Source organism: Nicotiana tomentosiformis, chromosome 5, assembly GCF_000390325.3.
Source record: "Nicotiana tomentosiformis chromosome 5, ASM39032v3, whole genome shotgun sequence".
In the NCBI taxonomy this organism is placed as follows: domain Eukaryota; kingdom Viridiplantae; phylum Streptophyta; class Magnoliopsida; order Solanales; family Solanaceae; genus Nicotiana; species Nicotiana tomentosiformis.
In genome coordinates this window covers 131,995,424-132,067,512 of record NC_090816.1, presented here as the reverse complement: position 1 = coordinate 132,067,512, position 72,089 = coordinate 131,995,424, and the positions used below count along the sequence as shown (strand labels likewise).

General features: G+C 37.8%; 2 protein-coding genes and 1 long non-coding RNA gene across 3 annotated transcripts; 1 reads left to right on the top strand and 2 right to left on the bottom strand.

The window, feature by feature from the left end:
* Positions 1-18,688: 18,688 nt before the first annotated feature.
* On the bottom strand, positions 18,689-23,233 carry LOC104107876 (uncharacterized). The gene is made up of 6 exons (XM_009616792.4): positions 23,049-23,233; positions 22,520-22,614; positions 20,498-20,759; positions 20,159-20,355; positions 19,770-19,957; positions 18,689-19,172 (listed from the first exon to the last, which is right to left on the bottom strand). The coding sequence occupies exons 2-6, from the start codon at positions 22,612-22,614 to the stop codon at positions 18,886-18,888; spliced, it is 1,029 nt and encodes a 342-aa protein (XP_009615087.1). The 5' UTR covers positions 23,049-23,233; the 3' UTR covers positions 18,689-18,885.
* Positions 23,234-26,822: 3,589 nt separating this feature from the next.
* Positions 26,823-28,216, bottom strand: LOC104107867 (protein RSI-1). The gene is made up of 3 exons (XM_009616782.3): positions 28,029-28,216; positions 27,894-27,918; positions 26,823-27,317 (listed from the first exon to the last, which is right to left on the bottom strand). Exons 1-3 carry the CDS (start codon positions 28,110-28,112, stop codon positions 27,136-27,138), a joined length of 291 nt encoding a protein of 96 aa, XP_009615077.1. The 5' UTR covers positions 28,113-28,216; the 3' UTR covers positions 26,823-27,135.
* A 29,271-nt stretch (positions 28,217-57,487) lies between these two features.
* LOC117273765 (uncharacterized) lies at positions 57,488-61,478 on the top strand. The gene is made up of 2 exons (XR_011408028.1): positions 57,488-57,979; positions 61,012-61,478. It is a non-coding gene; the product is annotated as an uncharacterized lncRNA (long non-coding RNA).
* The last annotated feature ends 10,611 nt before the right edge of the window (positions 61,479-72,089 follow it).

Here is a 72,089-nt window from a genome sequence, read left to right as displayed (position 1 = left end):
AAAAATAAAAATGGTAGAAATCAGCTGGAGTCCAAGAAATTCAATGCCTCTAATATATATTTGTTCTCATAACTCAAAATAATAAATAATATCAATAGATTAGTTAAAGACTACTGGTAGGTACCTTTGCTGAAGAAGAAGAAGAAGAAGAAGAAGAAGAAGAAGAAGAAGAAGAAGAAGAAGAAGAAGAAGTCAGAGACCGTGAAGTGGACCAAAGGAGGAAATGAAGAATCGGAGAATTAGGACTTTATTTCTAACTATAAGTCCTTTTTAGCAAATCGAAAAAGATTATTTAGACGCCTCAAGTTTTCTTTAAAAATCAAAATCCATCTCCAACGTTTAACAAATAGTCATTCACCCCCTCAATATCTTACACTATACCTATATCGCCACTGATATTTTGAATTCCTCTTCTATGTAATACCTTTTTATATTATGTAAAAAAAAAAAATTAATCTAGTTGTATTACCTATAATTTGAATAAAGTTATATCTTACTACAGAATGTAATTTAAGTTCATTAACATTATAAATAGAATAATCATGTTATGAATTATTGAATTTGTTAAAAACATACCACTACATTTTATGTTTATTATTTTACTTAGTATAATATTTGTTTGATTTAGAAATACAAAGAATGTAAAGGAATCTATCTTGAGTGAAATTTAATTATTCCCTAGTGTTCTCACAAAGAGCTTTTCAGAGATTCACTTTGAAAAGTTTAACAGATTCCTGCCGTGGTAACTATAAAAAAGATATCGTAAAACACTTCTAAGCATGGTGGGAATGTCTTCTTTGGAATTGTTGAGTATGTTTGTGTAATAATGCCAAATTTCAATAGCTATGCATTTGGATCTGAAATTAGGAGTTTAGTTTAAATTAGGGGTGTCAATGGATATCTAAAAATCAACTAAATCGACTCAACTGTACTGTTGAACCAATTTTCAAGTTTCTTTTAAGATCGTAGGTTTTTACATAAATCTATAACCGTACCGAGAATTAGGGTAAATTTTTTATTTTGTGAAAATAAACCGAAAAAATACCGAACTGTACCGAATAAATTTAATGTAAAAAATATATTTATATATTAAGTTTTTTAAAAATAAACAAATAAACACATTAATTTTTTTTGGCCTTGGAATTATAAAAATGGTTACAAGCCAACAAGTAATTAAACTCAAAATCCTAATTTCCAAACATATTATGTTACTCCAATTGAAACTAAATTATTTTCAGCATATTCACTAGCAAGACACAAGGTATTTTAGCAATTATGAGTAGCAAACTGCAATGTATTGAATATGTTTCTTTTCATATATGATTTAAATATATCTTTTTGGATATTTAATCTCCCATAGACTTTATTCTTTAGCCCCAACTTGGTTAATATTTTTTCATTCGTGTAATTTATATTTTTTTTGTCTTTGCTTAATTTTTTTTACGCTGCTGTAGAATAGTTGATAGATCTGTTCTCTGGCCATCTTTAATCATTATCCTTTAAACAGTAAAAATATTTAGAGAGTTTTGTGAAGTCCTATAAAATTATGTATGTTATTGCATTCTACTTCTACTAGTGACTAAAAAATTTAACTGAACGGTACTGATACCGAAGAGAAACCAACATGATTGGGATGGTTTCGGAAAGTCTAATTTTGGTTATAGATAATGTGATGACCCAAAAGGGTCATCTTATGTTTTAGAACTCGAATTTGCGCTCTTAAGCCGTAAAAATCTCATTTTTACCCTCCTCAATTTACGTGCACAGTCCCGGTAGGTCCGTATCGAATTATGGGACCTAGGCGTATGTCCGGAATTGAATTCGGAGGTCCCTAGCTTGAGTTATGAATTTTTGATGAAAAATAATTATTTTTAAGAATTGATTGATGTTTGGCATTGTTAGTACCGAGTTCGTATTTTGGTTCTGGAGCCCGGTACAGGTTCATTATAATATTTAAGACCTGACTGAGAAATTTGGGGAGGAACGGAGTTGATTTGACGTGATTCGGACGTCTAGTTGAGAAAATAGAAATTTTAAAGTGTTCTTGAGAATTTCATTTGATTTGGTACTAAATTCATAGTTTTAGGTGTTATTTTGGCGATTTGATCGCGCGAGCAAGTTCGTATGATATTTTTAGACTTGGGTGCATGTTTGGTTTGGAGCCCCGAGGGCTCGGGTGAGTTTTGGATAGGCTACAAAATGATTTGGACTTAGAAAAATAGCTAGTGTGCTTCAGCTGTGTTGCAGGCCTCAGATCTCGCAAATGCGAGGTCAGAGTTAGAATTTGCGATCACTATTGAGGTTGCATTTGCGAACTTCTCATCGCAAATGCGAAGAGATGCTGGGCCAGCCTGTGTTCATAATTGAGAACTTTTCTTCGCATTTGTGAAGGGAGTCTGAGAGGGGCATGGATCGCAAATACGATCTTTTGTCCGCATTTGCGAGGTCAGTGATCGCAATTGCGACACTTTCCTCGCATTTGCAAAGGGCAGCAGGATTGTGAAGGCTTCGCAATTGCGATAGTCTCTTCGCAATTGCGAAGCTCAAGTCACAAATGCGACGTCTGCAGCTGAACAAAATGACTTTTGGACGGGAATTTTCATTCATTTCCCAAAATTTCAAGACCTAAAATACAAGAGTCGATTTTTCAAAGACCATCTCTTTCCCAAATCATAGATAAGTGATTCTAAACTGGTTTCTTTCAATCTTTCACTACATTTTATAAGAGTTCAACAAAAAATCTAAGGTTTTCATGGTAGAATTAGGGGTTTTGGATAGAAACTAAGGATTTCGAAAATTTGGGGATTTAGACCTCAATTTGAGGTCGGATTCCAAAATTAATTATATATTCGGGCTCGGGGGTAAATGGGTAAATGGAGTTTGGTCCGAACCTCGAATTTTGACCAAGCGGGCCCGGGGTCGATTTTTGACTTTTTGGAGGAAATTTTAGGAAATCTAAATTTATGCAATGTAATTGATTCTTTTAGCAAAATTTGATATTATTGAGTCATTTTTGAATAGATACGAGTGGTTTGGAGGTGAATTCCAAAGGAAAAGTTGTGATTGAGAATTAAGTGGCCTTCGGAGCAAGGTAAGTATTGTGTCTAACCCTGACTTGAGAGAATTAGGAACCTTAGATTATTTGCTAAGTGAAATTCATGTGAGCGGCGTATATGTGAGGTGACGAGTACTTATGCGCCGTCAATTTACCTATTTTTCCATGTTTCTCAGTTTTTCTTATATTGTTTCATTCCTATGCCTAATTGCTATGTGTTATACTAGTGTTGTTCAATTTATCGTTCTTATCATGTTTACAGATTTTCTAGTGATAATTGAGTTTTATTTCAAAGTTGAGATTGATGCTATGGAACCAAATGTTGAAGTAAGGTTTGTACTTGTTATTCTATCTCTCTGTTGTTATTTATGCATTGCATTATGGTAAGGGAAAGTGTTAATGCATAAAGGGTGATGTTGTGCCATATTGTGAGTGTTAAGGCACGAAAGGTGATGCCGTGCCATAATGTGAGTGTTAATGCTCGAAGGGTGATGTCGTGCCATATTGTGAATGTTAATGCGCGAAGGGTGATGTTGTGCCATATTGTGAGCGTTAATGCACGAAGGGTGATGTCGTGTCATATTGTGAGTTTTAATACACGAAGGGTGATGTCGTGACATGATATGAGAGTTAATGCACGAAGGGTGATGCCGTGTATTTTTCTTTACTGTATTCACTATTCCTGTTGATTCATGGTATATTGACTACTCCGATGATCATTCTGTTGTAGTTCTTCATCTTATATTCCCCTCAGTATGTTCCTCTCCCGACATTTTCTGTTTAGTTCTTCATTTCTATTATTTGTATATACACTGTTGAATTGTACAGGTTGATTTGTAGGTGCCTTGCCTTAGCTTCGTCACTACTTCGTCGAGGTTAGACTCGACACTTACCAGTACATGGGGTCGGTTGTACTGATACTGCACTCTGCACTTTCTGTGCAAATTTTGACACCGGCTCGAGTTGATCGAGATTTTTGCTATTAGTCCACTGTCCGGAGACTCAAGGTAGATCTGTCGACGTTCACAGACCTTGAAGTCCCCGTCTATCTTTTCTGTTCTGCTATTTCTTTTATTCAGACAGTTGTATTTCTTTCAGACTATTACTTGTAGTAAATTCTAGAATGCTCGTGAATTGTGACTCCAGATCCGGGTGGTAGTAATTAATACAGTTTTATAATATTTCGCACTTAATATATTTCATCTTAGCTAATTATGGTTATTTACTAAATGGAAATAAGAAATTGGTTTAACTATTTTCTAACATTGGCTTGCCTAGCAAGTGAAATGTTAGGCGCCATCACAGTCCTGTCGGTGTAAAATTTTGGGTCGTGACAAGTTGGTATCAGAGCACTAGGTTGCCTAGGTCTCACGATTCACGAGCAAGCTTAGTAGAGTCTGGAGGATTGGTACGGAGACGTCTGTGCTTATCTTCCAGAGGCTAAGTTTAGGAACAAGTTTCACTTCTTTTCTTCTCTGTCATACGATTTTGCTTTCTCAATACTGATTGAACTCTTCTACTCTTATTCTCTTACATATGGCGAGAACACGTACCGCTTCCTCAGCTGAGCAACAGCCAGAGCCTCCAGTGACAGCTCCTACACGGGGCAGAGGTCGAGGCCGAGGCCGTGACAGAGGCCGAGGCAGGGCTCAACCTAGGGCCCGAGTAGCAGCCCCAGTAGTGGAGCCTCAGATAGAGCTTGATGAGGAGGTTCCAGCCCATACTGTTCCTGCCGGACCAGCTCAAGTTCCGGAGGGGTTCATTGCCACCCCAGTACTTCAGGACGCTTTGGTCCGTTTGGTGGGCCTTATGGAGATTGTGGCCCAGACTGGCGCATTTCCTATGGCACCAGCAGTCTCTCAGGCTGGAGGAGGAGCCCAGACACCTACCACTCCCGTCCGGAGCAGATAGCTCCCCAGTATCAGGCTCCAGCATCTCAGCCAGTCGGATTAGTTCAGCCGGTTATTGCAGCACAGGTCGGAGATGGGCCATCTATGTCTTCTGAGGCTTTATGAAGATTGGACAGGTTTACCAAGCTCTTTCCTGTTCACTTCAGTGGTGCTCCTTCAGAGGATCCCCAAGAGTATCTTGACAGCTGTCATGAGGTTCTATGATACATGAGTATAGTAGAGACCAATGGGGTCGATTTTGCTGCATTTTAGATGACTGGTTCCGCCAAGAAATAGTGGAGATATTACTTGTTGACCAGACCAGTTGGGTCGCCTGCTCTTACTTGGGAATAGTTCTCTCAGCTCTTCATAGAGAAGTTTCTGCCTATCACATTGAGAGAGGAGCGTCGCCGTCAGTTTGAGCGTCTCCAGCAGGGCAGTATTACTGTTACTCAGTATGAGACTCGTTTTGTGGATTTGGCCAGTCATGCCATTCTTCCGCTTCCCACCGAGTGAGAGAGAGGGTGAGGAGGTTTATTGATGGACTTGCTCAGCCTATCAGATTGCAGATGGCTAAGGATACTGGGAGTGAGATTTCTTTTTAGGCGGCCGCTAATATCGCCAGACGAGTTGAAATGGTTCTTACTCAGGGAGGTCAGGGGTCTGACAAGAGACCTCGTCATTCCGATGAGTTTAGCGGTGCCTCACCTAGAGGAAGGAGTACTTTTGGTAGAGGCCATCCTCCCAAGCCGTTTCATTCAGCGCTTCAGGCATCCCACAGTGCCTCAGGTGGTCGTGGCCCTCAGATGCATTATTCCGACCAGCTAACCTACAGTGCACCACCAGCTCCTATTAGTGCACCTCCACTCCAGAGTTATCAGGGTGGTTATTCAGGTCGACAGGGTCAGTTTCAGGGTCAGCAGTCACAGCAGCCGAGGTTATGTTATACTTGTGGTGATCCGAGGCACATTGCTAGATTTTGCCCTCGGGCAACGGGCAGCTCACAGCAGCAGAGTTCTCATGCCATGGTTCCGGCACTAGTTGCTGCACCACCTGCTCAGCCAGCCAGAGGCATGGGTCAGGCAGCCAAAGGTAGAGGCCAGACTGTTAGAGGTGGAGGTCATGTCGTTAGAGATGGAGACCAGCCAGTTAGAGGCCGTCCCAGGGACGTAGTTCAGGGGTGGTGGGGCCCAGCCCCGGTGTTATGCTTTCCCAGCCAGGCTTGAGGCTGAGTCATCTGACGCCGTTATCATAGGTACTATTTCAGTTTGCAGTAGAGATGCTTCAGTTCTATTTGATCCGGGATCTACTTACCCCTATGTGTCATCCTATTTTGCTTCCTATTTGGTTATGCCCCGTGAATATTTTGAGTGCTCCTGTGTATATGTCCACACCAGTGGGAGATACTATTGTTGTAGATCGTGTTTATCGTTCGTGTGTGGTCACCATTGGGAGTCTTGAGACTCGCGTAGATCTTCTACTTCTCGACATGGTTGATTTTGATGCCATACTGTGTATGGATTGGTTGTCACCTTATCATGCTATATTAGATTGTCATGCCAAGATGGTGACCTTATCCTTGCAGGGGTTGCCCCGATTAGAGTGGAGAGGGAATCTTGACCATTCTGCAAGCAGGGTTATCTCTTATGTGAAGGCTCGACATATGGTCGAGAAGGGGTGTCTAGCTTATTTGGCTTATGTCCGCGATTCTAGTGCGGAGGTTCCCTCCATAGATTCGGTGCCGGTTGTTCGTGAGTTTCCAGAGGTGTTTCCTACAGACTTGTCGGGGATGCCACCCGACAGAGATATTGATTTCTGCATTGATTTCGCTCTGGGCACTCAGCCTATTTCTATTCCGCCATATCGCTTGGCCCCGCCAAAGTTGAAAGAATTGAAGGAGCAGTTGCAAGATTTGCTTGATAAGTGCTTCATTAGACCTAGTGTCTCGCCCTGGGGTGCACCGATGTTGTTTGTGAAGAATAAAGATGGATCGATGAGAATGTGTATAGATTATCAGCAGTTGAACAAAGTCACCACCAAGAACAAATATACATTGCCGAGGATTGATGATTTATTTGATCAGCTTCAGGGTGCCAAGGTGTTTTCAAAGATTGATTTGAGATCTGGCTACCATTAGTTGAGGATTAGGGCATCCGATGTTCCTAAGACAGCTTTTCGGACTCGGTATGGGCATTATGAATTTCTAGTAATGTCATTTAGGATGACAAATGCCCCAGCAGCATTCATGGATTTGATAAACCGGGTGTTCAAACCCTACTTGGATTCCTTTGTGGTTGTGTTTATTGATGATATCTTGATATACTCCCACAGTCGAGAGGAGCATGAGCAGCACCTTCAGATCGTTCTTCAGACTCTGAAAGACAGTCAGTTGTATGCTAAGTTCTCAAAATGTGAGTTTTGGTTGAGTTTAGTTGCTTTCTTGGGTCACGTTGTATCAGCAGAGGGTATTCAGATGGATCCTAAGAAGATTGAGGCAGTCCAGAACTGGCCTAGACCCACATCAACTACAGAGATCCGTAGTTTTCTGGGTTTGGCGGGCTATTACCGTCGATTTGTGGAGGGATTTTCATCCATAGCAGCTCCATTGACCAGATTGACCCAGAAGGGTGCCCTGTTCAGGTAGTCAGATGAGTGTGAAGCGAGCTTTCAGAAGCTCAAGACTGCTTTGACCACGGCACCGGTATTGGTGTTATCCACAGGTTCAGGATCTTATACAGTGTATTATGACACATCTCGTATTGGTCTGGGCGCGGTATTGATGCAGGGTGGCAAGGTTATTGCATATGCTTCACGGCAGCTGAAGGTTCACGAGAAAAATTACCTTGTTCATGATCTAGAGCTGGCAGCCATTGTTCACGCGCTGAAGATTTGGAGGCACTACCTTTACGGCGTGCCATGTGAGGTATTCACTGATCATCGGAGCTTGCAGTATTTATTCAAGAAGAAGGAACTCAATTTGAGGCAGAGAAAGTGGTCGGAGCTATTGAAAGACTATGATATCACCATATTATATTATCCCAGGAAGGCCAATGTGGTGGCCGATGCTTTGAGTAGAAAATCAGCTAGTATGGGTAGCCTTGTATACATTCCAGTGGGTGAGAGACCACTTGCATTAGATGTTCAGGCCTTGGCCAACCAGTTCATGAGGTTGGATGTTTCTGAGCCAAGCCGTGTTCTAGCTTGTACAGTTGCTCGGCCTTCTTTGTTTGAGCGCATCAGAGATCGGCAGGATCACGATCCTCATTTACTTGTCCTTAGAGACATAGTGTAGCACGGGGGTGCCAAGCAGTTTACTGTTGGAGATGACGGAGTTCTGAGGATGCAGGGTCGTATTTGTGTGCCCAATGTGGATGGACTTCGTGAGTTGATCCTTGAGGAGTCCCATAGTTCTCGGTATTCTATTCACCCAGGCACTGCCAAGATGTACCAGGACCTGCGGCAGCATTATTGGTAGAGGAGGATGAAGAAAGACATAGTTGCCTATGTAGCTTGGTGCCTAAATTGCCAGCAGGTAAAGTGTGAGCATCAGAGACCTGGTGGTTTACTTCAGAGGTTAGAGATTCTCGAGTGGAAGTGGGAGCGTATCACTATGGATTTTGTTGTTGGACTCCCACGGACTCAGAGAAAGTTCAATGCAGTTTGGGTCATTGTGGACAGGCTGACTAAGTCAGCGCATTTCATTCCTATGGCAGTTGCCTATTCCTCGGAGCGGTTGGCAGAGATTTACATTCGTGAGATCGTCCGTATTCACGGTGTGCCCATGTCTATCATATCTGATCGAGGTACGCAGTTTACCTCGCACTTTTGGAGGGCAGTTCAGCGTGAGTTGGGTACACGGGTTGAGTTGAGCACAACATTTTATCCTTAGACGGACAGGCACTCTGAGCGTACTATTCAGATCTTGGAGGATATGCTCCGCGCTTGTGTTATAGACTTTGAAGGATCGTGGGATCAGTTCTTGCCCCTTGCAGAGTTCGCCTACAACAACAGCTACCAGTCAAGCATTCAGATGGCTCCCTATGAGGCATTATATGGTAGGCAGTGTCGGTCGCCAGTTGGGTGGTTCAAGCCGGGAGAGGCACGGTTGTTGGGAACAGACTTAGTATAGGATGCCTTGGATAAGGTCAAGATTATTCAGGATCGACTTCGCACAGCTCAGTACAGGCAGAAGAGTTATGCCGACCGTAGAGTTCATGATATTGCATTCATGGTCGGAGAGAGAGTGTTACTTCGGGTATCACCCATGAAGAGTGTAATGAGATTCGGAAAGAAGGGCAAGTTGAGCCCTAGGTATATCGGACCTTTTGAGATTCTGGAGAGAGTGGGAGAGTTGGCTTATAGGCTTGCGTTGCCACCTAGTTTAGCAGCTGTTCATCCGGTATTCCATGTGTCCATGCTTCGAAAGTATCACGGTGATCCGTCCCATGTGTTAGATTTCAGCTCTGTCCAGTTAGACAAAGATTTGACTTATGAGGAGGAGCCGGTGGTAATTCTAGCCCGGCAAGTTTGCTAGTTGAGATCAAAGAGTTACCCTTCAGTTCGAGTGCAATGGAGAGGTCAGCCTATTGAGGCAGCTACTTGGGAGTCCGAGTCCGATATGCGAAAAAGATATCCCCACCTTTTAACCAGCCCAGGTACTTTTTTATGTCTGTTCGAGGACGAACGGTTATTTTAGAGGTGGAGAATGTGATAACCCAAAAGGGTCATCTTATATTTTAGAACTCGAATCTACACTCTTAAGTCATAAAAATCTCATTTTTACCCTCCTTGATTTGCATGCGCAGTCCGGGCAGGTTTTCGGAAAGCTTTTATGTTGAAAACTAATGAAAATAAGAAAATTTTACATTAAAAGTTGATTTTAGTTAATTTCGGTCAATATTTTTGGTAAACGGGTCCGAATCCATGTTTTGACGGTCTCGGTAGGTCCGTATCGAATTATGGGACCTGGGCGTATGCTTGGAATTGAATTCGGAGGTCTCTAGCTTGAGTTATGAATTTTTGATAAAAATTAAAAGTCTGAAAATTAATTATTTTTAAGAATTGATTGATGTTTGGCATTGTTAGTACCGGGTCCGTATTTTGGTTTCGGATCCCGGTATAGGTTCATTATGATATTTAAGACATGTTTGAGAAATTTGGGGAGAACGAAGTTGATTTGACGTGATTCGGGCGTATAGTTGAGGAAATAGAAATTTTAAAGTGTTCTTGAGAATTTCATTTAATTTGGTACTAAATTCATAGTTCTAGGTGTTATTTTGGCGATTTGATTGCGCGAGCAAGTTCGTATGATATTTTTAGACTTGCGTGCATATTTGGTTTGGAGCCCCGAGGGCTCGGGTGAGTTTTGGATAGGCTACGGAATGATTTGGACTTAGAAAAATAGCTAGTATGCTTCAGCTGTGTTGCAGGCCTCATATCTCGCAAATGCGAGGTCAGGGTTAGAATTTGCGATCACTATTGAGGTCGCATTTGCGAACTTCTCATCGCAAATGCGAAGAGATGCTGGGCCAGCCTGTGTTCGTAATTGAGAACTTTTCTTCGCATTTGCGAAGGGAGTCTGAGAGGGGTATGGATCGCAAATACAATCTTTTGTCCGCATTTGCGAGGTCAGTGATCGCAATTGCGACACTTTCCTCGCATTTGCGAAAGGCAGCAGGATTGTGAAGGCTTCGCAATTGCGATAGCCTCTTCGCAATTGCGAAGCTCAGGTCACAAATGCGACGTCTGCAGCTGAACAAAATGACTTTTGGACGGGAATTTTCATTCATTTCCCAAAATTTCAAGACCTAAAACACAAGAGTCGATTTTTCAAAGACCATCTCTTCCCCAAATCATAGATAAGTGATTCTAAACTGGTTTCTTTCAATCTTTCACTATATTTTACAAGAGTTCAACAAAAACTCTAAGGTTTTCATGGTAGAATTAGGAGTTTTGGATAGAAATTAAGGATTTCAAAAATTTGGGGATTTAGACCTCAATTTGAGGTCGGATTCTAAAATCAATTATATATTCGAGCTCGGGGGTGAATGGATAAATGGAGTTTGGTCCGAACCTCGGATTTTGACCAAGCGGGGCCCGAGGTCGATTTTTGACTTTTTGGAGGAAAATTTAGAAAATCTAAATTTATGCAATGTAATTGATTCCTTTAGCAAAATTTGATATTATTGAGTCATTTTTGAATAGATACGAGTGGTTTGGAGGTGAATTCTAAAGAAAAAGCTGTGATTGAGAATTAAGTGGCCTTCGGAGCAGGGTAAGTGTTGTGTCTAACCCTGACTCGAGGGAATTAGGAACCTTAGATTATTTGCTAAGTGAAATTCATGTGAGCGGCGTATATGTGAGGTGACGAGTACTTATGCGCCGCCAATTTACCTGTTTTTTCATGTTTCTCAGTTTTTCTTATATTGTTTCATTCCTATGCCTAATTGCTATGTGTTATACTAGTGTTGTTCAATTTATCGTTCTTATCATGTTTACAGATTTTCTAGTGATAATTGAGTTTTATTTCAAAGTTGAGATTGATGCTATGGAACCAAATGTTGAAGTAAGGTTTGTACTTGTTATTCTATCTCTCTATTGTTATTTATGCATTGCATTATGGTAAGGAAAAGTGTTAATGCATGAAGGGTGATGTTGTGCCATATTGTGAGTGTTAAGGCACGAAAGGTGATGCCGTGCCATAATGTGAGTGTTAATGCTCGAAGGGTGATGTCGTGCCATATTGTGAATGTTAATACGCGAAGGGTGATGTTGTGCCATATTGTGAGCGTTAATGCACGAAGGGTGATGCCGTATCATATTGTGAGTGTTAATGCACGAAGGGTGATGCCGTGACATGATATGAGAGTTAATGCACGAAGGGTGATACCGTGCATTTTTCTTTACTGTATTCACTATTCCTGTTGATTCATGGTATATTGACTACTCCGGTGATCATTCTGTTGTAGTTCTTCATCTTATATTCCCCTCAGTATGTTCCTCTCCCGACATTTCCTGTTTAGTTCTTCATTTCTGTTATTTGTATATACATTGTTGAATTGTACAGGTTGATTTGTAGGTGCCTTGCCTTAGCTTCGTCACTACTTCATCGAGGTTAGACTCGACACTTACCAGTACATGGGGTCGGTTGTACTGATACTGCACTCTGCACTTTCTATGCAAATTTTGACACCGGCTCAGGTTGATCGAGATTTTGCCTATTGGTCCACTATCCGGAGACTCAAGGTAGATCTGTCGGCGTTCACAGACCTTGAAGTCCCCGTCTATCTTTTCTGTTCTACTATTTCTTTTATTCAGACAGTTGTATTTCTTTTAGACTATTACTTGTAGTAAATTCTAGAATGCTCGTGAATTTTGACTCCAGATCCAAGTGGTAGTAATTAATACAGTTTTATAATTTTCCGCACTTAATATATTTCATCTTAGTTAATTATGTTTATTTACTGAATGGAAATAAGGAATTGGTTTAACGATTTTCTAATATTGGCTTGCCTAACAAGTGAAATGTTAGGCGCCATCACGGTCCCGTCGGTGGAAATTCCAGATCGTGACAGATAACAAAATAACCGAAAAATTAATATGACACGAATCTTATAAAATAACCGATCGAGCCAAACCATTTACACCCCTAGTTTAAACTTGAGACACAGGTACATATTTGAAGTTGAGAACTTTCAAGCGTAACTCCAGACCTAAATCTCTCGTTCGAACTGTACAAGCAATGAAGTTAGGCTTGGTAAACTTTGTTGGTATCTTGACATTAAATAAAGCTCTCCTCCAAAATCTTCAAGTACGGATTGGATAGAAAAACATTCCCTGTTTGAGAAGGATTAGAAATTAAAGTGTCCAATTCTCACTACGAATGTGAAATATTGTTCTCTTTAAATAAAGGAAGGCGTGTCTTCCTTTCTCTTATAGGAGAAAACTCAAAAAACCGGCAGCTGCTAAATTATACAGAGACTACAAATTAAGGGTACGTAGGTTAGCATTATCAAAGATGAAGGCAGAAAGAGTTCGTCACGAGGATAGAATATCAGAGCTACATGTGCTTATCAATCATCACATTTTATGTTAGATTGAAATTACCATAAAAAAGGCAGCTCGAACTTGTGTCTTGTCTAAGATATGGTACAATTTTTGGATGTCACGACCTAATCTGGTACTCAATCAAGAACTAGACCGCGAAACCAATAGCCATATCTCCCCTGAAGATTTTGTGAAGTTGGTTGATCAATCCCTACGACCCCATGTTGAACAAAACTTATGTCTTGAGCAATTCAGCTTTATCACTACTAAAAAACTAGCTAATTTCGTCCAGAAAAATCAACCGAAATTGGTTGAAAATTGAGAAAAAACGACCGATTTCCGATCGCTTTTTAATTAGTCGGAAAAATGATGGTCGCTAAGATGTTTCGACAGAAATCGGTCGGAAATTTCAATGCGTTGACTGACAGTCAAACTACATTTACCGACCGAAATTGGTCTGTATTAATTATTATTTTTATTTAATTTTCAAAATACCGACCGAAATCGGTCGGAATTTTAAATATATAATAATTTTAGAAATCTTCCAAATATATATTTTTTTGTTTCGCATGTATACTCCCCAGTATATATTATATCTTATTACTATATTACTAATTAGTACTAGTATATATTATCATTATTATTTTATTGAATTCTAATTCTAAATATAGAATAATAAATCTTATTACTAAGCACTAACTACAACCCTTCCTATATTTGCTTATTTGTTGTTAGTCCACAACTGTTGAACTCTATGCATCAAAGCTCAACTTATAAGATGGAAAAGCTCACATCTTTCAGCCGATGTGGGTCAAGAGTATTTCCCAATTTCCGATCGAAATCGGTCGGAATTTTTGAAAAATTTTAATAAAAAATTATTTTCCCATGGAAAAACCCACTACTTCTCTTCCCATGGAATATTTATTTACTAATATATCCATTTTATTATTTGTTTGTTTATTTCTTTTTTATGAAAAAAAAGAGTGCATAAAATAAGGATTCCATAAATCAATAAAAAATTATTTCAAGTGAATAAAATTATGATTACATTTTAATGTAAAAATATGCTTAGTTATTTTTTCTAAAATTTCATTTATAATCCTGAAATAACACATTAATTATTTTATATAAAAAAAAATATTAACTAACCAGAATTAAATATATCGTACATTGGTTAAGTAATTGGTATGTACATCTTAAGATATATATAACTGTAAATGAATATTTAAAACCCGACTACACCGACATAATCGTACCGTGCCGAACCGATTTTTAGTTTTTTTTAATATAACCGTATGTTTTTATTAAAACTTCAAACGATTATGTCGGTTTAGTCGGTTTTAAATATTCATTTACACCGACATATAACTGTAAATGAATATTTAAAAACCGACTAAACCGACATAATCGTACCGTGCCGAACCGATTTTTAGGTTTTTTTTAAATAAAACCGTATATTTTTATTAAAACTTCAAACGATTATGTGGGTTTAGTCGGTTTTTAAATATTCATTTACACCGACATATAACTGTAAATGAATATTTAAAAACCGGCTAAATCGACATAATCGTACCGTGCCGAACCGATTTTTAGGTTTTTTTTTAATAAAATCGTATATTTTTATATAAATCTATAATTGTACCGATAATTATGGTAGATGTTTTATTTTATAAAAATAAACCGAAAAATATTGAACCGTCAAATTGAAGAAAAAAAAGTTAAACTTAAGAAGTTGACCTTATACAAGTTGAGGAATCTAGAACAAGTCAAGATTGAAGTTCCAAATTTGATGGAATTTGATTTTGAGGGTGACACAATGCCTTCTCCAACTTTGATCCTCACTCTGTTCAAAAGTTCAGCTATTCTAAAGGTCTCATATTAGCAATATTTTCTGAGTAGGTAAGAGTTTTTAATCCTTTTTCAGTTGTTTGTATTACTTGAATAATTGATACATTACTTCTTGAATTTGATTTAAGTTATGTCATTGACAATATTGCAGAGTAAAGCCATCCTTATATATGAAGATCCAAAAGAAATTGCCATTCCCTCAAGTGAAGATGAAGTCAGGATACTCATTAGACCTATATTGCATCTTGAATCATTCATAGATGATTTAATGGACATGTATCCCAAGACCATGTCAATACTGCCAACTACAAATAGCAAAGTACTCCAGGTAATTTCTTGCTTTATTTGGATATCCTTTCAAATGTAGCTAGCTAACCTCTTGTAGAGTCTTAATTACTTGCAGTAGTAAATGTATGATGAAAATAATCTAAGTATTACGGGGAAGCTAGTAAAGCAAATCTTGAACAATAATAAATCAGACAACAAAAGAGAAACATACCAAATGAGACACAAACATTTAACGTGATTCAGTCAATTAATCTACGTCCACGGATGGAAATGAGCAATCCGCTATAAAAAAGAGAGTACAAAATATTGAGAGAATAACCTCACAAAGAGGCAAACACAAGTTGAAGGCTAACACTTGTCCCGAAATTCTCCCCCTAAACAAGACTCTCAAACCCCATATGGATACATTGTGAATGCTACTGAATGAGAATGAAGGATTCTCAATTTATAGAAGTCCAGACATTTTCTTCCAAGAAAACGGACTAGCTAAATATGAGAGATTTATAATTTCCTTACGAGAAAAAAGAAAACTTAATTATGATAAATATGTTGTCATTTCCTTCAAGAGATAGGAAAATTAAGTATGATAAGAAAATCAGAACAAAAAACTAAATATCCAGATATATAAGAGTTTAACTTTTGTATATTGATAGCGTAAAAGAATTTTATATAATCAGATCATAAAAAAAGTATACGTAGTATCGTTCATTAAGTGGATTTGTGGCCTAAAAAATTAGGTAACTCGTTACAAGAAGTATAAATACGTTGTCAGTGAAATGTGTTAAGTTAAATCTAAGACGTAAACATGCAATAGCCATTTGCTTTATGTTGATATCTTGCCTTATATATAATCATTAGTCCATTCTTCATTTGAAATATAGGTGCTGTCTATATTAATAGGATGCTCAGATAATACCAAAACCAAGTGTTTGTACTCATGGCAACGTCAATTAAAAGAAGTCAGTACGTACACAACTGAGAAGGAAATGAACACCGTTTGGTATTGGTGGTTAAAGTCCACGTCTCTGTTTGATCAAGTAACTACTTTCATGTTCAAATGGGAGGACAAGTTCATCATTCACTCTTAGCGAGTTTAGTATATATATATATATATATATATATATATATATATATATATATATATATATGGCAGATAACAGTAAGCTGTTGAGGTCGAGTATTAGGGTTGTAAGTTAGGAGGTAGCTAAGTCTATTTCTACTTCGTGTTATATGAGGCTAGTGTGATAGGATTTTTGTCTTAAACTGCTAGTGGTTAATGTTGTGTCTCTCTACTCTTTCATTTTCATAGTGCCGGGTCTTTTTACTGGCTATCACTTTTGCGTTTCATCTATTTTCTGGTCTTTATGATGTTGTTATTATTCATATGGTCTCTGTAGGTGGTACTGATCTTTTCGTCTTCTTGAGCCGAGGGTCTTTTGGAAACAGTCTTTCTACCCCCTCGATAGGGGTAAGGTCTGCGTACATACTACCCTCCCCATACTTCAATAGTGAAATTTTATTGGATCGTTATTGTTGTATAACAGATCACAATAATTAGCGGGAACTAAAATAAGTGGTATTGCTACTTTGTGTTATTTTTCTTTTACTATTCAATTTTAAACAAATTTCTAGTCTAGATGCTGTTAATTTATTAGAATTTCAAGAATTGTGAGTCGCAACCATGTGGAAATTGAATACACAAGCAAAACTAACCCAAACTCATTTGACCCGTCCAACCCACCCAAGTTTTAATGAGTTTGGACAAGAAGGATTTTGAAAATATGTTATTTTGGGCTAGCCCATCTGCCACCCCTATAACACAAGTATATACAAGGCACAAGTTTTACTTTAAGTGTTTCAAACCCATTGCATCAGAGAAAGTCCCAATTCAATGCTACAACAAAGCAAAACCTCTTAAGATCAAACAATATTTTTTTCTAGCAAGATAGAACTCATAAGTACAGAGCAAAAAATGATGCAAATCATGTGAAGAAATGAATGTTATCTCTGCAAATAAACTAAATGGACATCTTTGTAACAAAAATATTTGAATTCATTGGGCATATCAATACTATTCTATCAACTCAAAACGTAGACTTTCTTGCACAAGCAAGAATCTTCTGCACGCAAGTAGCAACAAGATGGAATCCCTCTACTCTTAATCAGAGATCTTTTCGAACTCTGAGTAAGGAGAAATTCCCGGTAGGGTGCTTTCCCCTTAAATGGGCCCTATGTGGCTCGAATCTATAACATTGGGCCAGCGAGTATTTGATAGTGGATGGTAAAAGAAAGAGGATTTTCAGAAATCACTATTGTTTAGTGGCTATTAACTTTCTATAACTAACATATACATAATTATTTCCTATAGCTATTATTCAGTTGTTATGGTAGTGTATTCACTGTATACGCGCTACTGTATTCATGAATACAGTAGCAAAAATCGTCTAAAAACAGGGGAGTCCAATTGTACGCGACTGTATTCAGATGTATTCGCACCATGTATTCATGAATACAGTAACGACAATCACCTTAAAAATAGGTTTGTCCAGCTGTCTAATAACGGAAAGAGGATCAATTAACGTGATACACTCCTAATATAACTCAACAAAATTAATTCTACATAAATTTCGTTGTTATTGTTCTATATTCCATGTATTCACGCAACTATATTTATAAATACAAAGGTAAAAATACAGGGATTATATATGTTTAATTATGTATTCCATGTATTCGTGTGAATGTATTTATAAATACAGTGAGGTAATCTGCCTAAAAATAGTAATTACGAGTGTTTAATAACGGAAAGCGCAATATTAAATTATATTCAATTTCATTATATTGAATTCAGTTGTATTCAAACAATAAAAAATCAAGAAAATAGGGTGTATACCGTTGTATTCAATTTGATTGTATACATTATATTTAATTCACAGATATTCACTATTATACATTGTATTCAATTCACCGTATTCAATTCGACTATATTCAAACAACAAAATATCACAAAACACAATGATATTCGATTGTATTCAAAAAATACATATCTTGGGAATACATAAATATAGGCGAAAAATAATATATTTATACAAAATATAATGTATTTGAGTGTATTTTTTCAAAATATAATATATTTGTATCATTGTATGTGATTAAAAGCAAAGAAGGGAAGAAAGTTCCATGCTTCTAGATGAGAAGATTGTGTTCCGTGCTTCTCCTGTGCCAAAGCATGGTCTTCCTGTTCTTCGCCTTCTGCCTTATGGAAATTAGCAGAATTTCATCTCAGGAAGTGAATCATGTTCTTGTTTTAATTAGTTTGAGCAAAATTAAGATCTGCAATCATGTTCAGCGATTCCAGTATTCATCCAGATTAGAAGAGGGAATTTTGCTCGAAGAGAGAAGGAAGAGAGAGAGATTAAAGAAACATTCTGCTGAGATTTTGAGAGAGAATCGTGTGCTAACTGAAAGAAAGAGAGAAAAAATATAAATAGCATATTTCACGCCTTAATGGTAGGGTATAGCATAAAATACCTATTTTGTTATAAAATATAAAAGGTATAGAAAATAATATTTTAAAATGGTTTTGATTTATAACAAATAGTGTGTATACCTTTGCTGTAGGAGGTAGAATTTCCTAAAAGAAATTGCAACATAACATAACATAGGAAAAGAAGAAACTAAAAGGAGTTACTATTGAGTACTTGATATAGCTGTGGATGTCAAAACTGATCAAGCAGGTTGAAATAAACCCAGTCGAAAACACTACTTCACTTTTTTACTCAAATTTGAAGTTCCAAATTTTGCATCATCCTTGATGAAACTCCACCAGATATAGGTCAAAGGGATTGTGGTGGCATGCCAAAGTGCATGTGCATCTACTAGTCCTTGATACGGAGGGAAGTCGTAGATCTCTAGGAGCATAGCGAGGCCACCTCCCACAACCACCGTCCATAACTTCCACCGGGAAGGATGACGGCTAATTCCAGCCCAGATTGCCCAGATTAGAAGTTGAGAAACAGCTATCACTACACAAACTTTCATATTCCATCCTGAGAATTTATCACAATAATTATCATCAGATATAAACACCAGAAAGTAAGTAAATAAAATAGAAGCTTCCTACGCTTTCCAACCCTTTATTGAGACATAAATCATGCCAAACAACAATTGCTGAAGTAGAACTTACTGAATCAATCATTTGGGCTCATAATAAATTAAAAGTTGCTCCCGCTACTCAGCCAAGAGCCTTGAGCATTATATAAGGACCTTGCTGTAGGAGTAACCCCTTACCTTCCGGGTGGAGTTGCCACAACACGGCATTACTTTTAGCAAGAATTATTGCAGTAGGATAATGGCTAAGAGGATTTAAAAAGCATTATGGCATTAAAACTTCCAAGTCTTAGCTCAGGACCCATTTACTCGTCGTATTTGATTTGGTATTGCTACTAATTTCAAGAGTCAGTAAGTATGGTCAACTTGTATACCAAAACGCAAATAACTTGACCCAAAATCAATACTACATTCTATCCTTTCATACTTGAGTTAAAGCTAGTTGGCGCTTGTTTTTCCGAAAATACACTCGATATACCTATTGTCAACCCATGCATGTTTTGACGTAAATTTAAAAAGAGAGACGGAGAGATTACCATAGTCCATTTGATAGTTGTTCAGGTACAGTATATGAGTGACTGTAAAGGCAAGCAGTGGAGCCGCAACCAGAACTCTTGCAGCCTCATTCTTTACACTGAAACTTCTTAGTATTGATATAATCAGTGAAAATCCTAGTAATGCCACAGCAGATGAGTAGTCCAGCTTTTCTGTAAAATCCATGTCCCTGCAATAAATAAATGAAAACAAGTTCATACAATTCAATTGGTATACTGAAGTAATATTGCAAGAAAATAGATAAACTTCAAGTTGCAGGCACTGCCAACAAATCCCAACCACATACGATTAAAAAAAAACCTAAATTCTACATTGGTAAAGTTAGGAAATCAAAATCAGCATTATCAAAACTGCCAACGCATAAACTTACCGGCTGTGGAAGACAGCACTCCATAGCCATGAGTTCATAGACAAGAACGCATAAATGTGCCACAAACAAGTGTAATTGTAGCAGGTCTTCTCATCACCTTTTGATCGTAACTTGTAGTAAATAAGCATGAAAAAGGACAGCCATCCATGGAAATGCATTGCAAGGTTAAGCACAGAGAAAGCAACAGACACAGGCTCCTGACAGATTAAAATGTTACTCCCGATTAATACTCTCTCTCTCTCTCTCTCACACACACACACATATATATATATACATAAAATGAGAGGACCTTTTTTGAAGCAGTTGGAACTTGGGACAAGACGCCATTAATTAACATACCTGAAGCCCAAACACTCGTTTGAATGGCCATTTCCCATGATATTTCACAGGCCCAAATCCATGTGTTGCTCGGTCTTTTTCTCTTTGAAGCATGCAGTGATACTGGCAATCACTTTGGCAATTCGCTTGTTTCAACCACAGGTATAGAGGCTCTTTCAAATACCAGTTGTCATCAGAAGAAGAAGCATCTAAAGGAATTTTGCAATGCAGGAAACATGTTTCTCCAGCACATCCAGTCTTTTTACATTGATCAAAACAAGCCCTAAATGATAGAATTCGATACTTCAAAAATACAATGTCTGATTCTTAAGTGCTAGACTACAGAGAAAATTCATAAATTGCGATTGTATTGGGTTTAGACTTTATTGGGAGGAAAGGAAGTAGAATTTTTTCAAACTGATTTAGAAACAAAACAGACCAGTGAGTCACAATCATATTGCACATCCGCTACAAGAATCACCTAAGTGATGAACTGCATTTGCATATAAAAAAAATACAACCTAAGAGTCGTTTTCAAACATACAACCAATTTACAAAAGAGTCGTTTTCAGCTTATGTAAGGGAAACAATAGTAAATAGTCGGTCCCTTTTTGGTATTAGCCTTACTAGATTGCGTCGAGCTATCCCCAAAGTAAATTGGCTTCTCACATAAGCAAGGTGATGGTTCAACAAAACAGCTGGTATTTCAGTATTTAAGTTAGAAACTACTGTTACCATTCTAAACTTCCTAATTTCCCTAAAATAGAAATATATTCCATGATTAGATTCTGAAATTAGCACAGGAATTCCTTCACAAAATTTTCAAATACATTGCATACTATCAGTGGTAATCTATGCAATATCTCGAGACAGTGAAAAGTTTAATCCAATGTCTTTCAACCTTTAATAACACCACGAACTTGACAGATATTTGTTTAAGCTCTTCCTTGTCTCTTTTCCGACCTTAATATTTTCCTTAATTTCCCAGGCTAAATATCTCCCGCCTCCTCCAACAACTACAGTTTTCATTACTTTCACTATTCAGGTCTACCTAATGCTTGCAACTTTGCTCTCTATTTCCCACCAACCGCCAACTAGCCAACTGTTGAGATAGTTGCCACTAGTCAACTTGCAAGCCCAAATTTTGAGAAATGAAATAAGGTCGCCTGAGATGGTTTGCCATGTTTTTGTTCACCTCCATAAGAACCAGTCTGTAGGTGGGGCACAATGATGATTGAATGTGGTATATAGGGTCGAGAGAAACCAAAGGTTACAATGATCGAAGTTATCTAAAGAGACCTACAATCTCTCAAAATCAATATGGATTTAACCAAGAACAAAACACAGTTGAAGGAAAGGATCCATATAACCTATACCAATTAAGTGGAATTGAAATCTTAGTAGTTGTTGTTAGACACACATTTTGTTCATTGTTTGACAGTTTGTGATGAGTCATTTTATTCTAGTTAATATATCCATGGATTGAAGACTCGCATGATTAAAGAAACTCTAGTTTTAGTGAACTCCTAGTTTACTTAAATACAATTTATTTAGTATTGGAAAGAAATGAGCCTAAATAGGAAGGAAGAGATACGTAAGATTCATATAGACAATTCCAGTATGTTGATTGATATGATGAAACCTTAAACCACTCTTAGCTCGAGACCGAATAGACTCAATCTCCTGAGTATAATAATGCATATCATTCTTAAAGTCATCCTCATTTAACGATTAAAGAACACTCATTAAATTCCTCAATTACTGCTGCATGTTTATAACCTACACTACATAATCCACTTAAAAGTTTGAGGGCCGTTTAGGCGAAAAATTAAACATTTCCACGACGAACCAAAAGAAAAAGAAAAAAAAATGTAGCAACACATTGGAATTGTGATTAAGACAAGAAATGAAACCACAATCAGTTAAAATCAATCTTCACTGTATCATTGCAACTATGCCACAAACTACTAAAAGCAAAGTACAAAATATAAAAACTCTCACAAAATATAAGCATAAGGTACAAAATTGTAAGTAAAATTTTACCTGTACAAAGGGTCAGCATCTCCAGCACTAGCATCAAATGTTCCAACAAGACAAAATAGAACTACCAAGAAAGTGATCCAATAAAGATCTGCCATCTGATCTCACACAAAATTGGGTAAAAATGAAATCTTTTAATGTCACATATTATACATAATCTAACCAATTTAGTAAACTGGGGGATTCTAGCTAAAAAAGGGTCCAAATTTTCAAACAAGATTTATTTTTACAGTTTAAATTGAGTAAAAATCAAATCTTCTGATGTCACATGTTATAACTGGTATCTAGGTCTGATACTCAGATAGCAAAAAGGGTCCAAATTTTTCAACAAGATTTTATTTTTCAGTTTAAATTGGGTAAAACTCAAATCTTTTAATGTCACATTTTATATATAGCAAACAAATTTAGTAACTGGATTCTAGCTCCAAACTCAGATAGAAAACAGGGTCCAAATATTCAAAAAAAAAGATTTTATTTTTACAGTTGAAATTGAAATATTGGAAGGAATTAAGGGATTAGTAAAGGATATTACCCCGTTGGATTGATACTCAATTCGCGTATCGGACAGTAAATAGAGAGAACATTCTTTAATTCAGCAGCAGCATTTTGATATTCATGACAATGTAAAGCAATGTGGAAGATAGAAGAATGGGAGTTGGAAAACTGACGAGAAAAAATAAATAAAAAAGATTTTTTTTTAAAATGAAGGAAAGGGGCAAGTGCACATATAGCCACTTTACAAAGTATTTAAAGTTTAGCCGTCTCAGAATTAGTGTTAGACTCGAATTAGAAATATCAAAACCTTACTTTAAATCTATAAGGGTCATTTGGTTTGAAGACAATTTATTTTGAAATTAGTTATACTGAAATTAGTTATACTGAGATTAATTACATTAAAATTAATTATCATGGTATTATTTTTTATTGATTGTTTGGTATGTTGTTGTCAATTTTATTATTTTATCCTGCGATTATTATTTCACCCTTTGACAGGTATAAGTTATCCTGATACTATTTTTAATCATGGAATAATTTATCTCAAGATTCGCAACCAAACAAGAAATAAGACGGTACTAAATTTTTATCTAGGGATTATTTTTATCTATTCATCATACCAAACAACCCTTAAAGTTAGACTCAAAGGTTTGAAATTTTGATTTTGGCTGTTTAAACTTCAGGTTTTATCGTCTAAAGTTAAGATCTGATAGTTCAAAATTTCATACTCGAGAGAAGAAGGATGAGGCGGAGGAGGGCGGTTTGGAGTTTGCCAAATTTAACTAAACTTTAAAAAGTTTAAAACTGGCTAAAGATTAAATAGCATATCTAAATGCAATTAATTGGTGCTATTTGGGCGAGAAAAAGATAGGTCAACATATAAATAAAAGAAAAAGTAAATTATTTTTTAGAAAATTACTTCCATTGTATCTAGCACATATTTTTTCCTCAATGATAAGAGACATAGAGACAACCTTTCCACCTGTTTATTTCTGTATTTAAGCAATCAAAGTTAGACAACCAAGTCAAGCAATGGGTCAACACCCCCCCCCCCCCCCCCCCCCCCAAAAAAAAATTTACAAAGACTCGGTAGTGAAAACTAGTCGGATGAAATTTTTACACTGAATACATTTAACTTTTGAAATTATAAGTTCATAACTTATTATTTGTTGAATTTTTATTGATTTTTAGATAACATATTTACAATGTATGTCGCAAATATTAAATTCAATTAAACTCGTATAAAATGAGCTACATCGCCTCAGGTGCAAAGCTCAATATTCTTGAGAGTAAATTTCTTGTAGATGTGATTGGGTACATAGTTTTATGGATAACAGGTCCAATGCCAATAGCATTAATTATAAATTTAGTGGCATTTGGAACGAAAACAAGGTGAAAAAACTAACACTAATAAAGTTAGCTTCAAACATATATGCATTTGTGCCAAACAGAACCTATGAGTAATTTCAACTGTATATATATTTATACTAAATTCGTATTATTGTCACAAAGTAATAATGAATGCAACAATATTTCGAACATATAAATTTAAAATTTTAAATCCGCCGGTAAGTAATAACTAATGTCTCGATATCCTAGGCCTCGCATGGGTGAAGGTAAATGAACGAATATATTTGATTTGTAAAGGAGGAGTAGACAAAAAGAAATAGCAGGTAGAAAGGTAAAGTTGCTATACATCTCAAGCAATGAAAATAGTTTTTTTTGTAATTATTATTTCTCACTCGATGATTCCGTACTCACATTAATCTGATATGCATAGTGTAAAACCTATTAAAGAAACAAGCATTTTCTATCAAGATTTTTCTATCCTAAAGCTCGAAGTGAGATATTAGGTTAAAGAAAATTAGCTGTCAACCATATTTACCCCTAACCACCTTCCACAACTATATATGCCAAAAATCATTATTGACCTTTTAGTAAAATTGAATTCTTCTAGTTTCTTTATTTGACCCTATTTTAAGTAAGACTATTATAGACCATAGTAATCAAAAGACTACCACCATATAGCCCATTCAATTTCCAAAAAGAAAAACTACAACCAATCAATCTCATATTTGGAGAAGACTTTTGAATGCCAGGAAAGATTGTGAAAAACATATCTTATGGAAGGTTGGGAATGGCAACATATCTTTTAGGTCAAAGAGGGTTAGGGTCTCTGATTTTATTTATTTCTCATAACCAGTGGAATATGGATAAATTGCAGACTAGTTTACCTGCTAATCTGGTCTCTCACGTTCAATCCATCAAGTTTTGCACAGGTAAAGAGGATCAGCCTATTTGGATCCCAAATCACATAGGCTCTTTCTCATCTAAGTCTGCCTGGACTATACTCAGAAAATCCAAAAACTCTCCTCTATCCTTGTCAAAAATTCAAAGTTTCTTTTCATATGCTCAGTTTATTGAATGGCAAACTGGCTGCGGATGACTATCTGACGAGATTTGGGGTCCATGGACCATCAAAATATTACTGTTGCTTTTCTGGTAAAGTTGAGGATCTTAATCACTTATTTAGTCAAAGGCAAATTGCTGGGAAAGTATGGAAGTATTTTCAAGATGCTTGTGGATTATCTATGCCTTCCGTAGATAACATCAGAGTTAAACTTATGAGGTGGGCTTATAAACCTCAAAATTAAACAAGGTGTACGAGTTGATCATGCAGTACTTACCAACTGTCATATGTTGGAAAATCTGGAAATATAGGTGCACTTATAAATATGAAGGCATTAGACGCTCTTCCAATAGCGTCATTCATCAAATAACCTACTTGATGCAGCTGCTACTTTCCTCTAAGTTCCCCTCTTTGAACTTTTTCTCTTCTTTCCCTAATATTTGTCATTTGGTTGATAGTATCCAGCCTCAATTAGACATCACTCCTGTGAGATGGAACAAGCCCGATTTTGGAGAATTTAAGCTTAATGTGGATGGTTGTTTCAAAGGGAATTCAGGTAATGCCGGTGGAGGTGGGATTTTGAGGGATCACCTGGGGCATATGATCATGGCATTCACTGTCTATCTTGGCTGCACCACTAATAACTCAGCTGAGGTGCAAGCTATTAAAATTAGACTGAAATAGTGTATCGATCATGGTTTCAATAGATTAAATGTGGAATCTGACTCTCTTCTTGTGATCAAAAAGGAAATTTCCACTTCTTGGCAGATCAAAGAGGGCATCGATGATATTCACTTCATGTTATCTGAAGGTCACTTACAATTTAATCACTCTTTCAGAGAAAGCAATATCCCTACACATTTCTTAGCCAATCTTGCAGAACATGAAAAAAAGACTTCTCTCTTCACTAAAGAGTCTACCAAACTTCAGAATCAAGGTGAGAAAAAACACGTTTATCTTTGATCTTGGCTGAATAATTCACTGGTTTTACTAAGTCTAGTACTAAGTCCTTATTTTTGGGCGCTCAATTTGTACGAATTGTCGTCAAATTGTACGAATGGGTTGTCCATTCTAGCTATGATAGGAAGAGGTCAAGTGTACGCCCCTCTTTGTTCCTTTTGACTTATTATTGAATATAACCCCTTCGCGGAACCTTTATTTAAAAAAAAACAGAGACTACCATATGGACCATCTATTGGAAAAAAAGGATAAGAGTAACAAAAGGTTAAATTGGCTCTCTTTTGTTTTTCCCTCTCTGTCACACAAGGTTTTTATATTGTTTATTGGTTCTCTTTTACTCAAAACAGCTTTTATACAGCTAACTTAGAAACAAGTTCAAAGTAGTGAGATGAAAAAAGTCCCAATTCAAAGCTCAAAAAAGAAAAATATCAGATCAGTACATTTAAAAAACATGAAATAGACTTGATTCAATAAATAAGTTATTACATTCTCATGATGGTAAAAAGTAAAAACACACTACAATAACAGCTCAATTCCAAACAAATTAAGTCGGCTTATGAATCCTAACGGACCATATTGCTCCAGTACTACAACTCATCTTAGACTTTAGTAACATGAATGTAGAGAAGTACAAAACATTTAAACATACTTAAAACCGCAAAAGAAATTAAGTTACGCCGATACAAAAACACAATCACAATAGTCTTTTTTCAGACTATTAATTATATTTGAAGAAATTTTCCCCAATTAATGTTTAAGGGCATTTTGATTTTCCTTCTTGAGTCTTCCAGTTGTTGTAGCAAGGGCATGATTGTTTGTGGCCAAAAACCCCACGAGGCACACACAAGCAAGTAGCACAACACTTTTGACAAAAGAACATACATGGCTTCTTGTGTGATGTTGCTGAGCATCGATATGTACATCTTGGCTTGCAATCTATTAACAACACCACATAAATTTTTTTTAAAAATAATGAAAATTTACATGAAATTTTAAGAATTGTTACAATTATTAATTTATTAAACATCTCGGTCACCATTGTCAAATTCATAAAATCGGTGGTACATAGGGGTGGACCCACATTAAAAATTAGGGTGCTCAAGAACCAATTAACCTCGATTTGATATATATATATATATATATATATATATATATATGACAATGTTACATATAAAACTGGTTAGTACCATTGCATAGAAAGACGGACCAGTTCACTCGCTTAATTAGTGAGCAAAAACTTTTAAACTTTTTTTAGCTTTTTTTAGTGTTTGACAAAATTAAAAAGTGCTTGAAATACCGAATCCTAGATCTCCATAGACAACTAATGGATGCATTTTTCGTTCTTCTAAAATTTTGCTGATACTTCTTATTTTATCACTTGCTAAGTTCTTTTTATTTTCCTAGTGCTACTAATATTCGTAACTTTAAAATCTTAGATTCGTCACTGACAGTATATAACAACATTTTTCTATACATAAGGATCCAAATGAAATAGCGAAAGTGTATATATACCTCTAGGCTGGAGATTGTTGTAACCCTGCCAAAATGAAGATAAAAACACATATTATTAAAAGGGTTTGACAAAACAAAAACTACATTATTATTTTTCCAATGACTAATTAATAATGATCATAAACATATATATACCTCAACCATATTGGAGAAAGTGAGCAAAATCAAGAAAATTGACAGAAGCAACAAGAAGCTAACATTGTATCCACTTTTTGCCATATTCTTCTTCTCTTCAAAGGGAACTAAACTGGGTATTTTGCTTTAGTAATGAAGATGAAAAAAAAGAAGATATAATAAGAAGAGAAGAATGAAAATGTTGGAAGTAGAAGAAGTGAAGTGAGAATATTTATAGAGGGATTTAATTTCCAGGGGAGAAAAAAAAAAGTTAAACAAAGTGGCGAATGTTAGGGCGTGAAAATGGGACCAAACCACAAGAAAAGTCCATGTTATAATTGATTGATAATTATGAAAAAGGATAAGCGTTGAAGGCGCCGTGTTTGCTGTGTTATAATTTTGTCAAACTTTTTCTAGCAATATGTTAGTTGAGTCGTTTTCTTGGATCTTGAAATATTAAAGACAAATAGAATTCCATTAATTTCTTATGTTGCTTTCCTTCCTCTTTTATATTTCTCAATGCTGCCAAAAATGGATGATATTTAAATTTCATCCATAGTCATTCAAGTTAAGCTTTGTAACACAAAAGTTACTTTTCTTATTGTTTTGTAATATAAAAGTTATTTTAGTACATCCTAATTAACAAAAATATAAAAATGACTGAAAAATATAGATTTTGGCGGGAAAACTGATGAAGCTATCCTAATCCTCTAATTAATAGTAAAATGGATTAACAACTTTGAATTGAAATAACTTTGATCGAAAATCTGGCGTCATGTTGTTAGAGGTTGTTTGTTTGCTGGTTAGGGTTATGCATGTATTAATTATACATGTATTAGTTATGCAGGAATAATGTCCGATTTTCTGTAAAATACCGCTGAGGCTTACTTGGGAACACTTGCTCCTAAGTGCCGGTCATGATCCTAAATTGGGTCGTGACAAAGTTGGTATCAGAGCTTAGGCTTTAAGTCCCGAGTCATGGAGCAATGTTTAGTAGAGTCTTGTTCATGTGTATGTAGGCGCCCATACTTATGATCTTGAGGCTCATGAACATCTAGGAATATTTTCCCTTCTTTCATTATTTGATCGTGCGTTGAGATAACTTGAGATTGACTTTGGAGTATTTCTTTCGCAGATGGCTAGAACACGCACACCCTCATCTGTTGGACGTGGTATTGGACGTGGTACTACCCAGGGTGGCGATCAAGTTGGGGTTCATCAAACTAAAAGACAAACTGCTCCTTAACCTGAAGTTGGGAACATGGGTCAATCCCAAGCTGCTATGCCAGATCAAGTGCAATGGCAGGGAGTTCAGGACGCTCCACCAGCAGTGCCGATTGTTGTACCTACTGTTGCCTTACCTGCAGACGCAATGGCAAGGTTATTGAATGTGTTAGAGTCATTGGTGCCTACTTAGGGTGGAAGTTCAGCTCCTCAGGCTACTTTACAGACACAAGCACCTGCACAGACTCACACTTTCGGGAATAAGGAGGTATCCCTGCAAGAGTTCCTGAAATTGAAATCACCAAAATTCACAGGTTCCGATAATTCAGCAGATCCTCAAAGTTTCTTGGATGGGACATTCAAGGCATTACGTTCTCTTGGATGTTCTAGTGAGAGAGTCGTGGAGCTCGCAGCATACAAACTAGAGGATATGGACAACACATGGTATGAAACTGTATTGCTAGGAAGGCCAGCAGGAGTAACAACACTAACATGGGACGAGTTCAGTAAGTTGTTCATGGATCATTTTCTTCCAGACAACCTGGTGCAAAAATATGCTAGAGATTTTGAGAGATTGGTTTAGACTCCAGATATGGATGTGTCAACATATAACACCAAGTTTTGTAAGTTGGCTAGATATACTCCTTACTTAGTGCCTACCGAAGAAGCTCTAGTTCAGAGGTTTGTTGATGGATTGGTTGGTCGTCCATACACTGCAGTAGCCCCACAGATGAAGACTTTATCCTACTCTACTGCATTCGACCTTGCTAGAAAGATTGAAAACAAGGGACGTGATGAGCGTGCAACTAGTGATTTACGTAAGAAGGCCAAGACATGAGGGTCCTTCAGTGGCGGTTTCACTGAAAATCGAAGAGCACGAAATCAGGGACAACAACAACAGGGTTCTCAGATAGGTACACACTTGTCTTCACAGTCCACATTAAAGACAGGGTACTAGGGGACCGTCAGCATCTGGACATCATAATTCTGGGCAGATATATGCCACTACTCTGGTCTGCCAGACCTGTGGTATATCACATTTGGGACAATATCGTGTTTTAACGAGATAGTACTTTCGGTGTGGCCAGTTGGGACATCACTTGAGGGATTGCCCTCGGCCTCCAAGAAATTTCAACCAGGCTTATATTCAGTCAGCTGCACCTAATCAGACTACTCGTAATACTTCAGGTGCTACAGGTACAGGAAATAGAGGTTGAGGTGCTGGAGACCGTGCTGCTGTGAACCAAGGACAAGGGAATGGTGGTAGAGGTCAGGCGAGAGTTTTTTCATCTACTAGACAGGATGCTCAGGCCTAGAATATTGTGGTTACAGGTATTCTTTCTGTCTGTTCATTTGATGCACTTGCGTTGATTGATCCGGGATCTACTCACTCCTATGTGTCCTCGTACTTTGCTTTGAGGTTTAGTAGACAACCTTAGCTATTGAATGATCCTTTTCTGGTTACTACTCCTGTTGGAGAGTCTCTATTAGCTGAATGCGTGTATCGTGCTTTCCAGATTTAGGTTGAGGGTAGAGATACTCTAGTTGGCCTTATTGTACTTGATATGATTGACTTTGACGTGCTGATAGGAATGGATTGGTTATCTTCTTGCTATGCTATCGTCGATTGTCATGCAAAGATAGTCAAGTTTGAGATACCAAACGAACCTAGTTTTGTTCTAAAAGGGGGTCAGGTTCCAAAGACTTGCAAAGTTGTATCTTTTATGAAGGCTCAACGACTTCTGAAGAAGGGTTGCTTGGGTCTTTTAGCTATTGTAAATGACACAAGAAAAGAAACAATTAGTATAGAAAATATACCAGTAGTGAGAGAATTTTCTCATGTATTTCCTGAGGATTTACCAGAATTTCCTCCAATACGAGAAATAGATTTTGGTATTGATTTGCCACCTGACACACAGCCCATATCAATACTTCCATATCGGATGGCGCCAGCAGAGTTGAATGAGCTAAAACAACAACTGCGGGATTTGTTAGATAAGGGTTTTATCAGACCGAGTATATCTCTATGGGGTGCACCAGTACTGTTCGTAAAGAAGAAAGACGGATCCCTGAGAATGTGCATTGACTACATGCAGTTGAATAAGATAACAATGCGCAATAAATATCCTTTGCCTCGTATAGATGACATTTTAGATCAGTTACAAGGAGCTGCCCACTTTTCAAAGGTTGACATCAACTTAGAATCAAAGATGAAGATATTTCTAAGACTGCTTTCAGAACTCGATACGGGCACTATGAGTTCCTTATGATGCCTTTCGGACTGACTAATGCTCCAACTGCATTCATGGATTTAATGAATAGGGTGTTCAAGCCGTTTCTGGATAGATTTGTAATAGTATTTATTGATGATATCCTGATATATTCTCGTAGCCAAGGAGAACACGAGAATCATCTCAGGACTATGTTGCAGACATTGCAAGAGCATCGGATTTATGTTAAGTTCTCAAAGTGTGAATTTTGGCTAGACTCAGTATCATTTTTGGGGCATGTTGTATCCAAAGATGGAATTATGGTAGATCCTAAGAAGACAGAAGCTGTGCAGAAATGGCCCAGACCTACTTCTCCTATAGAGATTCATAGCTTTTTAGGTTTGGCAGGCTATTACAGGCGTTTTGTGCAGGATTTCTCCAGAATAGCAGCACCGCTGACCAAGCTAACACAAAAAAATACACAGTTTCAGTGGACGGAGGAATGTGAGCAGAGCTTTCAAAAACTCAAAACATGTTTGACAACTGCACCAATATTAGCTTTACTATCAGGTCCCGGAGGATTTACGATGTTCTGTGATGCATCGAGGGTGGGATTAGGATGTGTTCTCATGCAAAATGGTCGCGTTATTACTTATGCTTCGAGACAATTGAAAAAGCACGAGCAAAACTATCCTACACATGATTTGGAGATGGCTGCAGTGGTATTTGCTCTAAAACTTTGGAGACATTATCTATACGGCGAAACTTATGAGATTTATACTGACCATAAAAGTCTGAAGTATATCTTTTAGCAGAGAGATTTGAAACTTCAGCATCGTCGTTGGATGGAACTACTCAAAGACTATGATTGTTCTATTTTGTATCATCCTGGAAAAGCCGATGTGTGGCTGATGCATTGAGCAGAAAATCTATGGGGAGTTTGGCACATATAGCTCCTGCAAAGAGACTTTTGGCCAAAGATGTTCAGAGACTATAAGATACAGGTATCAGATTTAGTGTCGAAAATTCAGAGGCATTATTATCTTGTGCTCAGGCTAAGTCTTCTTTAGTTGAGCGCATTAAGGCCACCCAATATGAGGATGAGCGATTATGCAAATACTTAGATGAGGCCTTAGCGGGTAAAAGCAAGGATATGATTGTTGAAAGTGATTGTATGCTTCGAATGGGTGACATGCTATGTGTAGCAAATGTAGATGGGTTGAGACATGCTATTCTTGAAGAAGGCCATAACTCTAAATACACCATACATCCTGGATCCACAAAATTGTACCATGACTTGAAGTAATTTTATTGGTGGGAAGGTATGAAGAAAGATGTTGCTAACTTTGTTTCTAGTTGTTTGACTTGTTAGCAGGTCAAGGCTGAGCATCAGCGACCCGCATGACTATTACAACAAATTGAGATTCCAAAGTGGAAATGGGAAATAATTACTAAGAATTTTGTCACTGGTCTACCACGAACCCTTAGAGATTATGACTCGGTATGGGTGATTGTAGATCGTTTGACAAAATCAACACACTTTTTGCCAGTGAAGACTACATATAATGGAGTAAGATATGCACAGATATTTATGAACGAAATTGCCCAACTTCACGGAGTCCCCATATCCATCATCTATGATAGAGGATCACAATTTACCTCACACTTTTGGAAATTTTTTCAAGAAGCATTGGGTACACGAGTAGATCTTAGTACTGCATTTCATCCACAGACAGACGGGAAGTCTGAACGTACTATACAGATCTTGGAGGATATGTTGAGAGCTTGCATTCTTGAGTTTGGAGGTAGTTGGGACGCTTATCTACCTTTAGCTGAATTTGCTTACAACAATAGCTTCCAGTCCAGTATTCAAATGGCACCGTACAAAGCATTGTATGGTAGAAGATGTTGTTCTCCTATCGGATAGTTTGAAGCTGGTGAGACTAACTTATTGGGACCTGACTTAGTACAAGAAGCTATGGACAAAGTCTAGTTGATCAGACATAGATTACTTACAACTCAAAGCAGACAAAAATCTTATGCGGATAAGAGAAGAAGAGATTTAGTGTTCACAATTAGGGACAAAGTGTTCCTACGAGTCTCTCCCATGAAAGGTGTGATGCGGTTTGGGAAAAGAGGCAAGCTGAGCCCCAGGATTATACGAATGTATGAGATACTAGACTGAGTGAGAGCTGTAGCTTATCGTTTGGCACTTCCTCCCGAGTTATCCTTTATTCATCCAGTGTTTCATGTCTCAATGCTAAGGAAATGTATATTAGACTAATCTCAAGTTCTTGAAACACCTGCTATACCGCTTGATGAGAAGTTGTCTTACAAGGAGGAACAAATGGCTATTGTTGATAGGCAAGTAAGAAAGCTACGATCAAAAGAAATTGAGTTCGTAAAAGTCTTATGACGAAATCATACAATTGAAAAAGCTACTTGGGAAATAGAAGATGCTATGAGAGTCAAGTACCCCCATTTGTTTCAGTCTACAGGTACGTACTTGAGTTAAATTCGGGGACCGAATTTCATAAGGTGGGGAGGATGTAATACCCTATATATCAAAAACAAAGGAAAGGGGAAAGGGGGAAAGCAGCAAAGCTGCGCTAAAGAGAAACAAAAGCATTGAGCATTCAAAAACAAAAGAACAAGGGACCAAGCTCGGCAAAATCAAAACGGACAGAGGCGATCAAAAGCAACCACAAAGTGGGTTTACTTTGTTCTAGCAAAGGGATTTACAGAGAAGGGGAACAAGCTAGGTAAATTTTTGAACTTAATTCATAGATTTGATTCATAAATTCCATGGCTATAGAGTTGAGGTTGAGAATTAGTTGAAGAATTAAAATTAATGAATAAATCGAGTTCATGGAATTTTTCATGAATCGGTACTATAGGTTTGGAGTATAAACTTATATATTCTGTATATGCCAATAAAAAAAAAGAGAAGAAATGGGTATTCCTTCAAAAACCTTTCCGTTTCGTTAGTGATTGGTAATCAAATATGATTGCTACTAACATTGGTGATATTGGAAAAATTTACAATGTAATTTTGATAGTAGTGAGTTGGGATACTGAAATGGGTCTTGATATTTCAAGTAGAATAAGAGGGATTTGTTGGGTTATTATAATTCGACGAATTAAGAGCCAAACATTAAACTTTGAGGGTTGGGCATTCTCAATTAGCTATGAATTAGCCTAAACTTGGAAATTAACATGAGATCAATATCATGTAATTATAGATTGATTGGAGAAAGTTGTATGAATTGCTCGAGGTGAAGCATTCGGTATTTCGGTACGAGTATTGTGAGTAGTAACATTACCGCAATTTGTGTTTTCATAACTTGCATGATTTAGACATGATTTTTAATATGAATATGTTACCGATTATTTTGAGTTGCATATGGGACAAGTCTTTTACTCGATATGATACCGAAATAGTTATTTGAGATGATTACCATTGTTTTAAATATTCTTGTCGTCATTAGATATGTTTTACTGTTATTTGAATTTACTGTTATCGAAATGAAATTACATGATTTGATAAGAACCGAAATGCCCGATATTATTTTAAAATATTTTCCTATGAGTATATACGGATACGGAGACACGTATAAATGGGAGTAGACTTTGAAGGATCCCGTAGCTAACGGGGGTTCGTTAGACCTGGTGCACCTTGTAATTACCGATTACCGTTACAGCCCTCGCTAGTGGGAAGGTAGAACTAGCATACCGTTACCGATTTTTCTCGAGTAGGGACTACCGTTATATTTGACTTCTTGCGAAGAAGTCCACAGTTATACCGATTACATGATCCGTTCATTGAAACCTCCCAAATGTGAATATTGATATTATATAGTGGTTACCGAGTTTATTACTGAATTGTTAATTGTATTATACTACAAGAAAAACATGATGAGACAGAATTTTTTTTAATGTTTATGAAAGGGCATTTTTATGTTATTTTCTGTTTGATATAGTAGCATATTTTCTGACTTGTCCCTAATAAAAACGGTTGTGGTTAAGTGTTATTACTCAATGAGCTAGCGACACACTCCCCGCTAATTTTTTTTACAGAGACAGCAGTTGACGCGGGCGAGAATTTCATTAATTAGAGCGCACATGTTGATAGTTGTTGGTGAGCCTCGCATTTGTTCGCGTGGGCGGAGATTTTATTTATTGTTATAGTCTTTTCTTTGAATTCTTAGAGTCGCTCCATAGTCATTCTTTTAGAGTCTTGAGTATTCTTTTGTTATTATGGACTTATGATGAGTATTGCACTTTCTTATTGAAATTGGAGATAAATTAATATTTTTGGTTGTTAGTGGGTTAATTAGTAATGGTGGAGACTTGTTTTGATTGATAAGTTGTCACTTGTTTGGTTTGATATTAGGATGGTTGATTGTTGATTTTGAGACAGGAAAATTTTTGGATAGTCCAAAAACAGGAGAAACTTTGTCTGATTTTTTGTAAAATACCGATGAGGCTTACTTGGGAGCACTTGCTCCTAAGTGCTAGTCATGATCCTAAATTGGGTCGTGACAAATAAGTAATGGATGGATTAGTTATGCAGGTATTAGTTATACATGAATTAGTTACGCAGGGATTACTTTTTTGAATATTTAGTTTGTTGTATTAGAAATTGATACACATTATATAAATTTTAAAGTTAAATACTTATTTTTTGATTGTCTCTAATAGATTAAGAATAGGAAGAGCCTAGCAGTGAGGCATCAGTGCTCTCCAAAGGGTTTGATACAGATCAATTAATTGAATGAGGCCTTTATGTGTAAAGTGATATGGGTAAATTTGTCATTTCAATATTTTATACATGTATTACTAATACATGTATTAGTTATTCCATCTTCTACCCCACATAAAATAATACAAAGATTGGCTCATAACTTATACATGTATTATTTATGTAGAATTGTAAAATAGCAACCAAACATGGTATTAGTTATGCTGAATTTTGTACAAAATAACTAAAGGCTACCAAACATTGTATAAGTTATGTTGCCCCCAATACATGGATAACTTTTCTCCTAACCAGCTACCAAACGACCTCTGTTTCTAAGAGAGGCAAGAGTGTGAAAGAGAAGAATCATGACTGAACTATAATATTTAAAAAGAAGTCTAGAGTTTTTATTTGCAATAAATTATTTGTAATACAAAAATAAATTACAACCACAATATAAATATAAAGAAACATAATTTTATTGATAAACGATACATGTACAATTCTGTTTATCCCTTGATTCTTCCCTCCGATTTGTTATCCGTAATTCGAGGGCCTTAGCAGCGTTTTTCTCGAACGTAGAATGATATGCATCTCTTTGATATATTTGATGATCAATAAGCATGTAGCATCACTCAATTTGGATCTTGAATATTGCTGGAACTTTGAGCAAGACATATTTGACATGTCTTCGATCTATTAATGAATATTCCAAGAGTTTTTATGAAATTTCGGAAATCGTATATGTGATCTCTTTGTGCATATTCCGAGAGTTAATGGAATTGCTGAGATGATCTCAATTTTTGAGATATTATTTTTTAAGGGAAATACGTAACCCTTTTTATAGGAGTGGCTTAGGGTTAGAGTAGCGTCAAAGTTAAGGTATTGGTAGAGTAGCCTCCATATAACCCGAATAAACTCCTAAAATTTCAAGAATCCTAAAATTTTGATGTCTACAAATGCCCTCTACTTCAAATTTTGTCTAGGGTGTAGGCTTGTCGAAATTTGAAGACGAGACTTGAAGTTCCAATAATGAGGCCCGCAAGGAAGTGCTCTTTTGAGACTTGTTCGCGTATATCTTCTTCAAATGTAGCTTGCGAATGATCAACTTTTGAATTTCTTTTTGCCTTGAATCTGTTGGAAATCAATTTCACAAACGTGCAAAGATATGCCACCTTTCCAATAAAAGAAAAATCCGTGTGTGTCAAGAAAGAGTACTGCTACTTCCATAATTCAATAGAAGGATTTTCCTTTCCGAATTTATACAAGCGGCTCTCCGGTAAAATTACCCATATGAATCACTACCTTGATAAAATTCTTAACAACACTGCATAACTTTTTTTAAGGCTACCGCATATGTTGATTTTGAAATTTATAGCTTTTGATTTCGAAGAGGAAGATATGAAGGGCATAATTGGTCCCACTGGACGTGCCATAATTTGTAGACAATAAATTTACGTCGAGAAAATAAAATCAAAAACGAAAAATATTACAACAATCGTAGTATTTTATTTTAAATAATGAGAGTGTATAAAATGAATTCTTTGATTCTACTTTTCAACAGTAAATAAAAGAGTCTTCGAGCTTGATCTTGAACATATAGTTTGTTGTCGCGAACGATAATCTTGAATTCAACTAGCACGAATTTTGATTTGAACTTGCTTCTCTTGAAACTTGATTTGTTCTTTGTTTTGAGCTTGAGCTTGATTGTTCGAACTTGAACTTGATTTATTCTTCGTTCTTGAGCTTGAACTTGATTTGTTCTTCGTTCTTGAGCTTGAAATTGATTTGTTCTTCGTTCTTGAGCTTGAACTTGAACTTGATTGCTTGAAGCTTGAAACTTGTGGAGGAATTTGTAGTGTTTGATCCACGAGCTCTTTCTTGCTTCTTGTTATAACTTATGGCGTCTTTTCTGGGTTATGAAAACCCCTATTTATAGCTGTTGGAGGGAAGAGTTATGATAAGACAATCTCTTTCCGACCAATCAAATTGAAGTGTGACAAGGCCGCATTTGATTGGCCAGAACATGTCACTAGCACATGTGGCGAGGTTTCATTGACCTTTTAATTTGACTTGGCATGCCTTGTCATTTTGACACGTGACATGATCATATTGACTCTTCCGTTTGACTTGGCATGCCACGTCATTTGACACGTGGCACCAAGCTAGGCCTCTAGGAAGATGACATCTTGGGCTTGATGAAGTATGCTCATAATTTGTGGCCCAATTAAATGGGTTAGCCCAACGTTGAACCTTATATATTGGACTTATCTAACTAATCTAATTAAATTAGCCCGTAATATTTATTTGAATAAATATATTTAATATATAGTCCAAATTATTTTATTGGATTTAATTCCGATAAAATTTATATGCCTACAGTTTTTAAGAACAAAGTATCTAAAGGGGTTTTTGGATTTTTGTCTTAAATGTACAATTTAAATGGCACAACTAGTGAGGTCTATTATTCGCAATTGTATGATGCATTTTTATCTGTTTATGTTGCTTATTAAGCAGTATTTTGGGCCGATGTTGCTTAATAGGCGCATTTTGTCAGTTCATTCAATAATAAGCAGTAATATTTAGTTTGTTAACCCTTTGTACGTCAATTGGTAATTTTGAAAATGAATTCAAATATGAGCAGTAGTTTTTGCATATAGTTTGTAAATTCAAATATGAGCATCAGTTTTTGTCATGATCACAGCTTGATAACTGCAACGACCAAGTTGTTAATTCAAATTAAAAAATAACTTTGTGTAAAATTTTAATAAATTAATTAGAGGATTAGGATAGGCACGTCAATTTTCCGGCTAACATTTATATTTGTCGTTTACTTATATATATATATGTGTTAATTAGGCTACACTAAAATGATTTTTATGTTACCAAAAAAAAAAGTAATTTTTATGTTACAAAGCTTAATTTGAATGACCATTGATGATATTTACCCTTACAAATAATTATGGATATTTACCCCTTGTAAATATATATATATATATATATATATATATATATATATATATATATATATATATATATATATATTCGATTATAATTTTAAGAGCGGCTATACAGTATCATTTTCCCAATATTTTATTTATCGGTTAACTTTGTTCGGTATCTGAAGCCCACCGAACGGAACCAAGTCGAATTCATGTCGAATAAAGCCCTTCACATTCAAAGATTCAAGAACTCGAAGCTAAACCCTTAGTTAATGAAGGGTCTGAAACTAAATTAATTTTAAATTTATTTATCGACTTTAAATATTTCTCACATGCCGCGATGAAAGTAGAATACTAGGGGGCACATGAGGTAACATGGCCCATATGCATATGTTTTTCTTTTTCTCTTCTAATATACTAATAATAATTTACTAAATTCTGCATATCACCGACTGATAATTACGACTAAAAGTTGTTAACGTGCAATGGTACCTTATAACTACATGCACCGTACGGACGTCATGCCTTGTGACATTTGGTGCATCCTGCACTTAGGAAACCCCATGCACGTTGACGTATTTATTGCAAGATCAATACATGTAGGAAATTATCAGATCTAAGAACAATTTTAGAGGTTTGACTCAACTCATTATATTTGTGCGAAGGCAGCCTTGGCGTAATTAGTAAAATTATTGTCATGTGATCAGAAGGTTACGGATTCGAACCGTGGAAACAGTCTCTTGCAGAAATGCAAGGTAAGATTGCGTACAATATACCCTTATGGTCCGGCCCTTCCCCGGACCCCGCGCATAGCGGAAGCTTAGTATACCGGACTGCCTTTTTTTATGTCCTACGGTTAGTTATTACTCATTTGCTCGAGTTTTTTTTTATATATATATATATATATATATATAAATAAAATCGTATTCATTCTAAATTCACTAAGTCTAAATATGTATTGAGCACGTTTAGCAATATGGACCTAAAAGGTCACATCTCCTATCCAAACCCACTCATCCACCCCTTCCAATCCCTTGCACCCCACCACTCACGCCAAACCGAGTGCCACCCCCCATAATATTTCCAAAATTATATATAAATGATCTTGCGATAATGTTTTCTGCTCACTTACCAAAATCAAACATACGTACTTTTTCAGGAACACATTCGACGAGAATTGTTTTTTCTTCGTACCAAAAACACCCTAAAATCATAAATCAACTAACACATCCTCTTCTACGTCAATGATAAATCATTTCTTTAATACTACTCTTTGCTTCTTTTCTTTTCTTTTAAAAAAAAAAAAGCTATAGCATTTCACTATAAGGTTGATAATGTCTATTGAATTTCACTCATAAATATATTGAATTTCAGTCTCTCAGCCGAGGTCTCCCGGAAACAACCTCTCTATCCCTTCGAGGTAGGGGTAAGGTCTGCGTACATTCAACCCTCCCCAGACCCCACTAGTAGGATTGTACTGGGTTGTTGTTGTTATTGTTGTTGTAAATATATTGATGTATACGGTCGAAACTGATCTCGGTCTTCGTATGACTGATCGATATGAGATCCAAAGAAGGCACAAACGAGCTTCAATTTTCAGGGACATGTCAAATACTGAGCTCGAAGTCATTATCGAGCTCGGATCCGAATTAAATTATGATGAGATGTGATGGAATCGAGCTTAAGGGCTAGAGGCCAACCAATACCGAGCCAAAGTCATTTTCGGACCCCGAGTCGGCATCGATCTCACACCCGTATCGAGCTCCAAAACTGGAAACCGACCAATATCGACCAATACCGAGTCCGATCAAGATCGAGCTCATAGACAAGAGCCGTTGCAGCCGCACTAAAGGAGAGAATCTCGGCGGGAATTATGAAAAAATTGATTTATCATAGGTTCCCCACTATGTATTTTTAATTATATCTAAAATATGATCTCCTATTATAAAATAGATGGTTATATTTCTGTAAAAAGGAAGTTTTTGGCATATATTATAACTCATACATCATACATTCCCCTACTGAAGAATTATCCTTTTTTAGCTTCATAGATTGATTCATCTTGCTTGATCCATAATTCATCTCCTTTTCAACTTTGCTTATTTTTTATTCTTTACAGTCAATATTCGATATTTTTATTTACTCTTACGATTTGTGTCAAGTTATACCACACACCCTTAGAACTACGTACAAATTCAACTCTATCCGTTTTTCGGGTAAACAATTTGGCGTCCACCGTGGGGTTAAGGATAACGGTGGTTATTTGATACGAATCTGCAAAACACACCATTTCACGCTTGTTTTCGGAAGTATCTTTGATTTCAGATTAGCAACGACGAGCTCTCAATTAAATGGCCTTACCTATCGACAACGAAACTAGCTTTCAAGGTGAGAACAATAACTTGACGCCCAGGGCCCAAAAGGCCGCTTGTTGACGCCATTGGAGCTCGGGTCGAAGAGCCAATAGACGTTAATTCACATGTGGCTATCGAGGCAAACCAACGTTCCGACCCTGAAAATAGCGTTCAAGGTGGAACTCGGTCTGCAGCTCGGAATACTCAAAATGCTGAGAAAAACGGAATCAACTTACGTATGATCTTCAAGATGTTGCAAGCTCGACAAGTAGCAATAGCCCAGTTGCAGAGCCAAACCCAGGCACCAACCAGACTCAAGCCTAGTCCACCCCAAGAAGTCACCCACAAAACGGGACCAGCTATAGTAAGGTCAAATGAGCAAGAATCGGGGACTAATCCCAAAATTGTTAAGATGTTCAAAGAACTGACAAAACGAATAGAGGTAGGAGATAAAAAGATCGAAGAAAAAAACAAAAAAGTGGAAACGTACAACTCCAGGGTTGATCAGATCCCGGGGGCACCCCTTGTGACACCCCATATTTTCGTACGTTAAAGTTTCGTCGTAAGTTAATCAACGTAAGTTCGGGAATGAGATTATTTTAAGATTATAAGCCTTATTCTATTTCAAACAAGTGATGAGCAAATTCGTGAAGGTGAGAGGGTAAGCAAATCGAAAAAAAATAAATTTTCGTCGAAGTTTGTCATGTTGGGATAAAATATGGCCCGAGCTAAAGTACCCGATATTTATGGACTAGTGCCATAGAAGGTACCATATGACCATGATAGTAAGGTGTATAAGGTGTGTTAAAAGTGAGTAGTATTTTAAATAATTTGACATAATCCTTAATTATGTGAATTATTGGATAATGGGGAAATTAACTAGTTAATTAATAATTAGTGGTTGATTAATTAAAGTCTTTGGATAAGATTAATGATCCAAAACGTGGCCGCCACATGGAGATACATATGATGACTCTTCCATTTGAGTGAAAATGTGGCACATTTAATATGTGGCTTAGTCATTACATTAAAACCTAACATCTTTCTAATTCAAGAGAAAGGTTATCAAAGTAGCGTTAGGCAACAAATATTTCACACCTACTCTTCTTCTCCAATTCCACAAAGTAAGACTAAAGTGAAAAAAAAGAAGAAGAGAAACCCCATTACTTCCACTTGTTCCGTTTATGGCTCAATAGACTTTGCACTACTTGCAGTAACTACTACTTGATTATTTCATTCCCCATTTCCCAGTCCTTTTCTTTCTTGTAATTGTGATTTCATACAAGAAAGTTTGCGAGACTTTTTCTTGAAACAAAGTTCATACAACAAATTCATACAAGAAAGATATCTCAACGTGATTTTTCTTGGAACAAAGTTCATACGAGACTTCTTAGCATAATAGCAACGGGATTTTGCGATTCTAAGGGAGTACAGTGCAATCTTTCTCAAGAATATCATACGGATTTTCCTCTACTTTGATTCGTCGTTACGTGTTTTGTCGCAATTGATGTATGTTAGAGGGATTGCCAAGAGAATTGACTCAGGTATGTTAAGGCTATCCCTTATTTCTTTTGACATGACCCATACGACACAAACGAAATGAGAAAATGCATAATTTTCATACATGACTCTATTCATAGAAATATTAGAGATGCTTATGTTCTTGATTCCCCACGTGTCATATTATTTTATCATCTGTTCATGGGTCTCAAAAATATGTAAATTTATTTCATGATATTAATTAGAGGCATAATGGTCTTATGACGTACTGAGAGATTTTATTAACGTATTTCATATGCATTTCATGCATTTATACATGCACATTGACCCATGACCAGATGGCGTTATATACGCGTATATGGCATTATATACGCACCACCACCTGATCAGCTGGTATACGTTGATGATTTGCCCGCAGTGGCCGAGATGATATGATGGGATGCCCTCAGAGGCTTGATGATGTTATGAACGCATATACCTATGCATGGTATGACATTTATATGCATATGCATGACATTATAAATATGAAATGATTTACAGATCTATTCAGACATACAAGTTGAGTCTTTTACTCCATGTTTCTCTCATGTCTATTATTTGCTGATTTTCATTCCTGACATACTCGGTACATTATTTGTACTGACGTTCCTTTGCTGGGGGACGCTGCGTTTCATGCCCGCAGATCCCGATAGACAGGTCAAGAGTCCTCCAAGTAGGCTATCAGCTCAGCGGAAGGTGTTGGTGCGCTCCATTTGCTCCGGAGTTGCTTGTTTGGTCAGTATGATTTAGACGTGTATTGTTTGGTATAGCGGGGCTCTGTCCCGACCTTTATGATAATTATGTATTCTTAGAGGCTTGTAGACAGATGTCATGTTCGTAAAAGTTTATATGGCCTTGTCGGCCTATATTCAGTGTACGAGTGGTTATTTTGGTCTTATAGGCCCGTATGTCTTATGTATAAATTGGTATTACATGTTATATTCTACTTATCTCACAGCAGCCTATCCGGCTCAGTTATCTATAATAGTATGATACAAAAAGATATGATATGTTGGTACTCGATTGAGTAAGGTACCGGGTGCCCGTCGCGACCCATAGGTTTGGGTCATGACACCCCTAATATTGAAAGGCTTACATTCCAAAAAATTCGTATAGAAGCCTCCCCCTCCTCCCGAGCGCGGCTCCTAAACCAATCCCAAAGAAGTTTCGCATGCCCGAAATTCCTAAGTATAATGGAACGACCGACCCCAATGAACATGTCACCTCTTATACATGTACCATTAAAGGGAACGATCTAGAGGATGATGAGATTGAATCTGTATTATTGAAAAGGTTCGGTGAAACCCTGTCGAAGAGGGCAATGATATGGTATCATAATTTACCATCTAACTCTATCGACTCTTTTGTTATGCTTGCAGATTATTTCGTAAAAGCACATGTCGGGGCCACAAAAGTCGAGACCCGGAAATCGAACCTATTCAAGGTAAGACAAAAGGATAACGAGATGCTAAGAGAATTTGTATCTCGTTTCCAAATGGAGCGAATTGATCTACCGCCAGTCACAGACGATTGGGTTGTTCAAGCTTTCACTCAAGGTCTGAACGAACGAAGCTCTATGGCTTCACGACGGCTGTAGCATAATCTAATCGAATACCTAGCTATTACTTGGGCCGATCTGCACAATCGGTATCAATCTAAAATAAGGGTCGAAGATGAACAATTGGGTTCTGGGTCCATTTTTAAAAGGGATATCGACCGAGAACCAAGGACAAACAAAGATCGATACCGACCGTATAATAGAGATTGTAGGGGTATCAAACTTTCACGTAACCCCGTACGAGGCTAAAAGAGAAATGATCGAAGCCAACGGTCTCGGGGATTGATGAACAGAAATGGGTTCGATAGGCATACCGCACCTAAGGAAGCACCATGGTTATCGAAGTATAAATTCAGCATCGATGCATCCGCCATCGTGTCGGCTATCAGACATATCAAAGACACTAAATGGCCTCGACCCATGCAGGACGATCCTTCCCATAGGAACCCCAATCAAATATGCGAATATCATGGCATCCATGGACACAGAATGGAAGATTGCAGGCAACTAAGAGAGGAGGTAGCCCGGTTATTAAATAAAGGGCACCATCGAAATTTTTTAAGCGACAAGGCCAAAAACCATTTCAAAAATAGGGATTTCGGTAGGCAAAACGAACAGGAAGAACCACGGCACGTCATCCACATGATCGTCGGTGGCATCGATACCCCTCAAAGGCCGGTTCTTAAACGCACTAAGACATCAGTTATGAGAAAGAAGCGACCTTGAACTCAAGATTATGCACCCATAGGAATACTGTCCTTTAATGATGAAGATGCAGAAAGAGTCATGCAACCTCATAACGATGCACTATTAATATCTGTACTTATGAATAAAACTAAAGTTAAGCGTGTGTTAATTGATCCAGGTAGCTCGGCCAATATTATTAGATCAAAGGTTGTAGAACAGCTCGGTCTACAGGACCAGGTCGTACCCATAACCCTGATTCTAAACGGATTCAATATGGCATGTGAAACTACCAAAGGCGAGATAATTCTGCCGATAAACATGTCCAGGACTATCCAAGAAATGAAGTTCCATGTAATCGAAGGCGATATGAGGTACAACACCCTTTTTGGAAGGCCGTGGATCCACAATATGAGAGTTGTACCTTCGACCCTCCACCAGGTTCTTAAATTCCCAACATCGGAGGGAATCAAAACAGTGTACGGAGAATAACTGGCCGCAAGAAAAATGTTTTCCGTTGAAGAAGCAATTCTGATATCCTCGCCTTCATCAACAAAGGAGTTGGACTCGAAGGGGGAACGTGATGCCAAATAGCAATCACAGACGTCATCTTCGACCCAACTAGAAGATCATAAGACTAACGAAGATGATGAGCAAGGTATCCCTCGATCCTTTATGGTCCCCGATGATTCCGACACTACCCTATCAACGGTTAAAGAACTGGATCAAGTCGAACTAATTGAATATCTTCCTGAATGAAAGGTATACCTAGGAACGGGATTAACCCCCGAGCTCAGGAAAAGGCTTATTCAATTTCTTATTGATAACATAGATTATTTTGCTTGGTCCCATTTAGACATAACAGGGATCCCACAGGATATAACGATGCATAGGCTAAGCCTGGACCCTAGGTTCAAACCAATAAAGCAAAAGAGAAGACCTCAGCCCGAGGTAAAGCACGCATTCATAAAGGATAATGTAACTAAACTTCTCAAAATAGGGTCCATTCGAGAGGTGAAGTATCCCGAATGGTTAGCCAATGTAGTTATAGTCCCTAAAAAGGGGAGCAAACTCAGAATGTGTGTAGATTACAAAGATTTAAACAAGGCGTGCCCCAAAGGTTCTTTTCTGTTGCCTAACATCGATCGCATGATCGATGCCACCAGCCACGAGATCCTTACTTTTCTCGATGCCTATTCCGGGTATAAACAAATCCAAATGACCCCGAAGGACCGAGAGAAAACTTTATTTATCACCAAGTATGGAACATACTGTTATAATGTGATGCCTTTCAGGCTAAAAAATGCAGGAGTTACTTACCAACGCCTAGTAAATAAAATGTTCGAGGAATAAATAGGTAAATATGTGAAAGTTTATATTGATGACATGCTAGTTAAGTCCCTGCTCACAGAGGACCATTTGGCTCATTTTCAGGAAACGTTCGAGACTTTAAGAAAATACAACATGAAGCTCAACCCCGAGAAATGTGCTTCCGGGGTCGGTTCGGGCAAGTTCCTTTGCTTTATGGTATCGAATCGGGGGATCGAGATCAACCCCGAGAAAATCAAGGCCATTGAACACATAACCGTCGTGGATAATGTAAAAGTCGTGCAGAGGCTAACTAGACGGATATCTGCCTTAGGCCGATTCATTTCGAGGTCACCGGATCGAAGCCACAAATGTTTCTCTCTACTCCAAAAAAAGAACAATTTTGCCTGGACCCCGGAATGCCAACAGGCTTTAAAGGAATTGAAGAGATACCTATCGAGCCAACCACTGTTTCACACTCCAAAGGCGGTTGAGAAACTTTACTTGTATTTGGCAGTATCAGAAATTGCGGTAAGTGGTGTCCTAGTTCGAGAAGAGCAAGGTACGCAATTTCCAGTTTATTATGTAAGTCGAACCTTAGGGGAAGCAGAAACTAGATATCCACACTTTGGAAAAATTGGCACTTGCACTGATAAGCGCCTCTAGAAAGTTAAGACCATACTTTCAATGTCACTCCATATGCGTATTAACCACTTACCCACTTCGTAATATTTTACACAAACCCGAACTATCGGGCCGATTGAACAAATGGGACATCGAACTCAGTGGGTACGATATCGAATATCAACCCCGGACGGCCATCAAGTCTCAAATTTTAACAGATTTCGTGGCTGACTTCACGCCAACCCTCGTACCCGAAGATGAAAAGGAACTCTTGTTAAAATCGGGTACACCATTGGGGGTATGGACCCTCTTCACAGACGGTGCTTCGAATGTGAAGGGGTCCGGGCTTGGCATCGTTTTGATACCGCACACGGGCAGCACTATTAGGCAATCTATCAAAACTTATAGGTTAACTAATAATGAGGTCGAGTACGAGGCCATGATTGCAGGTCTCGAGCTAGCTAAAAGCCTGGGGGCAGAAGTCATTGAAGCCAAGTGTGACTCTTTACTGGTGGTGAACCAAGTAAACAAAACCTTCGAAGTTCGAGATGATAAAATGCAAAGGTATTTGGACAAGCTGCAAGTAACTTTGCACCGTTTCAAGGAATGGACTTTACAGCATGTACCTCGAGAACAAAACAATGAGTTTTATGCACTTGCAAACTTGGGGTCGTCGGTCGAGGAAGATAAGATCAGCTCGGGGATTGTCATTCAACTCTCGAGATCCGTGATCGAGGAAGGTCATGCCGAGGTAAACTATACAAGCTTAACCTGGGATTGGAGGAATAAATATATTGAATACTTGAAGAATGGAAAGCTCCCATCGGACCCAAAAGAGTCGAGGACCTTACGCACCAAAGCTGCTCGATTCACATTGGCTGAAGATGGAACATTATACAGAAGAACATTCGATGGACCATTGGCAGTGTGCTTAGGACCAGGAGGCACCAATTATGTTTTACGAGAGGTCCTTGAAGGCACTTGTGGGAACCACTCCGGCGCCGAATTACTGATTCACAATATCATTAGAGCTGGATACTACTTGGATAGCATGGAAAAAGATACTAAGGCGTTTGTTCGAAAATGTGATTAATGTCAAAGGTTTGCACCAATGATCCATCGGCCCGGAGAACAACTTTATTCAGTCCTATCCTCATGGCCGTTCATGAAATCGGGGATGGATATCATCGGCCCCCTTCCATCGGCCCCAGGTAAAGCTAAGTTTATTTTATTAATGATTGACTATTTCTCTAAATGGGTTGAAGCACAGACGTTCGAGAAAGTGAGATAAAAAGAGGTTAATAGACTTCATCTGGGATCACATCGTGTGTCGATTTGGGATACCCACAGAAATAGTATGCTATAATGGTAGGCAATTTATCGACAGTAAAGTGACAAAATTTCTCGAAGACTATAAAATAAAAAGGATATTGTCAATACCGTATCACCCTAGTGGGAACGGACAGGACGAATCGACGAACAACACTATCATCCAAAACTTGAAGAAAAGGTTGAACGAAGCTAAAAGGGAAATGGAAAGAAATTCTGCCCGAAGTCCTATGGGCGTATCGAACAACATCGAAGTCCAGTACAGGGGCGACTCCGTTTTCCTTAGTGTGGCTTCGAAGCCTTAATTCCAGTCGAAGTCGGAGAACCCAGCGTATGGTTTCGAAATGCATTAGAGGAATTGAACCACGAGGATATGAATACTAGCCTCGAATTATTAGATGAAAAATGAGAAGCGACACTTGTTCGAATGGCTGCACAAAAGCAACGAATCGAAAGGTATTACAATAGAAGAACCAACCTTCGCCACTTCAGGGTCGAGAACTTAGTCCTAAGGAAGGTCACCATCAACACTCGAGATCCTAATGAAGGGAAGCTCGGCCCGAATTGGGAAGGACCCTATCAAGTCCTCGATATAGTCAGAAAAGGGTCTTATAAACTCGGAACGATGGACGGCGAATAATTACCAAACAATTAGAACATATCACTTCTCAAACGATATTATTGTTAAGGTATGACTTTCTCCCTTCTTTCGTCTATATATATTTGACGCTAACTCATTACAGGAGTTCGACAAAAGACATCGAGACCTCAGGTTTTAAAGTACGCGTTGCACTCTTTTTACCTTAGATCAGTTTTTATCCCTACTGGTTTTTCCGGCGAGATTTTAAACGAGGCAACAATTATGTGCTACCTGAGGACAATCCAATAGTATCCAAGGCTTTTTTACAATCAACCTCGAATACTGGAGGGCATCCCCCTCAGACGATGTATTCTCGAGAATAGTACTTCATGTCAAAGGGCCTCGATAGGGAAGCTTTGTAATGGACCAAACTGTCAAGTGAACCGTGTCCATATAAATTAATCGAGCCCCGATGGCAAAACATGTACACATGTATAAACTATTCAAAGAAGCATTCTCCCTTCATTTAAACATTGTGTGTCTTAAAGAAAATTATCTACTTTACAAACCTCATGCTTATGATATTGTGAGAAACGGCTCAAGTGCCAAAGTGCAAGTATACGCTCGGAGACTGCCATCGATGATAGGCATATTCGAGTGTATATTCACAAATTCATAATACCTCAAAGAGGCATCCCTCGATCTATAGGCCAAGGCCACCATTCTCGGGGACTGACATTTCAAACATGTTCGAAAAAGTTATTAGGAAATAAGCCCAAGAGTCATACCCAAAGGATATGGCCAAACTAAAGGCTACGGCCTAAATAATGCGGCTCGGAGACGTCCGAGTTCCGCAATAATGATAGGCCTTCAAATTCTCTAAAAAAATGGTTAAAAAAGGCTACCCTTGGCAAACAATCAAAAGGGCTTCGATAAAATCAGCCCTCGAAAAACCTTAAGAGGTATCAAATTATCTTTAACACAAACGTGCTAAGGCGCAAAAAAGCAAAAGGGTTTCAACCGACATCGGACTTTGTCTATTAAGCCGAAAGGGGGAAATAATAGCCGTCTTTTAGAGGCCATATGGGCCCAACCTAAAAGAGCCTAAGGGCCAATACATTTGGAGTTCGAGACTTTATTCTCACTCAACTCGGACCTAAGGGTTCCACTAGTCCAAATTTAAATAAAGTTGACTTGAACTTAGCTCAAGGATCCGCCATAAAACCTTAAGGGGTGCGTCGCTGCAAGTTCGAAAATTATCCATTATTTGATAAAAAACCTAAGGGTTTATTCTATTTTAAGTTCGAAACATACTCCAAATTAGTTATAAAAAAGGTGCAGTCACGGCATCGATCAAACCATCCGAAATCTCGAATTTATTTTTGAACTCAGGGACTCACCCTTGCGTTCCTAAAAAACCTAAGGGTTTTGTTCTAAGTCCGAACTTATGTTCACTCAATTACAGAGGCTGCAACAACAGAATTTTCACAAGGCAAAAGCACAAAACACATTTGAACATAAAACTGAGAAGACATTCAAAACAAGTTTTTCTATTATATATTGACAGAAAAGGTTATGTACAAGGGACCGATCAAGGTCTTACAAAAAGGGAAACCAAATCCTAACTACGGCCGGTTTTGTCCTCTTCTTCGGGATCAACTTCTCCTTCAGGCCCCTCATCGGATCTTCCTCGACTGCCATTTTCATCATCGTCTTCTTCATCGAAAGAGGCAAGCTGCCTGACTTCGGCCTCAAGCACCTTGTCTTGGGCTATCTCCTCGGAGAGGTCAAAACCTCGAGTATGGATTTCCTCGAGGGTTTTCCTCCGGTATTGACACTTTGCCGAGTCGATAATCCATTGCTCTCGGTAAGAAGAATCCCTTAGCTGCATTTGAGAAGCCTCAGCATCGGCCCGGTATATGGCAATGGATTTATCTGCCATGACTTCTGTCTTCTCGATCTCCGCCTTGGCCTCAGCAAGCCCAGTTTCAAGCTCCTTGATCCTCTTGGCTTGGGCCGAACTTTTCTCTTTAACGCCCCGAAGTTGAACCTCGGACGATGACAGTTTGGACAAGGTAATTTATTTTTCCGCAGCCAGGCGGTCCATATTCTCCTTCCACCGATCACAATCGGTCTTGACCTGATTGACTTCTCCCCGAACAACTCGATCCTTTCAACCTTTTGCTGCAACTCAGATAACGAAGTATTAGCTTCCACATTTGGGTCGAGTCCATACTCTTTCAAAAGGATGCTCACCTGCTTATCTATCTTCGCCTCTTCCTCACGAGCCTTGGCCAAATCCGCTTGAAGGTCCTTTATGGTCTCGCCTTTTTGGCCGCAAAGAAACTTCAGAGTATTCCTCTCCTCCGAGACCTTTTGGAGCTCGGTTTCACACTGGTTGAGGTCAGCTCAAAGCTTGGCAAAGGCCTACACAAAAAGGGAAAACACAAGTCAGCTTGACAAAGGCCTACACAATAGATTCTTACCCGAGATAAGAGACGTTGGGCCTCTTCTAAAAGAATCGAAGTGTCACTAATATCAGAGGAATCATCGACTCCAGTAAAGAAGTCCCGAAAGGGATCCCTGACACTAGAGCCTCCGCCTATATTAGGGGTCTTCAACTCTCGAGCTTCCCTTAGCGCCTCCTCAGAAAAAGTCGGAAGAGAAGGCAAGTGACCTGCTGTCATGGTCCCGAGCAAGTCGCTCGGGACGCTCTAATCAATATTCGGGGTCTCAGAACCGGCCCCATCCGGTGTAGCTGTAGATGGCTGAGAAACGATCTCGACCTCTGGTAATTCGGGATCCCCACCCGATTTCTTTTCGAAAGCCTCCTCGACACGAGGCTTAATTTTATCAGTTGTTGAGGGCTCGGAAGGTTTGGAGACTTCGACAGCTATCCTAGGTCGGACCGTCAGTGCCGAAGCATTTTCCTCTTCTTCCTCTTCTTCGTCTCTCAATTTTTGGACCGAGTCCATCGTGAGAGCAATTATTTTTCTCCTCACCCTTCGAGGTTTGGGCTTGGGGTCCTTGGACTGCGATGCGGTTTTCCTCTTCTTGTCTTCCCCTGGCTTCAAAACCGGGGACTTGGTTTCTACTTCGCCACTTGAAGGCCTCAAAATGGCATCCTTGATCAGGCCTACATAAAAGAAAATTAGTGACGAATGAAGTATAAAAGTGTTCAAAACATAAAAAAGGAGATTCTTACCGTGATTTTTGGCCTCCCATCTGCCCTTTGCCAAATCACACCATGCGCGTTCGGCATAAGTGGAAGTCGAGGCTAACTTCCGAACCCAATCTTCGAGGTCAGGTACCACTTGAGGCATCCAAGGAACAGCTGAATGTCGAAAGGGGATATCAGGCGAAGTCAAAGAAGGTACGAAGAAAAAAGTTTAAAAGGTCACTTACAATTGATGTTCCACTCCTCAGGGAACGACATCTTCTCTTCCGGGATAATGTCACGGATCCTCACCCGTACAAAATGGCTCATCCAACCCTGATCCTTGTCCTCGTCGATGCTCGAGATCAACGCCTTCGTTGCCCGATGTTGGAGCCTAATTAGTCCTCGATAGATTCGAGGCCGGTACAACCGCATGAGGTGATTTAGAGTAAACTCTAGCCCCTCAGCTTTGCTATAGAAGAAGCGCAGTATGATTACTATGTGCCATAGAGAGGGATGGATTTGGCCGAGGGTGACCTGATAGTTTTTCCAAAGATCAATAATCACTGGGTCGAGGGGACCCAATGTGAAGGGATAAGTGTAAACACTTAGGAACCCTTTCACATAAGCGGTGATGCCCTCTTCGGGAGCAGTAATTTGCACCACGACCTCGGGACCCCAGTTGCAGTCCCTCTTCACAGCCTCGAGGTGGCTATTTGTTATCGAGCACATGTACATCGACACATGCTCACATCGGCCCGGGATCGATGAAGGGTTTTTGACCTTGAAGTCGGATCTTAGAGTACACAGGCCAAGAACATATTCGTGAGGAAGCAGCTCCATCGGCGCCTTGCTGCCGGACGGCCGGGAAGAGGAGCAAGAAGCTTTCTCCTTTTGCGGTACGGTCTTTGAAGTTTTCGCCATTTGTATAACTAAAGAAGAGCGAAGGAAGATAAAAAAATTGGTGGTTTCAGTGCTAACGAAGATGGCTCTACATGCGGCGAAAAGGAGGAGACGAAAAGAGTGAGATGACTTAGAGGTTTGATTAGAGCAAAAGTAAAGTTTGATTCAATGAAAAAGCGGGTATTTATAGGCTCACATCGACGGTTCGGTAGCACTAGTGGTCGACCGCTAACTGACACGCATTTAATGCCTTGGTAAGAACTGACTGGACAACTATCACGTACGTCATGATCGGGCTCGATACAAACGTCAGTGCGTATCCAATCGAGCCATTGGGAAATCATATCGTTTCTCTCCGCATCCTTCCCAAGAAACGAGGGGACTATCTGTATACGGTCAAAACTGATCTCAGTCTTCGTACGACTGATCGAGATGGGATCCGAAGAAGGCACAAATGAGTTTCAATTTTCAGGGACATGTCAAATACCGAGCTCGAAGTCATTATCGAGCTCGGGTCCGAATCAAATTATAATGAGATGTGATGGAATCGAGTTTAAGGGTCAGAGGCCAACCAATACCGAGCCAAAGTCATTTCTGGACCCCAAGTCGTCATCGATCTCACACCCGCATTGAACTCCAAAACTGAAAACCGACCAATATCGACCAATACCGAGTCCGATCAAGATCAAGCTCATAGACAAGAGCCGTTGCAGCCGCACTAAAGGAGAAAATCTCGGCGGGAATTATGAAAAGACTGATTTATCATGGGTTTCCCACTATGTATTTTTAATTATATCTAAAATATGATCCCCATTATAAAAGGGATGGTTATATTTCTGTAAAGAGGAAGTTTTTGGTATACATTGTAACTCAGACATCATACACTCCCCTATTGAAGAATTATCATTTTTTAGTTTTATAGATTGATTCATCTTGCTTGATCCATAAATCATCTCCTTTTCAACTTTGCTTATTTTTTATTTTTTACGGTCAATATTCGATATTTCTATTTACTCTTACGATTTGTGTCAAGTTATACCACACACCCTTAGAACTACGTACAAATTCAACTCTATTCGTTTTTCGGGTAAACAATTGAATTTCACAAGCTGATGAGCAAAGGAGCACAGAAAATAGTCCAGTTTGGATCGATTAAGATGCATGCTTCGATATCGAAAGTAATTAAAGTGTTCTTTACAACTAAGATGGATAATAACATGATATTCAAAAACGCAGATCACTGTTTCTGCGTAATTAATGTAGTTGGTTTACAAGGAAACGTTTAGTTTATTAAGAACTCTGCATCAAATATATTAATAAATTTTTTGTTGAATTGCTTGTCATATCCTTATCTAAAAGCATAAGATCTTATAGAGAAAGCACACTTTTATTTTACTTAATTATATATTCAATACGCTCATTTACCTAAAAATAATGGTATGAATGGTGTGAAAATAATGTGGGATGGTAAGACCTTAAACCATTATCATTTTTATCTGCTCTAATACCGTATATTGAAATGTGATCATCTCATCAACAAGCTTAAGCAGTTAGAAAAATTACGCTAATCGATCTCATTTACTCATATCAGTTACATGTAATTTTCTCTTGCTCGATTAAACCAATTAAGTTAAAAGTAGAGATTAAGATAGTGCTTGAGGCCATGAGATCGTTTAAGCAAAATTGGACTCCCTGACATTTTAGTATCTGGCGCACCTAGAATTTTTATTAAGGGGTCAAAACATGAAGAAGTAAATTCACAAGAAGTCGAGGGGAGTCAATATATAGTTTATATAGATAAAAAAAAATCTTTTAGCTGACTACAAGTGTATTTTTCGATAAAGAGATGTTAGTTAATACTAATATTTTAAATGGCGGGGGCGTGAGACGGGGCATTTTATTTGATATGAGGCTAGGCGTAAGCCTGGAGGCAGGGGGCGTAAAACTCATGGATCTTTAAAAATTTTAATTTATAAATTAATAAAATAACATAATAACACAAAAAATATAAAATATAAATTAAAAGTTAAAAATTAAAAATTAAAGGAACTCATTGAAAAAAAATATCTAGCATGATTCTTAAGTATAACTAATGCATATAAATCACGTATAACGTCTTTAACTTTCAAATAATTAAAAACTTACAATTTCTTTAGAAAAATTATCAAATTTCACATTTTACCTTCCTAAAAGTAAATAATTAATAAAATCTTATTAGTAGGATAATTAAAATATTACTCCTTCATGAATAAATACAAATTAGTTTAAGATATCAAATTAATAAAAGTATATAACAAGGAGGGACAAATGAACTAAGACACGACCAACAACAAGTGAAGATATAAATTCGAAATACTATGTCTCATTATTAGAGTTATACTCAATCTTCATATTTCTATCGATGAATAGAACTTTTATCATTAATTTATTAAAGAATTTTGAAGGTCAACGATATTAATTAGGAAATTCGATACGTGATTTGCATTAGAATTGTTAGGCGAGCCCCGAGCGTTGGACGTTAGGCTTGTTTAGGGCGCACGGTCGGGCGCTTGTGGCGTAAGCCTCACATAACTAAGCCCTGTGGCGTTTTGCAAGTGACCCGCCCAGGGGCCAGTGGCGGAGCCACATTGAATCAAGGGGTGTCAAGCGACACCCCTTTGCTGGAAAATTACACTATATTGCTAGATAATTTTTTTATTTGATGTATATTTACTATACGTTGACTCCCTTAACTTTTCGATAAATCTAATTATTTATATTTTGATACTCTTTGATGAAAAATCTGGCTCCGCCACTACTAAGGGTTAGCCCGGGCGAGTCATAGAAATACCGTTTAAAACACTGGTTGATACCCCATGAATACATCCGTCACTTGCTTATAGAGTATTATTATATTTTACCAATCATTGGGAAGGGCAATATAGTGCCTTCACAGGCAAATAAGTGTTTATACTTTATATTATGTCTTGTTAATCGAGCTATATAAATTCAGTAACATGCTTAACATCTTTGTTTAGCGAAGACCCTTCTTTTTGGTTTCTCGTGACCATTTAAGGCCAATTACAGCAGAAAATATTTCGAAGAATTAACCCAAATAATCGCCTGTCCAACCGCTTAAATTAAAAATAGTCGGTGGAGGTATAATACTGTCAGACCTCTCTATAACATCATCCTTATATAATAACATTTCTCTATAAAAGTCAATTTTTTTCGGAACCAAATCTCATGTTCTATTATAATATATGTTTTCTACAACAGCAATTCGCTATAACATCCAAAAATATCTGGAACTAATGAGACTATTGTAAAGAGGTTTGACTGTATATGCATAATTTATGTATTAATTATATGTGCATAATTATGTATAATCAATATATAAACTATGTATATGGCTAGAAAAAGTAAACAATTAATATGGACGGCTATTTGTGTAAATATTTTATGCAAGAATTTTTTTGTTGCTTGAACTAAAACTCAGGACCTCTTATTAAATTCAATCGGATGAATCTTATTAGTCCTACCACAATCCTTAATAAAAAGGATTAATAAATACTATTACCAAAAATTGGATTCGCCTTGCTTCTATTTCGTCCTCATCCTATCCTTAGAAACTGGGAAAATAAGAAAGAGAAAACAACAAACCGGAGAAAAAAAAGGAAAGAAAACAAGAAATTTATTGTAGACTCGAAAAAGAATCTTCTCCCCTCTCTTCCCTCTGTTTGGTACTAAAGAAATATTTTTAGAAAATGCTTTCTTAAAAATGACTTATTTTCTAAAATAATTAGCATTAGCATCTGAGCAGTGAGTATGGTATGTCAAGCAATGAGGACACTGCATATAAATCAAGTAACACATCTTATTCATTGTAAGCACATAATTTTTGATCCGGCACGTTTTTGAACTATTTTAGTATTTAAAATATTTATTTAACTTAACTTTAATTTTTATAGAGTTTAAATCAATTTTTACTTCAAATTATAATTTAAAAACTCAAAAATATTTTTATTTTTAGTTTAAGGTCAGTTAGTATATTTATGTTTATAGTATTATAATTTTACCATGACTTTAGCCTATTTTCTTTATTTTTACTTTATTATAACATTTAAAAATATAAAAATATAGTTTTACTTTTAATATTTAATTTTACTTTAGTAGTTTATTAAGAGTGATTTATATAAATACATTATATTATTTTAGTCTTCTTAGCCCAAAATTAAAATCCAACAAGACATGGACCCAACCCAATTTCCTAAATCCAAGTCCAATCCCTTAACCCTAGGCCCCTTCTCCCTACCTAAAGATAAATACACACACACTCATTTGCTTGGCTGCCAATTAATCCAAACACTCCAACACCACCCAAGAGACACAAAAAGAAAAACGAAAAAAAGGGAAGAACAGAGAAAAACCCCCAGCTCACTCCTCATCTTCCTGCCAAAAACGCAGCCTAAAGCTGCTGCTGCAAAAAAATAAATAAATAGAATTAACAGCACCCATAAACCCAGCTACACCACCCCCAAAAAAAAGGAGCTCAAACCCCCACCTTAACCACTGAAAATCAGCAGAAACACCTCCCAAAAAAAAATCACTGTCAAGACCCGGTTGAGGTACGAGGTCCGTGAGGGATGAGGTTTGTCCGTCAGTCGAGTACGAGGTGGGTTTGAGTTTTCCGGCGTCCGGCGAGTGGATTTCGTTAGAGATCTGGTCGAAGGTCCTTGTGATTTTTCTCTTTGGTGGGTTGTTCTATTTAGCTGTTACTATACGATCTTGTTGGAGGCTTTGTATTGATTCGAATATTGAAGAAAGTTTGCAGCTATTTAAGGTCCACCCTTTATTCATTTTATCTCATCTCGTTATATCAGCTTGGTGAATGCTTTGTTTATTTTTTGTTTTTGTTTTTATTTTTTTGTGATAGTATGCATTTATTTTGTTGACTTGATTAGTTTATATATATATATATATATATATATATATATATATATATATATATATATATATATTAATTGTTTCATTCTTTGATCTGTGGTAATGAATATTTGATAATGGGATTTGGACCTAGTTTGTCAGATTGATTTTGCTCTTAATGTGAATATGTTTATCTTGGTAAGTGTAACTGAATTCCAATTTAAGTACGGCTATCTTTTCCTATCAAGTTTTGGAATTTTTGTTAGAAATTTGAATACTCAATTTATTTCTTAAATGCCTGAATAATTTAGCCTGATCAAACGTCCTCTGAGTAGTATAAAATGAAATTTTAATATGATTTTAGTTTTCTTTTACTTTAAATTAATAGTTTCAGTAGTTAGGTTATTTGGGAAAGCGAATTTTGGTTTTGGTAAATTATATCGATGGGTTAGTTGAAAGAATGGGATGAGCTAAATGAACAATCTTGCATTGCAAATGTATCCGTAGAAGATAAATTCCTTTGCTCCCACAATTCCAACTTCTACAAAGCATGCCTTACAATAATCTCAAACTTAGAAAGAATAACTTATAAATATTCGTAGGTTACTTTAAGCGCGATTAATAAATCATCGTGATTATGGGTACGGTTTCCGTGACATGGTCATGATGCGTAAATCCTCATTCGAGTGTGTGTTTCACATGACTCGACCATAACTTCAAATAATAATAAAAATCAAGCATGTCGTAAATCGCGGGTGCATTTCATGTGACGCGGTTTGCGACGTGTGTCAAAACGATAAGTGTACGACATCGTGACTTGTTTCAAATAAATTTCATAAATATTAAAAGCGGTCAGAAAGCTAAAAAGCGCAATAGATTTTAAATATGTAATAAATCAGATAATTAGGCCAATTATTAATAGTTGAGCGACCGTGCTAAAACCACGGAACTCGGAAATGCCTCACACCTTCTCCCGGGTTAACAAAATTCCTTACCTGGTTTTTCTGTGTTCGCGGACCATAAATAGAGTCAAATTTCCTCGATTTGGGATTTAAAATAAACCGGTGACTTGGGACACCATAAATTATTCCAAGTGGCGACTCTGAATGAATAAATAATCCCATTTCGAACAATGTCACTTAAATTGAAAAAACTCTCCCTATCCTCGTTCGGAAAAAAGGAGGTGTGACAATTCTATCATTACAAGCACCGAAAAATATATATTCAGTTTGAATCAATTAAAATAATTCGATATTGAAGTTAGTTAAAAAGAATTCGTAAAGTAAGACCACAGTTCCGGAGGTTGAAAATTAGCTAATTTCTCGTAGTGAGTTAATCATACTACAGTCAGACGTCTATATAACAATATCCCTATATAACAATATTTCTATATAAAAGTCAAGTTTTTCGTAATCAATTTTTATGTTATGAAATAATATATGTTCTCTATAATAACACTTCACTATAACATCCAAAAATATTCGAAACAAACGAGACTATTATAGAGAGATTTGACTGTAATTAATTTTTCTAAAATTTCTGTTGAGTTTGTTCCCAAAAAAATGAATTTGAGTGGGTAACCAAAAACTTCAATAAAGGCCACTCTTTCCCCAACTTTTATCATTGACCTGACTAACATAAAACATTCGCAGAGTAAAGAAAGCCTTAGGGCTCCTTTGATACGAGGGATAAATGATAATTAATATTAAAATTAAATTTAAGATACTTAATTTCATGTATAGCTGTGATAAAATTGCGGTATAACTAATCTCGACACTAATTATTTCGGGATTATACTATTATTTTTATCCGTATGAAAGGGTAGGATAACGAGCCCGAGATAACTAATCTCGGAATAATTAATCCTGAAATAACTTATTTTTCAACCAAACGACGCTTAAGATCTTTGCTTGTTTCGTGGTATGGACCAAAGCAAAGTTCTGCTGCTATCGACACGTGTCTGTATGCGAGAGAGGAAAAGCGAAAACATGAATAAGATTTAAAATCGGAGGAAACCTAACAAAAATAACTATCTGAATACAAGTATATATAATGCATTTCTTCAACATTGTAACCTAGAGAAAGAAATAACGAAAGTCCAAACAAAAAAAGAGATTAAAAAAAATTTAAAAAAAGGAAAGAAAATGGGAAAATCAGTTGTTATTTTCATTTGCTTACCCAAGCTTCTGATGAAAAACCTGAATTCTTTGTAGAAGGAATGGTTTATTGTGATCCTTGTCGTTCACTATTCAAAAATCAAAACCAACCTTTATAAGCCCCTAAAAGGTATTATTTAAAATTTTCTTTTGCTCCATTTTTGCCAATTATTCAAACTCAACAAAGAAAAAAGAAAAACTTTATATGTAATAAATAAATCAAAATATGTCCTATTGTTTGTTTATCATGGAATTAGTTTCTATATTTAGTTATGTCATGTTTCAGTATTTTTATTGTTTCAATTGGCTGAGTGTTCATTAATTAAATTAACTGAGACATATAATGAGAGATAGAGAGCAATTTTACCCAAATGATTAAAGCTATTAAATATTTTTCCTCTTAAATGTGCGAAAATTTTAATAGATGATATATGGATCTAGCGAAATATTTTTGAGAATGTTACGTCAATGTCTAAAATAACCCCAAACTTACTAACTTCTAGTCATTAATTACTAACTAGTAAAATATCGGCCAAATGCATGCAACAAGTAAAAATTAAGATAAATACAGATTCTTTCACTCCAAGAATAACACGTAAAGATCTCCTTGCATATCTTTAATTGTGATCAGCAACATTAGATGCAAAACGGAAAGATAGTTTCATAGATGAGTGATAATCGGCTTAATGTATGCATATTTTGATATATATAACCTCACATTTTACTCATGTCTCGACGATTTGAGATATTTAATATGATTATTTGTGCTAAATGTTGGTATCTCTATGTGTAGGACTCATTCGGATGCAATTTGGGACGAAAGGGCGCGAATTGGAGCGAAATCGGGACAAAAACGCAAAAAGTGCGCTGGCTGTGGCGCAATTTCCAGAATCCAAAATGTTTGAGCGCCAGGGCCAGCGCCCCACGCTGCCCTGGATGCTCAAGACGGAAAGTATCCTTTTTCGACTAGGACTCGGTTATTTCGACCCCTAGACGCCTCCAACTCATATAAAAGCCAACCTAAACCTATTTTAAGAGGGGAGAACGTGATTTAAAGGAGGAGGAGGCGCAAAACACTCAAAAAGCAAGGATTTGATCAATTCTTCCACCCCTTTCCTAACATTCATTGATTTTATGTTTGAAAACATGATTTTTGATGATTGTATGAACATGAGTGGCTAAGAAACCTATTGTTCTAGGGTCATGGGTATACATGAATGTTGATGTTTGAAGTTTAATTTGACAAAGTTAATTTTATCATATTGGGTTGTTTATTTAATTCTGTTTTTAATTATTTTACTGAGTAGCTAACAGTGAAATACTATCTACGAATCTAGAGTTGAACTCGAAAGTGAAAACTCTAGATTGCATATAGAATTAAATAGAGCAAGTTCTTGAATCCGGGCATCGGGGAACGGATTTGCAATTAGGATAGAAATATACCTAATTGTCTTGCTCGGTTGAAATACAGGAAGTGTAAATGCATTCTTGTTAATATTAATTCCATAGACATATAGGCATTAAGTTATCTTGAATAGGCGAGTAGGAACTCGACAGATTCTTATGAGTAATATTAACCCTGTCAATCAACAATCCAGATAAATCAATTAGTTATTTTAAGCTAAGAATGCAACATGATTGTTAGATAACCCGTGACCCTGGAATATTATCTCCCATTGATTGTTATTTAAAACTATTTAAGTGTTGTGTTGAATTCTAGTATTTTATTGATTGATAGTTTTTAGGTCGTAAATTAGACAATTATCTATTTTATAAGAAATCGCTGGAATCGATAAGCTATTTGAGTTTAAATTAGTCAAAAGTTAATCATAAGTCTTCGTGGGAACGATACTTTATTCACTACTCTATTGCTTGACGACCACGTATACTTGCGTAAGTGTGTTTGGTCGCAACAAGTTTTTGACGCCATTGCCGGGGACTTAGAAATTAGCTACTTGACTGAGTTAAGCTTTTATTACTTATTAGTTCAAGTTTTAATTTTCAGTTTGCCTTGTTTGTGTTAACGCAGGATCTTTTCTTGAATGCGGAGGAGTAGAAGTGCAAACAACCTCCTTCCTTTTGATCCAGAGATTGAACGAACACTTCATAGAGTGAGGAGGGAAGTCGAAGCTAGAACGAGAATAGAAAGAGAGTTGGACATCGTAGTTGAACCACAGCCAATAGAGATGGCAGGTAATGAGGAGCGTCTGGTGATAGAAGTCGCAAGGCCAATTCTTGCTAATATGACTCAGGCTATCGTAAAGCCTGATATCACGGGGCATTTTGAACTCAAACAGTACATGGTACAGCTTATTCAGTCCACAGGGCAATATGTGGGTCTATCTCATGAAGACCCGCAGAGGCACATTCAGAACTTCTTGGAAATTACGGACACTTACAATTATCCGAACGTTTCCAAGGACTATGTCAGGCTGACATTATTTCCCTTTTCACTGTTGGGGGAAGCTAAGGAATGGTTGCAAAAAGAGCCTGCAAACTCAATCCACACTTGGGATGATTTAGCAAGGAAATTCCTAATTAAGTTTTTCCCTACTAAGAAGACAAAATCATTGAGGAGACAAATTCTTGGGTTCCAACAACGAGAAGGCGAGACACTTCGTCAAGCTTGGGAAAGATACAAGAAGCTACTCAGAGACTGCCCACATCATTGTCAGACTGATGAGGTATTGGGTCACACTTTTGTTGATGGGCTAGACGAGGCATCAAAGATGAATCTTGATTCAACTTATGGGGGTAGTTGCATGGCAAGGACGTATAGTGAAATACAACTCTTGCTAAATAATTTCACTGCTAATGACCATAATTGGCAAGGAGATGGGGACGCAAGAAGAGCAATTAAACAGAAGGCAGTCGGGGTGATTGAGCTTGATGACTTCTCAGCCATGAGAGTAGACATTGCAAAGCTGGCAAACCAGATGAACAGAATGATAATGCAACAAACACAACAGATGCAGCATGTACAGCAGATGTCTATTTGCTGCGAACTATGTGGTGACAGTCATATGAGTGACATGTGTCCAACGAATCCTGAATCTATATACTATCTGGAGCAACAAAATAGAGGTCCGATGAATCAACATGCACAATATGGGAACACTTACAATCCAAGTTAGAGGAATCATCCTAACTTCTCATGGAGAGCAAATCAACATAATCAGAACCAGTATAGGTCCCAAGGAAATTTCAATCAACCTCAGAAACCACCCCTACAAACAGAAGAGAGTACGAATGACTTGCTGAAGAAGTTGTTGCTTGATAATCAACAGCTCAGGACCGATTTCAGAAATCTTGAGAGGCAAATGGGACAGTTAGCAACAAATCAAAACAATAGACCTGCAGGCGCTCTTCCCAGTGATATAGAGAAGAACCCTCAAGTTAATGCAGTTACACTCAGAAACGGGAGGGAACTAGAAGAAGTGCCAAAGAAGAGAAAGAACACACCTATACCTGAGAGGGAGCTGATCCCTAAGGCAATACACAAGTCAAAGAAAAATGATGCAAGTTCATAGCGAATGGAGGCTGCAAGGCCACCACCACCTTTCCCTCAGAGATTGCAGAAAAAGAATGACGATCACATGTTCAACAAATTTCTCTCAATGTTGAGTCAGGTTCAATTAAATATTCCATTAGTGGATGTACTTCATGAAATTCCAAAGTATGCTAAGTACATAAAAGATATAGTGGCTCACAAGAGGAAATTGACTGAGTTCGAGATAGTTGCACTTACTGAGGAGTGCACTTCAAGGGTCCAAAACAAGCTTCCTCAAAAGCTTAAGGATCCTGGCAGCTTCACCATTCATGTGCGAATCGGTAATATTAATGTGGGTCGTGCTCTTTGTGATTTGGGTGCGAGCATAAATCTGATGCCATTGTCCTTGTTTAAGCAATTGGGTCTGGGAGCTCCAAGACCAACCACTGTGATGTTGCAATTAGCTGATAGGTCCATAGCCTACCCTGAAGGAGTGATTGAAGATGTGTTGCTGTAAATTGGGAAATTTATCTTCCCAGCTGACTTCATTATTCTAGATTTTGAGGTTGATGAACAAGTTCCAATCATATTGGGACGACCTCTCTTGGCTACTGGTGATATAATAATTAAAGTGCGAGAAGGGAAAATGATTATGAGGGTGGACAATGAAGAAGCAGTCTTCAATGTCTACAAAGCAATCCAACTTCCCCGCCACTATGAGGAGCTCTCTATGATATCTGTTGTGGAGGTGGATGAGCAACTTCTTGACACGAGTGTATATGTAGACGACTCTCTAGAAAAGGCAATCATGTTGTTTGATAGCTTGATGATTGATGATGAGGTTGAGGAGATGATGCATATCCTAGATGCATCATGTGCTTACATGCAAGGAATACACCCGTTTGAGCCCTTGAATAGGCCAAGTGGTCTCCCTCCAAAGCCGTCAATTGAAGAAGCGCCAAAATTGGAGCTTAAACCCCTACCCCCTCACCTTCAATATGCTTATTTGGGTAGTTCTGACACTTTACATGTTATTATTTCTTCTGACTTGTCTAAATTGTAGGAAGAAAAGTTGTTGAGAGTGCTACGTGAGCACAAGCGAGCAATTGGGTGGACGATGTCTGACATCAAAGGCATTAGTCCAGCTTTCTGCATGCATAAAATCCTCATGGAGGACGGACACAAGCAAAGTGTAGAGCAACAACGCTGCCTAAATCCAATCATGAAAGAGGTGGTAAGAAAAGAAGTGATTAAGTGGCTTGATGCAGGTATTGTATTCCCAATCTCTGATAACAAATGGGTAAGCCTCGTTCAATGTGTGCCAAAGAAAGGGGGGATGACTGTAGTGGTTAAAGAAAATAATGACTTAATTCCTACAAGAACTGTCACTGGGTGGAGAATTTACATAGATTATAGAAAATTGAACAATGCCACCCGAAAGGACCACTTTCCCCTCCCTTTCATTGACCAAATGCTTGATAGGTTAGCAGGTCGGGAATACTACTGTTTCCTAGATGGTTATTCGGGGTATAATCAGATTGCTATAGCCCAGAGGACCAAGAGAAAACCACATTTACGTTTCCCTATGGCACATATGCATTCAAGAGAATGCCCTTTGGTCTCTGTAATGCACCTGTGACTTTTCAAAGGTGTATGATGGCTATTTTTACTGACATGGTTGAAAGATTTGTGGAAGTATTCATGGATGATTTTTCTGTGTTTGGGTGTTCTTTTGATAATTGTTTAATGAACCTTGATAAAGTGCTAGCTAGGTGTGAAGAGACAAACTTGGTACTCAACTGGGAAAAGTGCCATTTCATGGTACGTAAAGGTATAGTCTTGGGGCACAAGGTGTCAAAAGATGATCTACAGGTGGATAAAGCAAAGGTGGAGGCGATTGAAAAATTTTCCCCACCGACATTCGTCAAAGGCATTCGCAGTTTCTTGGGCCATGCAGGTTTTTATCATCGATTCATTAAAGATTTTTCAAAAATTTCTTCTCCATTATGCAGGCTTCTAGAGAAAGATGTCACCTTCAAGTTTGATGGGAAGGGAAGGTTGGTGACTGCACCAATTATCATCGCCATTATGCAGGCTTCAAAAATGCATGTCTGAAAGCATTTGAGGAGCTGAAGGGAAGGTTGGTGACTGCACCAATTATCATCGCCCCAGATTGGGGACTGCCATATGAGTTGATGTGCGATGCAAGTGACATAGCAATCGGAGCTGTTTTGGGGCAAAGAAGGGATAAAATATTTCACTCCATTTATTATGCGAGCAAAACTATAAATCCAGCTCAGATGAATTATACAATTACTGAAAAAGAGTTGCTTGCAGCGGTGTGGGCATTTGACAAGTTCAGATCTTATCTAGTGGGAACCAAAAGTTATCGTCTACACAGATCATTCAGCTATCAGATACTTGTTTGAAAATAAAGATGCCAAGCCAAGGCTAATTCGTTGGGTCCTCCTCTTGCAAGAATTTGACTTAGAGATCCGAGATCAAAAAGGGACAGAAAATCAAGTGGCTGATCACTTGTCCAGATTAGAAAGTCGAAACCATGTAGCTGAAGGAGGGTCAATCAAAGAAACATTTCCTGATAAGCAGCTATTAGTAGTCACCTCAGGTAAAGCCCCATGGTATGCGGATTATGTGAATTTTATTGCAAGTGGGGTGACACCACTAGAATTAACACCTGATAATAGAAGAAGATTCTTACATTATGTGAGGCTCTACATATGGGATGAGCCATTCTTATATAGGTAATGCGCAGATCAGTTGGTGCGAAGGTGTGTTCCTGAAGAAGAGATGAATGCAATATTGATGGTTGTCATGCTTCGCCATATAGAGGTCATCACGGTGGGGATAGAACCGCCCAAAAAGTGTTACAATCAGGTTTCTATTGGCCAAAATTATTTAAGGATGCACATGCCTTTGTTAAAAATTGTGATAGATGCCAAAGAACAAGAACTATCACAAGGAAGCACGAGATGCCCTTGCAAAATATTCTGGCAGTAGAGCTTTTTGATGTTTGGGGGATTGATTTCATGGGACCGTTACCATATTCTAATGGGCACAGGTACATCTTGGTGGCGGTCGACTATGTTTCTAAATAGGTGGAGGCCATTGCTCTTCCTACTAATGATGCAAAGGTAGTGGTAAGCTTTGTAAAGAAGCACATCTTCACACGCTTTGGGACTCCAAGAGTGTTAATAAGTGACGGAGGAACTCACTTTTGTAACAAATTGCTGAATAAAGTTCTTACAAAGTATGGAGTTAAGCACAAGGTTTCCACTGCCTATCATCCCCAAACGAGTGGTCAAGTAAAGTTTCCAACAGAGAGGTAAAGCAGATTTTGGAGAAAACAATAATTGGGAATAGAAAGGACAGGGCCGGGAAGCTGGATGACGCATTATGGGCATATCGCACTGCATACAAGACCCTCATAGGTACTTCTCCGTACAGGTTGGTTTATGGGAAGGCGTGCCATTTGCCCGTCGAGCTTGAACATAAAGCTTATTGGGCGATCAAAAGGCTAAATATGGATATGGACTCAGCTGGTGAAAAAAGGTTTCTACAACTCAACGAGCTTGATGAATTTCGATTGCACGCATATGAAAATGCCAAATTATATAAAGAAAAGACGAAGAGGTGGCATGACAAGCACATTCAATATCGAGAGTTTGAGCCGGGTCAAGAAGTTCTCTTGTTCAATTCAAGGTTGAAGCTATTCCCTGGAAAGCTTAAGTCTCGTTGGGCAGGTCCTTTTGTTGTGGTAAATGTGAGGCCTCACGGAGCGGTGGAACTACGTGATACGAGATCAAGTGGTACCTTCTTGGTAAATGGCCAGAGAATAAAATATTATTGGGGTGATGACATTGCACGTCACAAGACCTCAGTGGACTTAGCAGATGCTTAAACATGTGTTGAGTCGTGCCGCGACGTTAAATTAGGCACTTGTTGGGAGGCAACCCAATTTTTACCGCTTTCAAAGCATAGTTTTTTCTTTTGTAGGCCATAATATTTTTTTCTTTGTAGGTTGAAATGGTGTGGAATGTGTGTAATGTATATATTGAGTGCTCGGATAATCGGGATTGTGTAAAAAAAAAAAAAAAAAAAATTCGGCGAAGTGAGCGCCCAGGCCAGCGCCCCACGCTGCCTGGGGTGCACTTTACAGAACCCGCGATGCTCCAGCGCCAGACCCAGCGTGGGGCGCTGGGCTGGCGGTCCAAGTAAGTAATTTTTGTTTTTATTTTTTGTTTTCTTTATTTAATTAAAAATTCCCTACCCAATTACCCATATACACTCACAACCCAACCCATACCCAATTACCCAAACCCATTCCCCCACCTAAATTAGAGACAACCCAACCCAAAACCCCCATTCTCTTCAAAACAAAAAAAACACACGAACACTTCTTCTCCTTCCCCTTTTCTCTAAAATTCTAATACTCTTCAATATTTCTTGCTTAATTCCATCTCAAGACTCTAAGGTATGTTCTTCTTGTTATCTCTTTTCTTGTATTTTGGAAGTTCTTAGAGTAGTGTAGTCTTCTTTTTCCCCCAATCTTCCAACACCCTAGGTTTCTTAAACATATTTGGATGTTATTGTGGGTGGAATGATTATACACGAAATTGGTGCAAAACTTTGGTTGCGTAGTTGTGTTTGAAGTAGTAAACTATAATTCCCTCTACTTCATGTAAATTTGGGAGGCCCACCTTCTCCCACCATTGTTGAAATAGAAGAGCACAATTGATGCCCACAAGGTGTTTGTTAAAATGCTTATGAGAGTAAATTTGAACACCGGTGAAGTCTAAGTAGCCGAGTGTAGTTGTATATGAGTTCGGGTGAAGTGTGGGGTGTTGTGGGGGTATTTCTCTAGTTGTAAACTTTTGTAAGTTGTAGTTAGTGTACTAAAATAGTGTAGTAATGTAGACTTTAGCTTTGTTATGCTTGCACTATAGTTAAGTTACGTCCATGTTAGACTAATTGAATTTTATGGCATAGGGAAGTCTAAGTACCTATAGCCTTGTGATGACACATTGGTGCACATTGAATCAATATTATGATTCGCTTATACATAGCCTTAGGTTTTAAGTGTGGGGTCATCTTGCCTCTCACGATGACCTTAGGCAACATCTCTTGATTCATTCTCATCTTTGTGTTTATCATGTGTAGGTTGCTATGGCTCGTGACGATGCCGCTAAAGGAAAAGGGGTGGGGAAGTCCTCCACTACTACTCCCCCTCCAAAGAAATGCAAGCAAGGCGAGAGCTCCTCCCGACAAGCCAAGGGAAAGCAACAGGCTAGCGGGTCTACGAGGCCACCACGGCCTCGAGTGGAACTTGTTCGGGATGACACCATCAAATGGCATGATACTTTTGTTCCATATGGGAGATATGTGTCTGAAATGGGGATAAATGTGAAGGCTTTAGAACGGAACTTCGCAAATGTACTTGCTACATTGATTGAAAAGAATATGGATAAGCTCCTCGAATGTCCGGGCCCGGCAAATCTCAGCATGGTAAGAGAGTTATATGCCAACTGGAACGAGAAAAATGACATGTTGTGGGTCAGAGGAAAGGAGATTCCAATGGATAGGGAAGCCTTGTGTCATTTTTTGGGAGTTGATAGTCCTAACACACGAAGGCTTCGAAAGTTCGTCAAAAGTCCAAGCTACCAAGCAATACGTCACACACTATGTGGAGTTGATTCTAATGCAAAATGGACGCGAACTAAGGGAAATATTCACCTTGAAATGCTCCGTTTCGACTTCAACAAAACGGCCAAGGTTTGGCAAAACTTTGTGCAAGCTAGATTAATGCCCGTTGAACATAATACTGAGTGCACTCGAGCTCGAGTGTGCGTGATCTACTTTTTGATGACCGGGCGCCCCATAAATGTGGGTGAGCTCATTCTTGGGGAAATGACCCGCACCCATTTTGGAGGAAGGATAAAAAGGTTTTTTTTTGGCAACACCTTAACACAATACATGCTCTCTCGTGGGTTACCAGAGTACCCTGGCTATGATGAAGTAGTGGAGGCACCCACAGCATTGTTAGACATCACATCCATGCTAGAACCCACATCCAAGCTCATCCAAGCTGCTAGGAATGAGAGGGACGAAAATTTCAACAGGTATCTTTACAAATCCCTCGATGTTATTATGAGCAAGCTTGGGGTGTCAGATGAGGAGCGCACGCAATTGCGAAGTGATCTCTCCAGTTCTTCGAAGGAGATGTTGGGCATAGCACCAGGCAGTCCCGTTCATCCATCTGAGGATGAAAACACTGACAAAGAATCTGATAATGAGGATGCGGATGATGATGAAGTTATGGGACCAATGGCTTTGGTACCTTTTGGAGATGATGATGAGCCCATTGCCATAGCTGGTTGGCATCCTGATGAGGCAGACTCCGACTAACAGGGAGTTCTTTCTTTCCACCTTACCTTATTTTTGAATTTATTAAGCATCGAGGACTATGCATTATTTAAGTATGGGGTGGAGGGAATACTCCTTGAATTTGAATTGTATATAATTTTTACTGTTATTATTTTTTTTCCTTCTCTTTTATCACCTTTTAGCTTAGTTTAAGATTAACATAGTCTAATTAGCTAGATAAAAAAAAAATTAACAAAAACTTGGGACTTTTCCCGACGATGGATCTGTTGGATAATTTTCTTAAGGGATTAAAGTCCGATTAAAAATACAAAAAAAGATTTCCTTTTGTTTTTTTAGGTAGTTAGGTAGTATCCCTTGGTTTTTCTTTCGACATCGGTTCTTTTCCAAGGGTGTAGCTTGAACCGAAAAAAAAATTAGTTTAGTTTTTGTTTTTAAGAGTAGGATAAGGGAGAAAATCAAGATTGCTCTGAGGTACCTGTTGACATGTTTGGTGTTGGCAAGTTAAGTTAGGGCATGTGTTCTGTCTTCCTGCATATATGATTTGAATTGTAATGCCCAAGTAAATTAAGTAGCCTACTCTTTGACGCCTTTTTCTTAGTTGATTGACTTGTATGCCACCTAGTGCAGTGTTGCTTAAACAATTCTCAACTTGATATGCCTGCTTAACCTGAGAATCACACAGAACCGTCTTGAGTGAGTCAAGTGCCATGTGTGTGTAAGGATTGTTGATATTCTGTGCTATCTTGTGTAGTCTAGAACTTGCCCTGTGTGTTAATCAACGCGAAATCATTAAGTTGTGCTAGTCTAGGAGATGATATAGGCATTTCTTGCTTGACCATAAAGGTGCTTGTCACTGACAAATAAAATTTTCCCATTGCTAGCCCTTTTGAGCCTATAGACCGTTTCCTTGGCAACCACATTACAAGCCGTACTCCTAATTGTTCTTAAGGTGAGATTGTTGAACCTTTACCTCCTAATGCACTTAGTCGCTAAAAGAAGTAAGGTGAGAGATTAGGAAGTGGCTTCCAAGTGGAACCATGGAAGGGCCCTTAAGGTGCACTAAAATTGTGAATAAAGGTCACTAGTTTATGAACTTCAATGTATGGAGTGTGTGGAAAAAAAAAACATAGAGGAAAATTTTCGCAAGAAAAAGCAAACAAAAGTGCAAATAATGTAGAAAGATACACACCTCCTAATCTCTCTCACTTGTGCTAGTGAATCCATAGAGGTGTTTGATGGAAAAGAGGGCTATGTTAGTTATGGTGTATGACAAGTGAATGGGTTGAGAAGATATTGCGCTTGAATTGTGAGTGTAGTGTATTAAAGTGCTTAGGAGGGTTAGTCACTATTCCTAAATGTATCCTACCCGTCCCTTAGCCTACATTACAACCTTAAAGTCCTAATTGATCCTAGATTTAGCTAGCTTAGATTAGTAGAGATGTACACTACGGGAAAGCTTATGGTACGACCACGTGATGTACATGAATTCTTTGTGAGAGTGAGTGAATGTTGTTCAATTGTATGATGTCCTTAATTTATGTTCAATGACATATTTAAATTTACGGACTACTTTGATATTCACTCTTTTGCTTGTGGTGAGGGCACTTGATTTCATGATGGATTGGTGAAATTGTACACTTTCTTATGTTGGGTAAGTGCGTGTGTTGAGGATGCTTAGTGGTAACGAGTCTTCTCTTGAGGTAAGGTGGTTGTTGAGAGGTTGCTTGAGTTGATTGAGTTGGTTGAAAAATATTGAGTATACTTGAGCTATTTAAAAACGGGAAGAATGTGAAATTTGTGTGTCCATGCCTAATCGCCGACATCGATCATAGTCAAAAGGTAGGTTGTTTGAGTGAATTAATTGTGAGGTCCTCTTTCATAGTACTAAGTACGTTTTGGGGGTGATAATATAGTTCCATTGTTCGAGGACGAATAAGAGTCTAAGTGTGGGGTGTTGATAAACGGCTTAATGTATGCAT

Excerpts from the sequence above, each read along its gene's own strand:
- LOC104107867 (XM_009616782.3), bottom strand. The coding sequence starts at position 28,112 with ATGGCAAAAAGTGGATACAATGTTAGCTTCTTGTTGCTTCTGTCAATT. Across the intron at positions 27,919-28,028 it reads CTTTCTCCAATATGGTTGAG|GGTTACAACAATCTCCAGCC; the intron begins GTATATATATGT and ends TCATTTTGGCAG. Across the intron at positions 27,318-27,893 it reads CAACAATCTCCAGCCTAGAG|ATTGCAAGCCAAGATGTACA; the intron begins GTATATATACAC and ends TGTTGTTAATAG.
- LOC104107876 (XM_009616792.4), bottom strand. The coding sequence starts at position 22,614 with ATGGCAGATCTTTATTGGATCACTTTCTTGGTAGTTCTATTTTGTCTT. Across the intron at positions 20,760-22,519 it reads GATGCTGACCCTTTGTACAG|GGCTTGTTTTGATCAATGTA; the intron begins GTAAAATTTTAC and ends TCTATCATTTAG. Across the intron at positions 20,356-20,497 it reads AACGAGTGTTTGGGCTTCAG|GAGCCTGTGTCTGTTGCTTT; the intron begins GTATGTTAATTA and ends TTAATCTGTCAG.